Source organism: Sturnus vulgaris, unplaced genomic scaffold, assembly GCF_052056855.1.
Source record: "Sturnus vulgaris isolate bStuVul1 unplaced genomic scaffold, bStuVul1.hap1 Scaffold_817, whole genome shotgun sequence".
Taxonomy (NCBI): Eukaryota; Metazoa; Chordata; class Aves; order Passeriformes; family Sturnidae; genus Sturnus; species Sturnus vulgaris.
In genome coordinates, this window is record NW_028276709.1 from 94,781 (window position 1) to 163,054 (window position 68,274).

General features: G+C 58.3%; 2 protein-coding genes and 3 long non-coding RNA genes across 5 annotated transcripts; all 5 read right to left on the reverse strand.

Annotated features, from left to right (window-relative positions):
- Positions 1-21,670: 21,670 nt before the first annotated feature.
- On the reverse strand, positions 21,671-27,918 carry LOC148217485 (uncharacterized). Its single transcript, XM_088158594.1, has 7 exons — positions 27,805-27,918; positions 27,508-27,645; positions 27,096-27,272; positions 26,808-26,963; positions 26,544-26,645; positions 26,147-26,249; positions 21,671-21,675 (listed from the first exon to the last, which is right to left on the reverse strand). Exons 1-7 carry the CDS (start codon positions 27,913-27,915, stop codon positions 21,671-21,673), a joined length of 792 nt encoding a protein of 263 aa, XP_088014720.1. The 5' UTR covers positions 27,916-27,918.
- A 4,296-nt stretch (positions 27,919-32,214) lies between these two features.
- On the reverse strand, positions 32,215-45,304 carry LOC148217486 (uncharacterized). Its single transcript, XM_088158595.1, has 7 exons — positions 45,116-45,304; positions 44,852-44,953; positions 44,455-44,557; positions 35,962-36,167; positions 35,698-35,799; positions 35,301-35,403; positions 32,215-32,225 (listed from the first exon to the last, which is right to left on the reverse strand). Exons 1-7 carry the CDS (start codon positions 45,221-45,223, stop codon positions 32,215-32,217), a joined length of 735 nt encoding a protein of 244 aa, XP_088014721.1. The 5' UTR covers positions 45,224-45,304.
- A 146-nt stretch (positions 45,305-45,450) lies between these two features.
- Positions 45,451-46,232, reverse strand: LOC148217487 (uncharacterized). Its single transcript, XR_015801050.1, has 3 exons — positions 46,113-46,232; positions 45,816-45,953; positions 45,451-45,580 (listed from the first exon to the last, which is right to left on the reverse strand). It is a non-coding gene; the product is annotated as an uncharacterized LOC148217487 (long non-coding RNA).
- An 8,372-nt stretch (positions 46,233-54,604) lies between these two features.
- LOC148217488 (uncharacterized) lies at positions 54,605-55,386 on the reverse strand. Its single transcript, XR_015801051.1, has 3 exons — positions 55,267-55,386; positions 54,970-55,107; positions 54,605-54,734 (listed from the first exon to the last, which is right to left on the reverse strand). It is a non-coding gene; the product is annotated as an uncharacterized LOC148217488 (long non-coding RNA).
- An 8,372-nt stretch (positions 55,387-63,758) lies between these two features.
- LOC148217489 (uncharacterized) lies at positions 63,759-64,540 on the reverse strand. Its single transcript, XR_015801046.1, has 3 exons — positions 64,421-64,540; positions 64,124-64,261; positions 63,759-63,888 (listed from the first exon to the last, which is right to left on the reverse strand). It is a non-coding gene; the product is annotated as an uncharacterized LOC148217489 (long non-coding RNA).
- Positions 64,541-68,274: the final 3,734 nt, after the last annotated feature.

Sequence of the window (68,274 nt, forward strand, 5' to 3'; positions counted from 1 at the left end):
GACAGCCCGCTGCCCGCACTCACCCTCAATGAGAACGTCAATGTCTCCTGGCTGACCCGTCAGGTACCGCCCAGCGATCCCTGGGAACACAGAGCCTGTCACGGCTCTGTCCAGCGGCACAGCTCCCCGCCAGCGGCGCTGCCAGCCCTGTGTGTCACAGGGCGGCAGCAGCCCCGAGGGCAGCCGGGGCTCCACGGCGCCGGGCCCGGATGCCGCGCTGCCGGGGCAGCGGGCGGGGCTGGGGCCGAGCTGCGGCGGGGCGGGGAGGGGAGGGGAGGGGAGGGGAGGGAGCCCGGGCTCACCCATGAACCTGATGGCCGCTAATTGCAGGGACTCCTTTGGGCTCTGCAGGTACGGTAGGGCCTGGCGCAGGTGCTCGGCCGCTCGGCTCCTGTCCTCTGCCAGCTGAAGAGAGCGGCGGGAGGGAAGGGTCGGGCCGGGCTTTGTGCCCCTTTGCCAGGCGCTCCCCGCTTTGGCCGGCCCCGGCCTCCCCTGCCCGCACAGCCCTGAGGCGCGGCCAGCAGCCGCTGGGCCGGGGCTCCGTCGGCGCCCGGCTCGGGCCCACAGGAGCCTGGAGAAGAGCCCGTGCGGCTCCTGCGTGCAGCCCTGGGCAGGGCCACAGCTGCCAAGCGCACACAGTGAGCACCGCGCTCAGGGGGCTTGTCCAGGCTGAGCCTGGCGCTTCCAGGCCCTCCTTACCAGGCACTCGGCAAACATCCACAGCTTCTCTGTCTTCACCAGTTGCATGAGATGCCTTCTCTTCAGGAACTCGGTCACACAAAGCAGTGTTTTCCGCGAGGCCTGGAGAGCAGCAGAGATGTGCAGATGGCACCGCAGCTCAGGGCACAGGAGCCGCGTCCCTGTGCCAAGGCGTGCAGGAGGCTGCAGCCCGGGAGGTGCCAGGACCTGCAGGAGGCAGCCGAGCCCCTTCCAGACATCCACCAGCATCACTCAAAACCTCACCTTCGCCACATGCTCATTCTCCTCATGGCAGTGCCAAAACAGCGGGAGTAGGCTCTGCCTCAAAATCTTCATCAGCGGCTTTTTTCCCTCATCTACCACCAACTCCATCATCTTGAAGAAGAGGTCGAGGGCAAACACCTGCACACGGCTGTTGTCCTGGAAGGGAAGAAGAGGATAGGATCTTAAGTGCAATTACTCCAGGCTCACCTGGACAAAGGTCCAAAAATCCATAGGGGAAAATGTTTCTGGGCATCCAGTGCCGATGCCTGGAGACACAGAGACTTACATTGTCAAGGAGCAGCAGGAGTGCCTCAGCCAGCTTTGGGGCGGTGGTGCTGGATATCAAGATGCCTTTGTCCTGGAGCACATTGGTGAACACACGGAGGGTCATGGCAACCACCTCTCCATCTGCATCACCCAGCAGCTCCAAAAGACATGGAGACAGGCTGCACATTTTTCTGGCCTGTGTGGAACACAAGGCTGTGCTGTGAAGCCATGAACGGCTGAAGCAGCACCACCACTGTGCTGGCACTGCAACCCCACCCTGCTGCCACAGGGCCCAGAGGCCAAAGGCCTGTCGTGATGAAGTCAGGGAGGTGAGGCAGGAGAGCTGGGAGCATTTGCTGCAGCTCTTGAAGCCCAGGCAGCCCGAGGGGCAGCTTTCCCCAGCACAGCTTCAGCCGCTGCCCCCTTCTCACCATCGAGGGATCCTTGCTGAGCACCACAAGGCATCTGAGCGCCAGGCGACGTCTCTCCCTGTACTTGCTCTGCAGGTTCCTTGACGTGATCTCAAGGAGGCTGTCACCACATTTAGTGAAATCCAAGCAGTCCAGGACCTGAAAGGCACAGGGTAGTGACAGGGGATCCAGCTGGCAGGAGCCCAGAACCTCACAGGGCTGGGCTGAGAGATCAGCACAGGGCACGGGCACTGTCCCAGGCAGCTGTGGCTACGACAGGACAGAGAGCTGGGAGGCAGTTCAGTGAGGCAGCGCTGGCCATCAGGCTCACCTCCACAAGGAATGCCAGGAAAGGCAGATCCCAGCGTGGCTCTTCCCTGCTGAGCCACCCAAGCAGGCGGCGGGCAATCCCAGAGCACAAGAAGACGGAGACACGGCGCATCTCCCTGGTGGGGGAAAAAGGCACCCAGATGCTGACGTGTGCAGGCAAACCTCTCTCAGAACTGACTCAGAGATGCAGTCTTTCCCCAGCATCCCTGGAGGTGATGTGGGCACTTTGGGAGGCTGCCCCTTGTGGGCACCTCCTCTCCCAGCCTGTTCCAGTCTGCTTGGCCGTCCCTCGGTGACAAGGCTCTCTGGCCCATGACCACAGGGACTGTGTGGGGCACGCCAGGCACACAGTGCAAATGTCGGGGGCAGAGGGGAAACAGGGGGTCTCACCTGGCCAGCAGACCCATGGCATAGTGCTGGGTGCCAGCAGAGAGCAGCGTGTCCCAGCCACGCTTGCGCTCCATGGCCATCACCTCAGGGTCATACTGCAGACAGAAGAGCAGAGCCTTCATGGTCTGCACTGCAAACCTGTGTGCAGAGCAAAGCCCAGGTCACACTGGGAGCACTGGCGCTGGCCACAAGGGCATGGGAAGGACAGGAGGACCAGGACCTGTTGGGCGTGATGGGAAGGCGGTGATCCTCCCGGCACGCTCTCCAGAAGTTATCAACGGCCTCTGGCATCTGCTGTGTGGTGATGACAATATGGAAGAGCAGAGCCACAAACAGGCGGGAGGAATAAAACATCATTGCCTTGGGGCACTGAGGCGCTATTAGCCAGATCACCAGAGTTGCCTGCAAAAGAAGCAGCCCAAGACAGCGCTCAGTGCCGAGGTGTCCATGGGGCAGAGGGAGCAGTGGGCCTGGTGCCACCTGAGCCTGTCCCTAGCCCAGGTTTCAACCCAGCGCCTGAGGCACCGAGAGGACGGAGAGCTTCTGGAGAAGCGACTGGGGAGCGAGCAAAGCCAGTTCCAGAAACTCACAGCCAGGGCAAAAACGTCCTTGTTGTCCCCATCAGAGGTGCACATGCTGTGCAGGGGCCAGGCCTCCATCACACACAGCAGAGTTGGCAGCACCTTCTCCACTGTTGGTCCCGATGAGCCTATGGCTGTCCACATCCTTGCAGCAGCTCTGTGGGATCAGAGCTCTGTGTCAGGGGTGTCTCAGTCACAGTCCAGTGCCCTGTGCAGCTGTAGGGCCCAGGTGACAGAGCCCCGGTGCCCTGAGGGCCAGGCAGGGAGCGTGGCAGCAGTCTCAGGAGACAGAGGGGCCTGAGGGTCCTGAGCCTGTCTGCCTGTCTGGCAGAGCCCATTGGACAGGCTGTACAGGGCGGTGGGCCCTAAAGGCTGGTGGGCCCTTAGCTCTCAAGGCATGTGGTTCCTGTACCTGTCACACGTTGGGGCACAGCGCAGGAGGGTCAGCACCACGTCAGCAGGGTGTTCTCCAGCCAGCCTCAGAATGTCAGTGCGCAGACTGACACCCACAGTGGCATTGGACATGAGACTCTGGTGAATGCTTTTCACCATGGCTGGCACCTGGAGGGCGTGGGGAAGACTTGGAGCGCTGTCCAAGGGAGCAACTCCCCAGCTTCCCCCAGGACGTGTTTCCCTCCCCGCCACAATGTGGTTCCCTCAAAGACTGAGGGAGCCCAGTGACCATGGCGTGAGTGGGCACACAACCCTGTGAGGCCTCGAGCCTTGGCCCCAGGCTGCTTACGTGCTGCTGAGAAGAAACGCAAGGGTCCGTGAAGTAGTCCACAATAAGGTCCTGGCTCAGAGTGGGAGTGGGAGTGGGAGTGGTGTCAGTATTTGTGATGCCCTGAGTCTCTCCGGTGTCAGCGTTTGTCATGGCCACGTCCTCAGTCACTGCCATGTCAGCCTTTGCCCTGTCATCATTCATTGCTGTGTTGAGGTCGTCTGAGTGCTCAATCTGGGCCAAATCTGGGCTGACATCGGGCTCTGCCTGGAGCTCGCTCAGCCTGGAGTCAGGCTCGGCTGTGCTCTCTGTTGCTGTGCTGCTGGTCTTTCTACGGCGAAGGGGCACAAACTTGCGGAACATCTGCAGGAGAACAAAGGACAGGGAAGAGAGGCAAGTTCCATGGCATGCTCCAAGCACTATGCTCAGCTGAGCGGTGACAGCAGGCCCAGCCCAGGTGGGGATGGCTGCAGGTACCTTCAGTGTTCTGCGGAAGCGGCCACGGGTGGGTTTCTGCTCTTGTGTCGGCTCCATGGCTGCAGCACCTGGCAAAGAGCGAGCGCAGCCAGAGCTGAGGGGCTGCGGGAGAGGCCGGAGAACACAGCCCAGCCCTGCATTCCCCAGGCAGGGACAGCCCCGGGATGCCCCAGGGGATGCAGCATGGCCGCTGCGGGGTGTCTGCCCGGCCCCTCTTCTGTCCTGTCCCTGGGCATGTCCACAGTGGGTGGGCTGGGATGGGACGGACGGGATGGGACGGGACGGGATGGGGCCAAGCTGGATGCTTGCACCAGCCCTGAGGCCCAGGTGTGCCACTCACCATCCTGCATTGGCTGGAATGGCTCTGACTCTTCAGGCTCTTGAGCTGGGGCAACTCTAGAGCCTCTCCTTTTTATTCCCCCGAACACTTTGAACAGGTTGAGAAATCTGCCCGCCATGCCGGAGTCTGGCCTCGAGGGCACCTTCTAGAGAGATGCTTTGGGAAAGTTACAAGGCAACAAGTCGTGCAGCTGTGCCTTAAAGGCACCTGCGACAGAGAAGCCTCAGGAAGGCTGCAGGACAACAAGTCCTGCACTTGAGGCCTCCTGCCACAAGGGCAGGAGACTCCTCGTAAATGATTCAGGTCACCAAGTCCTGCAGTCTGGCCGGGAGTGAACCTGGAAAAGAAAATCCTCGGGAAGGCCACGGGCCACCAAGTCCCGCAGTCTTTCCACGAGGTCACCTGCAGGAATAACGCCTCGGAAAAGCTCGGGGTCAGGCACGAACGAGTGTGCTGTGCGGGGGCTCCTCACAGCACCGCTCTGGCGCCTCCTGTCCCGTCGCGTGCTCCGAGCACTCTGGTGTGCCCGTGTCACCACCAGCCCCCATGTCACCACATGTCACAAAGGGTCCATTGACGCCGTTCCATGCCACGGTGACCGTGCTGCACTGCATCACAAAGGGCTCTTGCACACACTGACACCTGCCCTGGGGACACCCTGAGCCCACCCAAAGTGGCCCAGGTTGGAAGGAATCCCTTGGCCCAAATGTCTAAGAGAGCCCGACAGGAATGTTAGGAATGGCTCAAATCCTATCCAACGCTGCTCTGCGGGCTCCGGGCATTTAAGAGCCCTCAATTCAGGAAAGCCTTCCTTCCCCAAATTCACTGGCGTGGCCAGAGAGTGTGACAGATTTGGACGTTTGCTTCCCATCTCAAAGCAGCAACTCATTTGCCTTCATTTGTCATCCATTGGAGAGTCACTTTACAAAAGAACACTACACAGAGGCGAATAAAGGCCATTCTTTGCTTTGCAAATGGTTTTCAATGAAGAGATGATAATATCCTAATTCTAGGAAGGAATAAAAGCTCACAAGGAGTGGAAGTCCACTCAGTGTTACCAAATTAGCCCAAACAAATGAGAAGATTGCAAAATGGCTAATCCTCCTCCTGGTACAGATAGCTAAGTGGCTCTTAAAGTACAGCTCTCCCCTCTTCTTCCCTGCAGGAAGATCAGGACCACTAACAAAAAATCACAGCTAGTGCTTTGGCCCTCCTCCAGAACCAAAGCTGTGCCAAAGCACAGATGCTGCCTTCAAGCTGACTCCAATTCCAGCCTAGACCTCTCACCTTCCACACAGCTCCTTCTCCAAGACGCCCACCAACACCAACCCCCCTAATCAGCCACACACAAGCCCCCAACAGCCCGCCGGGATCCCCAGCTAACCCCATCCCTCCGCAGAGCTTTCCCAGCCTCCAGCAGACCCCTGGTTCCCTGCACGTGCCATGGGATGGCACTCGGGAGGATCTGCTCCAAGGCCTTTCCCAGTAGCCAGCTCAGGCTGCCAGGCCTATGGTTCCTGGATCATCCTTCCCACCAACTCTCCCTGTGCACGGCTGCTCCATTTGCACATTGGTGCTCAGCTCAGAGTTCTGCACTTGAGCAGCACTGCTGAGAAAGGATGGAGAGCGGCCTGGCAAGCTCTTTCTCCAGCTCCCTCTTGACTCTTGGGGGAGGTAGAACATTCCACAGGAAAGCACCTGGTGCCACAAGGAGTGGGTGACATCAGACAGCTGTGAGGGGAAGCCTCAGGACTGCTGTATTCTGAGGGAACACCGTTGGCCTTGACCTGTATGCACCTGCGGAAGCTTAAATCCTCAGCTCCCAGGACCTCTCTTGGCCAGCACCCTGATGTGCACGCAGGACTGCTGCGAGGCACTGCTGGGACCCAGCGGGACAGGAGCTGCTGTCTCGTGTCCACCCAGCACCCCCGACAGAGCCAGGGTCACCCCAAAAGCAGACAAACGATCTGGTGTCGGCAGAGAGGAGCAAGGAGCACTGGGCTGCCTCCTCTCAGGGTATCTCAGCTGGCCCTGGGCCACAACACGCCCCCGTTTTAAGTCCTGCCTATGCCCAGCTGCCAGAAATGCCGACCTTCTTCTCTCCAAGGCGCACAGGAAGAGCCAATGAGCAGGATGCCTTGGGAGGCAAACCTTCCCGGCCTTTGCTGAGGCCAGGGACACACCAAGATCAGCCAAGACTCTGCAGATTGCCTGGCCCGCACAGCCCAGCTCTTTGCTGGCCCTGGCCCGCAGCAGCTTCCACCAAGCGAGAGGCAATTGCATATTGCCAAGAGCCGAAACACAGCAGGCAGGTGAGATGTGAACAGTGTGTGCATCAAGGACTTTTAATTCACAGCTCTCAAAGAGAGCTTTGGGGCTCGCAGCTGGACAGAGATGCTCCTGCTCACACCTCTGGCCAAAAGGGGGTAACACAGCGTGCTGCAGGTGCTTGGGTTGGTCTCCACAGCTCCAGGCAGATGCCAAACCTGCTCTTCACAGCCTTCTCCCTTCCCCTGCCCCTGTGCCCAGGGCAGCGGGCCTCAAGGACTCAAAGGACCACAGGGAGCCAAAGGGGGACGCTTGCACCTACCTCACTGCGATCTCCCTGTGAAGCACTTTCCTTAAGACGCAAGCCCCTTTTCTCCAAAGGCATTTTTCCAAATGCGTAGCTTTCCCCAGGTTCACCAACACATTCTTAAGAAGTCCTGGCAAGTCTCAATTCCTTCTGGGCCTTTCAGAACTGGCACTCCAGCTCTAGCTTGTGTTCCCCCAAGTGTGTTTCCACGTGGAGGTTCTGACGTGCAGACCCAGGCCCTCTACAAACACAAGCTGCCCGCTGCCTCTTCGCCTGCCTCAACTCCTGCCTGCGGTCACGGCCACAAAACCAGGCTGTTCCCGGACAGAGACCAGAGCCCTGCTCCCACAGGATGCTCTTGCCAGCACCTCCCAGGACTCTGTGCTGTACACACAGCACTTTTCATGCCTGCTCTCAACCGGCTTGGGCACACAGAGCACCACCTGGCTGGCTCTGCCATCAGCACACCCCAAACACAGGCAGAGGAGGTAGAAGAAGCAGGGGCTCTTTTGCAGCCATGCCCAAGGGAGACTGGAAGGGTGCCCCCTCCGTCTGGTCTCACTTGCTTGGCTGACTGGCTCTGAGGCAGGGGCTCTGATTCCTCGCTTCTGGGGACCAGAACCGCACCCAGGGTCCCGGCACTGCCTGACTGCGCTCTGGACACTGGCACGGTCACGCGTCCGAGTCTCAGGCACTGTGCTGCTGCTTCATTTGCTCTTTTGGAACACCCAGAGCTCCCCAACAATGCCCTGTTGGTCTCTGGTTCTGCCCTCTTCCTGACCCAATGCTCCAGTGATGGAGCATTGCTGTGCTTTCAGGAAGCTATTCTTGAAACCTTCCAGCATTCCAAAGCTCCTTTGCCCTCCGTGGATGCTTGCTATGGAATCTCTCCGAGCTGCACTCAGAGCATACTCAGGTTGGTTCTTCTAAAACCCAGCGCCTTCAGGGTGCTCAGCAAGACCTTTAACTCCACAGTGTTGTGGAACTGGACGTTCAACACAGAGACCTTTCCAGGATGATCTGCCCTCGTTTCTGAGTGTCTACAGAAAGCACGGCACGGAAGAGAACAGCAGGAGAGGCCTGTGTGTGTTCCAGGGCTCTGGAATTGTGCCGCTTGAGCTCCACAGAGATGCAGGCAAAGTGAAGAAGCCAAACTGTTTATTGATGGAAGGCAAAGCAAAAGCATGAGCTGGAGGGGAAAAAAAGGGATGGGCACAATCTGAGGGCTGGAGGGAAGGAGCAGTCAAAAGGGAGGAATAGTCGAGGGAACAAGAAAGGATAGGCAGTGTCTGAAGGCTGGAGGGAGAGAGCTCTCTACAAGCAGGGAGAGGGCTGAAGCCATGCGAGCTTCCCACAGGCTCAGCTGTGCTAATCATCAGCTGTGCCTGCAGCTTCAGCTGGTCTCTTCTGGTCTCAAGGCAGCCTCAACTTCCATGGCATCTGGAGGTCTTAAAGGGACGCTGGTTCTTCTAAGCCGGCAGATGAGCATGGTTCTGCAAGCCTTTCACTGATCACCTCTTCCAGTAGTATATCGTATCTCTTCAAGGCTTGAAGGGCTGGAAGAGAGAGGAATAGAGCCACAGTGAGAGCCCGCATCTGTGGGAATCCAAGCAGACCTTCCTGACAGGGCCACATCCTTCCCAGCTCTTGCCATGGCCACAAGAGGGGCCAACGGGGTCAGCTGCAAGGTGCTGGCCACGAATCCCTCCACCTGCGTCCCTGAAATCTCTCGGAGCTCTGCCCACGCCATCCCCCCGTCCACACAGGGAGCAAAGCCCACCGCAGCCGGGGCAGGGATTGCAGCTCCCCCCGCCAACCCCGCTGACAGCCCGCTGCCCGCACTCACCCTCAATGAGAACGTCAATGTCTCCTGGCTGACCCGTCAGGTACCGCCCAGCGATCCCTGGGAACACAGAGCCTGTCACGGCTCTGTCCAGCGGCACAGCTCCCCGCCAGCGGCGCTGCCAGCCCTGTGTGTCACAGGGCGGCAGCAGCCCCGAGGGCAGCCGGGGCTCCACGGCGCCGGGCCCGGATGCCGCGCTGCCGGGGCAGCGGGCGGGGCTGGGGCCGAGCTGCGGCGGGGCGGGGAGGGGAGGGGAGGGGAGGGGAGGGGAGGGGAGGGAGCCCGGGCTCACCCATGAACCTGATGGCCGCTAATTGCAGGGACTCCTTTGGGCTCTGCAGGTACGGCAGGGCCTGGCGCAGGTGCTCGGCCGCTCGGCTCCTGTCCTCTGCCAGCTGAAGAGAGCGGCGGGAGGGAAGGGTCGGGCCGGGCTTTGTGCCCCTTTGCCAGGCGCTCCCCGCTTTGGCCGGCCCCGGCCTCCCCTGCCCGCACAGCCCTGAGGCGCGGCCAGCAGCCGCTGGGCCGGGGCTCCGTCGGCGCCCGGCTCGGGCCCACAGGAGCCTGGAGAAGAGCCCGTGCGGCTCCTGCGTGCAGCCCTGGGCAGGGCCACAGCTGCCAAGCGCACACAGTGAGCACCGCGCTCAGGGGGCTTGTCCAGGCTGAGCCTGGCGCTTCCAGGCCCTCCTTACCAGGCACTCGGCAAACATCCACAGCTTCTCTGTCTTCACCAGTTGCATGAGATGCCTTCTCTTCAGGAACTCGGTCACACAAAGCAGTGTTTTCCGCGAGGCCTGGAGAGCAGCAGAGATGTGCAGATGGCACCGCAGCTCAGGGCACAGGAGCCGCGTCCCTGTGCCAAGGCGTGCAGGAGGCTGCAGCCCGGGAGGTGCCAGGACCTGCAGGAGGCAGCCGAGCCCCTTCCAGACATCCACCAGCATCACTCAAAACCTCACCTTCGCCACATGCTCATTCTCCTCATGGCAGTGCCAAAACAGCGGGAGTAGGCTCTGCCTCAAAATCTTCATCAGCGGCTTTTTTCCCTCATCTACCACCAACTCCATCATCTTGAAGAAGAGGTCGAGGGCAAACACCTGCACACGGCTGTTGTCCTGGAAGGGAAGAAGAGGATAGGATCTTAAGTGCAATTACTCCAGGCTCACCTGGACAAAGGTCCAAAAATCCATAGGGGAAAATGTTTCTGGGCATCCAGTGCCGATGCCTGGAGACACAGAGACTTACATTGTCAAGGAGCAGCAGGAGTGCCTCAGCCAGCTTTGGGGCGGTGGTGCTGGATATCAAGATGCCTTTGTCCTGGAGCACATTGGTGAACACACGGAGGGTCATGGCAACCACCTCTCCATCTGCATCACCCAGCAGCTCCAAAAGACATGGAGACAGGCTGCACATTTTTCTGGCCTGTGTGGAACACAAGGCTGTGCTGTGAAGCCATGAACGGCTGAAGCAGCACCACCACTGTGCTGGCACTGCAACCCCACCCTGCTGCCACAGGGCCCAGAGGCCAAAGGCCTGTCGTGATGAACTCAGGGAGGTGAGGCAGGAGAGCTGGGAGCATTTGCTGCAGCTCTTGAAGCCCAGGCAGCCCGAGGGGCAGCTTTCCCCAGCACAGCTTCAGCCGCTGCCCCCTTCTCACCATCGAGGGATCCTTGCTGAGCACCACAAGGCATCTGAGCGCCAGGCGACGTCTCTCCCTGTACTTGCTCTGCAGGTTCCTTGACGTGATCTCAAGGAGGCTGTCACCACATTTAGTGAAATCCAAGCAGTCCAGGACCTGAAAGGCACAGGGTAGTGACAGGGGATCCAGCTGGCAGGAGCCCAGAACCTCACAGGGCTGGGCTGAGAGATCAGCACAGGGCACGGGCACTGTCCCAGGCAGCTGTGGCTACGACAGGACAGAGAGCTGGGAGGCAGTTCAGTGAGGCAGCGCTGGCCATCAGGCTCACCTCCACAAGGAATGCCAGGAAAGGCAGATCCCAGCGTGGCTCTTCCCTGCTGAGCCACCCAAGCAGGCGGCGGGCAATCCCAGAGCACAAGAAGACGGAGACACGGCGCATCTCCCTGGTGGGGGAAAAAGGCACCCAGATGCTGACGTGTGCAGGCAAACCTCTCTCAGAACTGACTCAGAGATGCAGTCTTTCCCCAGCATCCCTGGAGGTGATGTGGGCACTTTGGGAGGCTGCCCCTTGTGGGCACCTCCTCTCCCAGCCTGTTCCAGTCTGCTTGGCCGTCCCTCGGTGACAAGGCTCTCTGGCCCATGACCACAGGGACTGTGTGGGGCACGCCAGGCACACAGTGCAAATGTCGGGGGCAGAGGGGAAACAGGGGGTCTCACCTGGCCAGCAGACCCATGGCATAGTGCTGGGTGCCAGCAGAGAGCAGCGTGTCCCAGCCACGCTTGCGCTCCATGGCCATCACCTCAGGGTCATACTGCAGACAGAAGAGCAGAGCCTTCATGGTCTGCACTGCAAACCTGTGTGCAGAGCAAAGCCCAGGTCACACTGGGAGCACTGGCGCTGGCCACAAGGGCATGGGAAGGACAGGAGGACCAGGACCTGTTGGGCGTGATGGGAAGGCGGTGATCCTCCCGGCACGCTCTCCAGAAGTTATCAACGGCCTCTGGCATCTGCTGTGTGGTGATGACAATATGGAAGAGCAGAGCCACAAAGAGGCGGGAGGAATAAAACATCATTGCCTTGGGGCACTGAGGCGCTATTAGCCAGATCACCAGAGTTGCCTGCAAAAGAAGCAGCCCAAGACAGCGCTCAGTGCCGAGGTGTCCATGGGGCAGAGGGAGCAGTGGGCCTGGTGCCACCTGAGCCTGTCCCTAGCCCAGGTTTCAACCCAGCGCCTGAGGCACCGAGAGGACGGAGAGCTTCTGGAGAAGCGACTGGGGAGCGAGCAAAGCCAGTTCCAGAAACTCACAGCCAGGGCAAAAACGTCCTTGTTGTCCCCATCAGAGGTGCACATGCTGTGCAGGGGCCAGGCCTCCATCACACACAGCAGAGTTGGCAGCACCTTCTCCACTGTTGGTCCCGATGAGCCTATGGCTGTCCACATCCTTGCAGCAGCTCTGTGGGATCAGAGCTCTGTGTCAGGGGTGTCTCAGTCACAGTCCAGTGCCCTGTGCAGCTGTAGGGCCCAGGTGACAGAGCCCCGGTGCCCTGAGGGCCAGGCAGGGAGCGTGGCAGCAGTCTCAGGAGACAGAGGGGCCTGAGGGTCCTGAGCCTGTCTGCCTGTCTGGCAGAGCCCATTGGACAGGCTGTACAGGGCGGTGGGCCCTAAAGGCTGGTGGGCCCTTAGCTCTCAAGGCATGTGGTTCCTGTACCTGTCACACGTTGGGGCACAGCGCAGGAGGGTCAGCACCACGTCAGCAGGGTGTTCTCCAGCCAGCCTCAGAATGTCAGTGCGCAGACTGACACCCACAGTGGCATTGGACATGAGACTCTGGTGAATGCTTTTCACCATGGCTGGCACCTGGAGGGCGTGGGGAAGACTTGGAGCGCTGTCCAAGGGAGCAACTCCCCAGCTTCCCCCAGGACGTGTTTCCCTCCCCGCCACAATGTGGTTCCCTCAAAGACTGAGGGAGCCCAGTGACCATGGCGTGAGTGGGCACACAACCCTGTGAGGCCTCGAGCCTTGGCCCCAGGCTGCTTACGTGCTGCTGAGAAGAAACGCAAGGGTCCGTGAAGTAGTCCACAATAAGGTCCTGGCTCAGAGTGGGAGTGGGAGTGGGAGTGGTGTCAGTATTTGTGATGCCCTGAGTCTCTCCGGTGTCAGCGTTTGTCATGGCCACGTCCTCAGTCACTGCCATGTCAGCCTTTGCCCTGTCATCATTCATTGCTGTGTTGAGGTCGTCTGAGTGCTCAATCTGGGCCAAATCTGGGCTGACATCGGGCTCTGCCTGGAGCTCGCTCAGCCTGGAGTCAGGCTCGGCTGTGCTCTCTGTTGCTGTGCTGCTGGTCTTTCTACGGCGAAGGGGCACAAACTTGCGGAACATCTGCAGGAGAACAAAGGACAGGGAAGAGAGGCAAGTTCCATGGCATGCTCCAAGCACTATGCTCAGCTGAGCGGTGACAGCAGGCCCAGCCCAGGTGGGGATGGCTGCAGGTACCTTCAGTGTTCTGCGGAAGCGGCCACGGGTGGGTTTCTGCTCTTGTGTCGGCTCCATGGCTGCAGCACCTGGCAAAGAGCGAGCGCAGCCAGAGCTGAGGGGCTGCGGGAGAGGCCGGAGAACACAGCCCAGCCCTGCATTCCCCAGGCAGGGACAGCCCCGGGATGCCCCAGGGGATGCAGCATGGCCGCTGCGGGGTGTCTGCCCGGCCCCTCTTCTGTCCTGTCCCTGGGCATGTCCACAGTGGGTGGGCTGGGATGGGACGGACGGGATGGGACGGGACGGGATGGGGCCAAGCTGGATGCTTGCACCAGCCCTGAGGCCCAGGTGTGCCACTCACCATCCTGCATTGGCTGGAATGGCTCTGACTCTTCAGGCTCTTGAGCTGGGGCAACTCTAGAGCCTCTCCTTTTTATTCCCCCGAACACTTTGAACAGGTTGAGAAATCTGCCCGCCATGCCGGAGTCTGGCCTCGAGGGCACCTTCTAGAGAGATGCTTTGGGAAAGTTACAAGGCAACAAGTCGTGCAGCTGTGCCTTAAAGGCACCTGCGACAGAGAAGCCTCAGGAAGGCTGCAGGACAACAAGTCCTGCACTTGAGGCCTCCTGCCACAAGGGCAGGAGACTCCTCGTAAATGATTCAGGTCACCAAGTCCTGCAGTCTGGCCGGGAGTGAACCTGGAAAAGAAAATCCTCGGGAAGGCCACGGGCCACCAAGTCCCGCAGTCTTTCCACGAGGTCACCTGCAGGAATAACGCCTCGGAAAAGCTCGGGGTCAGGCACGAACGAGTGTGCTGTGCGGGGGCTCCTCACAGCACCGCTCTGGCGCCTCCTGTCCCGTCGCGTGCTCCGAGCACTCTGGTGTGCCCGTGTCACCACCAGCCCCCATGTCACCACATGTCACAAAGGGTCCATTGACGCCGTTCCATGCCACGGTGACCGTGCTGCACTGCATCACAAAGGGCTCTTGCACACACTGACACCTGCCCTGGGGACACCCTGAGCCCACCCAAAGTGGCCCAGGTTGGAAGGAATCCCTTGGCCCAAATGTCTAAGAGAGCCCGACAGGAATGTTAGGAATGGCTCAAATCCTATCCAACGCTGCTCTGCGGGCTCCGGGCATTTAAGAGCCCTCAATTCAGGAAAGCCTTCCTTCCCCAAATTCACTGGCGTGGCCAGAGAGTGTGACAGATTTGGACGTTTGCTTCCCATCTCAAAGCAGCAACTCATTTGCCTTCATTTGTCATCCATTGGAGAGTCACTTTACAAAAGAACACTACACAGAGGCGAATAAAGGCCATTCTTTGCTTTGCAAATGGTTTTCAATGAAGAGATGATAATATCCTAATTCTAGGAAGGAATAAAAGCTCACAAGGAGTGGAAGTCCACTCAGTGTTACCAAATTAGCCCAAACAAATGAGAAGATTGCAAAATGGCTAATCCTCCTCCTGGTACAGATAGCTAAGTGGCTCTTAAAGTACAGCTCTCCCCTCTTCTTCCCTGCAGGAAGATCAGGACCACTAACAAAAAATCACAGCTAGTGCTTTGGCCCTCCTCCAGAACCAAAGCTGTGCCAAAGCACAGATGCTGCCTTCAAGCTGACTCCAATTCCAGCCTAGACCTCTCACCTTCCACACAGCTCCTTCTCCAAGACGCCCACCAACACCAACCCCCCTAATCAGCCACACACAAGCCCCCAACAGCCCGCCGGGATCCCCAGCTAACCCCATCCCTCCGCAGAGCTTTCCCAGCCTCCAGCAGACCCCTGGTTCCCTGCACGTGCCATGGGATGGCACTCGGGAGGATCTGCTCCAAGGCCTTTCCCAGTAGCCAGCTCAGGCTGCCAGGCCTATGGTTCCTGGATCATCCTTCCCACCAACTCTCCCTGTGCACGGCTGCTCCATTTGCACATTGGTGCTCAGCTCAGAGTTCTGCACTTGAGCAGCACTGCTGAGAAAGGATGGAGAGCGGCCTGGCAAGCTCTTTCTCCAGCTCCCTCTTGACTCTTGGGGGAGGTAGAACATTCCACAGGAAAGCACCTGGTGCCACAAGGAGTGGGTGACATCAGACAGCTGTGAGGGGAAGCCTCAGGACTGCTGTATTCTGAGGGAACACCGTTGGCCTTGACCTGTATGCACCTGCGGAAGCTTAAATCCTCAGCTCCCAGGACCTCTCTTGGCCAGCACCCTGATGTGCACGCAGGACTGCTGCGAGGCACTGCTGGGACCCAGCGGGACAGGAGCTGCTGTCTCGTGTCCACCCAGCACCCCCGACAGAGCCAGGGTCACCCCAAAAGCAGACAAACGATCTGGTGTCGGCAGAGAGGAGCAAGGAGCACTGGGCTGCCTCCTCTCAGGGTATCTCAGCTGGCCCTGGGCCACAACACGCCCCCGTTTTAAGTCCTGCCTATGCCCAGCTGCCAGAAATGCCGACCTTCTTCTCTCCAAGGCGCACAGGAAGAGCCAATGAGCAGGATGCCTTGGGAGGCAAACCTTCCCGGCCTTTGCTGAGGCCAGGGACACACCAAGATCAGCCAAGACTCTGCAGATTGCCTGGCCCGCACAGCCCAGCTCTTTGCTGGCCCTGGCCCGCAGCAGCTTCCACCAAGCGAGAGGCAATTGCATATTGCCAAGAGCCGAAACACAGCAGGCAGGTGAGATGTGAACAGTGTGTGCATCAAGGACTTTTAATTCACAGCTCTCAAAGAGAGCTTTGGGGCTCGCAGCTGGACAGAGATGCTCCTGCTCACACCTCTGGCCAAAAGGGGGTAACACAGCGTGCTGCAGGTGCTTGGGTTGGTCTCCACAGCTCCAGGCAGATGCCAAACCTGCTCTTCACAGCCTTCTCCCTTCCCCTGCCCCTGTGCCCAGGGCAGCGGGCCTCAAGGACTCAAAGGACCACAGGGAGCCAAAGGGGGACGCTTGCACCTACCTCACTGCGATCTCCCTGTGAAGCACTTTCCTTAAGACGCAAGCCCCTTTTCTCCAAAGGCATTTTTCCAAATGCGTAGCTTTCCCCAGGTTCACCAACACATTCTTAAGAAGTCCTGGCAAGTCTCAATTCCTTCTGGGCCTTTCAGAACTGGCACTCCAGCTCTAGCTTGTGTTCCCCCAAGTGTGTTTCCACGTGGAGGTTCTGACGTGCAGACCCAGGCCCTCTACAAACACAAGCTGCCCGCTGCCTCTTCGCCTGCCTCAACTCCTGCCTGCGGTCACGGCCACAAAACCAGGCTGTTCCCGGACAGAGACCAGAGCCCTGCTCCCACAGGATGCTCTTGCCAGCACCTCCCAGGACTCTGTGCTGTACACACAGCACTTTTCATGCCTGCTCTCAACCGGCTTGGGCACACAGAGCACCACCTGGCTGGCTCTGCCATCAGCACACCCCAAACACAGGCAGAGGAGGTAGAAGAAGCAGGGGCTCTTTTGCAGCCATGCCCAAGGGAGACTGGAAGGGTGCCCCCTCCGTCTGGTCTCACTTGCTTGGCTGACTGGCTCTGAGGCAGGGGCTCTGATTCCTCGCTTCTGGGGACCAGAACCGCACCCAGGGTCCCGGCACTGCCTGACTGCGCTCTGGACACTGGCACGGTCACGCGTCCGAGTCTCAGGCACTGTGCTGCTGCTTCATTTGCTCTTTTGGAACACCCAGAGCTCCCCAACAATGCCCTGTTGGTCTCTGGTTCTGCCCTCTTCCTGACCCAATGCTCCAGTGATGGAGCATTGCTGTGCTTTCAGGAAGCTATTCTTGAAACCTTCCAGCATTCCAAAGCTCCTTTGCCCTCCGTGGATGCTTGCTATGGAATCTCTCCGAGCTGCACTCAGAGCATACTCAGGTTGGTTCTTCTAAAACCCAGCGCCTTCAGGGTGCTCAGCAAGACCTTTAACTCCACAGTGTTGTGGAACTGGACGTTCAACACAGAGACCTTTCCAGGATGATCTGCCCTCGTTTCTGAGTGTCTACAGAAAGCACGGCACGGAAGAGAACAGCAGGAGAGGCCTGTGTGTGTTCCAGGGCTCTGGAATTGTGCCGCTTGAGCTCCACAGAGATGCAGGCAAAGTGAAGAAGCCAAACTGTTTATTGATGGAAGGCAAAGCAAAAGCATGAGCTGGAGGGGAAAAAAAGGGATGGGCACAATCTGAGGGCTGGAGGGAAGGAGCAGTCAAAAGGGAGGAATAGTCGAGGGAACAAGAAAGGATAGGCAGTGTCTGAAGGCTGGAGGGAGAGAGCTCTCTACAAGCAGGGAGAGGGCTGAAGCCATGCGAGCTTCCCACAGGCTCAGCTGTGCTAATCATCAGCTGTGCCTGCAGCTTCAGCTGGTCTCTTCTGGTCTCAAGGCAGCCTCAACTTCCATGGCATCTGGAGGTCTTAAAGGGACGCTGGTTCTTCTAAGCCGGCAGATGAGCATGGTTCTGCAAGCCTTTCACTGATCACCTCTTCCAGTAGTATATCGTATCTCTTCAAGGCTTGAAGGGCTGGAAGAGAGAGGAATAGAGCCACAGTGAGAGCCCGCATCTGTGGGAATCCAAGCAGACCTTCCTGACAGGGCCACATCCTTCCCAGCTCTTGCCATGGCCACAAGAGGGGCCAACGGGGTCAGCTGCAAGGTGCTGGCCACGAATCCCTCCACCTGCGTCCCTGAAATCTCTCGGAGCTCTGCCCACGCCATCCCCCCGTCCACACAGGGAGCAAAGCCCACCGCAGCCGGGGCAGGGATTGCAGCTCCCCCCGCCAACCCCGCTGACAGCCCGCTGCCCGCACTCACCCTCAATGAGAACGTCAATGTCTCCTGGCTGACCCGTCAGGTACCGCCCAGCGATCCCTGGGAACACAGAGCCTGTCACGGCTCTGTCCAGCGGCACAGCTCCCCGCCAGCGGCGCTGCCAGCCCTGTGTGTCACAGGGCGGCAGCAGCCCCGAGGGCAGCCGGGGCTCCACGGCGCCGGGCCCGGATGCCGCGCTGCCGGGGCAGCGGGCGGGGCTGGGGCCGAGCTGCGGCGGGGCGGGGAGGGGAGGGGAGGGGAGGGGAGGGGAGGGGAGGGGAGGGAGCCCGGGCTCACCCATGAACCTGATGGCCGCTAATTGCAGGGACTCCTTTGGGCTCTGCAGGTACGGCAGGGCCTGGCGCAGGTGCTCGGCCGCTCGGCTCCTGTCCTCTGCCAGCTGAAGAGAGCGGCGGGAGGGAAGGGTCGGGCCGGGCTTTGTGCCCCTTTGCCAGGCGCTCCCCGCTTTGGCCGGCCCCGGCCTCCCCTGCCCGCACAGCCCTGAGGCGCGGCCAGCAGCCGCTGGGCCGGGGCTCCGTCGGCGCCCGGCTCGGGCCCACAGGAGCCTGGAGAAGAGCCCGTGCGGCTCCTGCGTGCAGCCCTGGGCAGGGCCACAGCTGCCAAGCGCACACAGTGAGCACCGCGCTCAGGGGGCTTGTCCAGGCTGAGCCTGGCGCTTCCAGGCCCTCCTTACCAGGCACTCGGCAAACATCCACAGCTTCTCTGTCTTCACCAGTTGCATGAGATGCCTTCTCTTCAGGAACTCGGTCACACAAAGCAGTGTTTTCCGCGAGGCCTGGAGAGCAGCAGAGATGTGCAGATGGCACCGCAGCTCAGGGCACAGGAGCCGCGTCCCTGTGCCAAGGCGTGCAGGAGGCTGCAGCCCGGGAGGTGCCAGGACCTGCAGGAGGCAGCCGAGCCCCTTCCAGACATCCACCAGCATCACTCAAAACCTCACCTTCGCCACATGCTCATTCTCCTCATGGCAGTGCCAAAACAGCGGGAGTAGGCTCTGCCTCAAAATCTTCATCAGCGGCTTTTTTCCCTCATCTACCACCAACTCCATCATCTTGAAGAAGAGGTCGAGGGCAAACACCTGCACACGGCTGTTGTCCTGGAAGGGAAGAAGAGGATAGGATCTTAAGTGCAATTACTCCAGGCTCACCTGGACAAAGGTCCAAAAATCCATAGGGGAAAATGTTTCTGGGCATCCAGTGCCGATGCCTGGAGACACAGAGACTTACATTGTCAAGGAGCAGCAGGAGTGCCTCAGCCAGCTTTGGGGCGGTGGTGCTGGATATCAAGATGCCTTTGTCCTGGAGCACATTGGTGAACACACGGAGGGTCATGGCAACCACCTCTCCATCTGCATCACCCAGCAGCTCCAAAAGACATGGAGACAGGCTGCACATTTTTCTGGCCTGTGTGGAACACAAGGCTGTGCTGTGAAGCCATGAACGGCTGAAGCAGCACCACCACTGTGCTGGCACTGCAACCCCACCCTGCTGCCACAGGGCCCAGAGGCCAAAGGCCTGTCGTGATGAACTCAGGGAGGTGAGGCAGGAGAGCTGGGAGCATTTGCTGCAGCTCTTGAAGCCCAGGCAGCCCGAGGGGCAGCTTTCCCCAGCACAGCTTCAGCCGCTGCCCCCTTCTCACCATCGAGGGATCCTTGCTGAGCACCACAAGGCATCTGAGCGCCAGGCGACGTCTCTCCCTGTACTTGCTCTGCAGGTTCCTTGACGTGATCTCAAGGAGGCTGTCACCACATTTAGTGAAATCCAAGCAGTCCAGGACCTGAAAGGCACAGGGTAGTGACAGGGGATCCAGCTGGCAGGAGCCCAGAACCTCACAGGGCTGGGCTGAGAGATCAGCACAGGGCACGGGCACTGTCCCAGGCAGCTGTGGCTACGACAGGACAGAGAGCTGGGAGGCAGTTCAGTGAGGCAGCGCTGGCCATCAGGCTCACCTCCACAAGGAATGCCAGGAAAGGCAGATCCCAGCGTGGCTCTTCCCTGCTGAGCCACCCAAGCAGGCGGCGGGCAATCCCAGAGCACAAGAAGACGGAGACACGGCGCATCTCCCTGGTGGGGGAAAAAGGCACCCAGATGCTGACGTGTGCAGGCAAACCTCTCTCAGAACTGACTCAGAGATGCAGTCTTTCCCCAGCATCCCTGGAGGTGATGTGGGCACTTTGGGAGGCTGCCCCTTGTGGGCACCTCCTCTCCCAGCCTTTTGCAGTCTGCTTGGCCGTCCCTCGGTGACAAGGCTCTCTGGCCCATGACCACAGGGACTGTGTGGGGCACGCCAGGCACACAGTGCAAATGTCGGGGGCAGAGGGGAAACAGGGGGTCTCACCTGGCCAGCAGACCCATGGCATAGTGCTGGGTGCCAGCAGAGAGCAGCGTGTCCCAGCCACGCTTGCGCTGCATGGCCATCACCTCAGGGTCATACTGCAGACAGAAGAGCAGAGCCTTCATGGTCTGCACTGCAAACCTGTGTGCAGAGCAAAGCCCAGGTCACACTGGGAGCACTGGCGCTGGCCACAAGGGCATGGGAAGGACAGGAGGACCAGGACCTGTTGGGCGTGATGGGAAGGCGGTGATCCTCCCGGCACGCTCTCCAGAAGTTATCAACGGCCTCTGGCATCTGCTGTGTGGTGATGACAATATGGAAGAGCAGAGCCACAAACAGGCGGGAGGAATAAAACATCATTGCCTTGGGGCACTGAGGCGCTATTAGCCAGATCACCAGAGTTGCCTGCAAAAGAAGCAGCCCAAGACAGCGCTCAGTGCCGAGGTGTCCATGGGGCAGAGGGAGCAGTGGGCCTGGTGCCACCTGAGCCTGTCCCTAGCCCAGGTTTCAACCCAGCGCCTGAGGCACCGAGAGGACGGAGAGCTTCTGGAGAAGCGACTGGGGAGCGAGCAAAGCCAGTTCCAGAAACTCACAGCCAGGGCAAAAACGTCCTTGTTGTCCCCATCAGAGGTGCACATGCTGTGCAGGGGCCAGGCCTCCATCACACACAGCAGAGTTGGCAGCACCTTCTCCACTGTTGGTCCCGATGAGCCTATGGCTGTCCACATCCTTGCAGCAGCTCTGTGGGATCAGAGCTCTGTGTCAGGGGTGTCTCAGTCACAGTCCAGTGCCCTGTGCAGCTGTAGGGCCCAGGTGACAGAGCCCCGGTGCCCTGAGGGCCAGGCAGGGAGCGTGGCAGCAGTCTCAGGAGACAGAGGGGCCTGAGGGTCCTGAGCCTGTCTGCCTGTCTGGCAGAGCCCATTGGACAGGCTGTACAGGGCGGTGGGCCCTAAAGGCTGGTGGGCCCTTAGCTCTCAAGGCATGTGGTTCCTGTACCTGTCACACGTTGGGGCACAGCGCAGGAGGGTCAGCACCACGTCAGCAGGGTGTTCTCCAGCCAGCCTCAGAATGTCAGTGCGCAGACTGACACCCACAGTGGCATTGGACATGAGACTCTGGTGAATGCTTTTCACCATGGCTGGCACCTGGAGGGCGTGGGGAAGACTTGGAGCGCTGTCCAAGGGAGCAACTCCCCAGCTTCCCCCAGGACGTGTTTCCCTCCCCGCCACAATGTGGTTCCCTCAAAGACTGAGGGAGCCCAGTGACCATGGCGTGAGTGGGCACACAACCCTGTGAGGCCTCGAGCCTTGGCCCCAGGCTGCTTACGTGCTGCTGAGAAGAAACGCAAGGGTCCGTGAAGTAGTCCACAATAAGGTCCTGGCTCAGAGTGGGAGTGGGAGTGGGAGTGGTGTCAGTATTTGTGATGCCCTGAGTCTCTCCGGTGTCAGCGTTTGTCATGGCCACGTCCTCAGTCACTGCCATGTCAGCCTTTGCCCTGTCATCATTCATTGCTGTGTTGAGGTCGTCTGAGTGCTCAATCTGGGCCAAATCTGGGCTGACATCGGGCTCTGCCTGGAGCTCGCTCAGCCTGGAGTCAGGCTCGGCTGTGCTCTCTGTTGCTGTGCTGCTGGTCTTTCTACGGCGAAGGGGCACAAACTTGCGGAACATCTGCAGGAGAACAAAGGACAGGGAAGAGAGGCAAGTTCCATGGCATGCTCCAAGCACTATGCTCAGCTGAGCGGTGACAGCAGGCCCAGCCCAGGTGGGGATGGCTGCAGGTACCTTCAGTGTTCTGCGGAAGCGGCCACGGGTGGGTTTCTGCTCTTGTGTCGGCTCCATGGCTGCAGCACCTGGCAAAGAGCGAGCGCAGCCAGAGCTGAGGGGCTGCGGGAGAGGCCGGAGAACACAGCCCAGCCCTGCATTCCCCAGGCAGGGACAGCCCCGGGATGCCCCAGGGGATGCAGCATGGCCGCTGCGGGGTGTCTGCCCGGCCCCTCTTCTGTCCTGTCCCTGGGCATGTCCACAGTGGGTGGGCTGGGATGGGACGGACGGGATGGGACGGGACGGGATGGGGCCAAGCTGGATGCTTGCACCAGCCCTGAGGCCCAGGTGTGCCACTCACCATCCTGCATTGGCTGGAATGGCTCTGACTCTTCAGGCTCTTGAGCTGGGGCAACTCTAGAGCCTCTCCTTTTTATTCCCCCGAACACTTTGAACAGGTTGAGAAATCTGCCCGCCATGCCGGAGTCTGGCCTCGAGGGCACCTTCTAGAGAGATGCTTTGGGAAAGTTACAAGGCAACAAGTCGTGCAGCTGTGCCTTAAAGGCACCTGCGACAGAGAAGCCTCAGGAAGGCTGCAGGACAACAAGTCCTGCACTTGAGGCCTCCTGCCACAAGGGCAGGAGACTCCTCGTAAATGATTCAGGTCACCAAGTCCTGCAGTCTGGCCGGGAGTGAACCTGGAAAAGAAAATCCTCGGGAAGGCCACGGGCCACCAAGTCCCGCAGTCTTTCCACGAGGTCACCTGCAGGAATAACGCCTCGGAAAAGCTCGGGGTCAGGCACGAACGAGTGTGCTGTGCGGGGGCTCCTCACAGCACCGCTCTGGCGCCTCCTGTCCCGTCGCGTGCTCCGAGCACTCTGGTGTGCCCGTGTCACCACCAGCCCCCATGTCACCACATGTCACAAAGGGTCCATTGACGCCGTTCCATGCCACGGTGACCATGCTGCACTGCATCACAAAGGGCTCTTGCACACACTGACACCTGCCCTGGGGACACCCTGAGCCCACCCAAAGTGGCCCAGGTTGGAAGGAATCCCTTGGCCCAAATGTCTAAGAGAGCCCGACAGGAATGTTAGGAATGGCTCAAATCCTATCCAACGCTGCTCTGCGGGCTCCGGGCATTTAAGAGCCCTCAATTCAGGAAAGCCTTCCTTCCCCAAATTCACTGGCGTGGCCAGAGAGTGTGACAGATTTGGACGTTTGCTTCCCATCTCAAAGCAGCAACTCATTTGCCTTCATTTGTCATCCATTGGAGAGTCACTTTACAAAAGAACACTACACAGAGGCGAATAAAGGCCATTCTTTGCTTTGCAAATGGTTTTCAATGAAGAGATGATAATATCCTAATTCTAGGAAGGAATAAAAGCTCACAAGGAGTGGAAGTGCACTCAGTGTTACCAAATTAGCCCAAACAAATGAGAAGATTGCAAAATGGCTAATCCTCCTCCTGGTACAGATAGCTAAGTGGCTCTTAAAGTACAGCTCTCCCCTCTTCTTCCCTGCAGGAAGATCAGGACCACTAACAAAAAATCACAGCTAGTGCTTTGGCCCTCCTCCAGAACCAAAGCTGTGCCAAAGCACAGATGCTGCCTTCAAGCTGACTCCAATTCCAGCCTAGACCTCTCACCTTCCACACAGCTCCTTCTCCAAGACTCCCACCAACACCAACCTACCTAATCAGCCGCACACAAGCCCCCAACAGCCCGCCGGGATCCCCAGCTAACCCCATCCCTCCGCAGAGCTTTCCCAGCCTCCAGCAGACCCCTGGTTCCCTGCACGTGCCATGGGATGGCACTCGGGAGGATCTGCTCCAAGGCATTTCCCAGTAGCAAGCTCAGGCTGCCAGGCCTATGGTTCCTGGATCATCCTTCCCACCAACTCTCCCTGTGCACGCCTCTTCCATTTGCACATTGGTGCTCAGCTCAGAGTTCTGCACTTGAGCAGCACTGCTGAGAAAGGATGGAGAGCGGCCTGGCAAGCTCTTTCTCCAGCTCCCTCTTGACTCTTGGGGGAGGTAGAACATTCCACAGGAAAGCACCTGGTGCCACAAGGAGTGGGTGACATCAGACAGCTGTGAGGGGAAGCCTCAGGACTGCTGTATTCTGAGGGAACACCGTTGGCCTTGACCTGTATGCACCTGCAGAAGCTTAAATCCTCAGCTCCCAGGACCTCTCTTGGCCAGCACCCTGATGTGTATGCAGGACTGCTGCGAGGCACTGCTGGGACCCAGCGGGACAGGAGCTGCTGTCTCGTGTCCACCCAGCACCCCCGACAGAGCCAGGGTCACCCCAAAAGCAGACAAACGATCTGGTGTCGGCAGAGAGGAGCAAGGAGCACTGGGCTGCCTCCTCTCAGGGTATCTCAGCTGGCCCTGGGCCACAACACGCCCTCGTTTTAAGTCCTGCCTATGCCCAGCTGCCAGAAATGCCGACCTTCTTCTCTCCAAGGCGCACAGGAAGAGCCAATGAGCAGGATGCCTTGGGAGGCAAACCTTCCCGGCCTTTGCTGAGGCCAGGGACACACCAAGATCAGCCAAGACTCTGCAGATTGCCTGGCCCGCACAGCCCAGCTCTTTGCTGGCCCTGGCCCGCAGCAGCTTCCACCAAGCGAGAGGCAATTGCATATTGCCAAGAGCCGAAACACAGCAGGCAGGTGAGATGTGAACAGTGTGTGCATCAAGGCCTTTTAATTCACAGCTCTCAAAGAGAGCTTTGGGGCTCGCAGCTGGACAGAGATGCTCCTGCTCACACCTCTGGCCAAAAGGGGGTAACGCAGCGTGCTGCAGGTGCTTGGGTTGGTCTCCACAGCTCCAGGCAGATGCCAAACCTGCTCTTCACAGCCTTCTCCCTTCCCCTGCCCCTGTGCCCAGGGCAGCGGGCCTCAAGGACTCAAAGGACCACAGGGAGCCAAAGGGAATGTTACGAAGGGAGAGGGGAGTGAAACAAGTCTTGCCTCTGCCCAGGCCTCTGGCAGTAGTCATTGGCTTTATTGAGGTGGGCAGCACCCCAAAACCGCTCTTGCTCACAAGTTCTTCATAATGGTTGTTTAAGTCTATTACAAAATGAATTGTTTATTTAATAGACACAATTTTAACAAACAAAAGACTTTAATCTATTTCTTTTGACAAAGGATAAACAAAGAACCACTACTAGGAGATAATATACTTTGCAAAACAAAGGAATGAGGTGGAAGGGAAAACAGGGATTGGCGTGGTCTGAGGGCTAGAGGGAGAGAGCTATGTACAGGCAGGGAGAGGGCTGAAGCCATGCGAGCTTCCCACAGGTTCAGCTGTGCCAATCATCACCTGTGCCTGGAGCTCCAGTGAGATATGCACGTGGTGTCCTCTTCAGTGTCTCCTGGTGCTGTTCTTGGGACACTGGTTCACTGTGTCGCTCAGATGAACCTGATTCTTCAGCTCTGTTGGCAAACTGGTCTTGAATATTCAGGTTCCAGTGGGATGGACTGGTTTGTTTCCTTGGGGCGTGAATGGCTGGAAGAGAGAAGAGTCACAGTCAGAGCCCGGATCTGTGGGAATCCAAGTAGACCTTCCTGCCAAGGGCAGCCCACTCAGCTCCTGCAATGGCCAGCAGAGAGGAGTTGCCAACGGGATCAGCTGCAAGGTGCAGGCCAAGAATCCCGCCTGTGTCCCAATAAAACACTCGGAGCTCTGCCCACGCCACCCTTCATCCACACAGGGAGCAAAGCCCTCCGCAGCCGGGACAGGGATTGCAACTCCTCCTGCCAGCCCCCGCTGCCAGCCCGCTGCCCTCACTCACCCGCACTGAGCACCTGGAGCTCATTCTTCTACTTCCTCATGCGTGCCCCGGCGATCCCTGGGAACACAGAGCCCGTCACGGCTCTGTCCAGCGGCACAGCTCCCTGCCAGCGGCGCTGCCAGCCCTGTGGCCACACGCCCTCGTGGCCCGGCAGGGCTCAGCCCGGGCCCTTGCCGCATCCTGACGCCCAAGGGCACGGCTGCGACACAGGGCGGCAGCAGCCCCGAGGGCAGCCGGGGCTCCACGGCGCCGGGCCCGGATGCCGCGCTGCCGGGGCCGCAGGCGGGGCTGGGGCCGAGCTGCGGCGGGGCGGGGAGGGGAGGGGAGGGGAGGGGAGGGGAGGGGAGGGGAGGGGAGGGGAGGGGAGGGGAGGGGAGGGGAGGGGAGGGGAGGGGAGGGGAGGGGAGGGGAGGGGAGGGGAGGGGAGGGGAGGGGAGGGAGCCCGGGCTCACCCATGAACCTGATGGCCGCTAATTGGACGGACTGCTGTGGGCTCTGCAGGTACGGCAGGGCCTGGCGCAGGTGCTCGGCCGCTCGGCTCCTGTCGTCTGCCAGCTGGAGAGAGCGGCGGGAGGGAAGGGTCGGGCCGGGCTTTGTGCCCCTTTGCCAGGCGCTCCCCGCTTTGGCCGGCCCCGGCCTCCCCTGCCCGCACAGCCCTGAGGCGCGGCCAGCAGCCGCTGGGCCGGGGCTCCGTCGGCGCCCGGCTCGGGCCCACAGGAGCCTGGAGAAGAGCCCGTGCGGCTCCTGCGTGCAGCCCTGGGCAGGGCCACAGCTGCCAAGCGCACACAGTGAGCACCGCGCTCAGGGGGCTTGTCCAGGCTGAGCCTGGCGCTTCCAGGCCCTCCTTACCAGGCACTCGGCAAACATCCACAGCTCTTCTGTCTGCAGCGCCTGTTGGAGATCCGTCTTCTTCAAGAACCCCGCCGCACAAAGCAGCGTTTCTCGAGAGGCCTGGAGAGCAGCAGAGATGTGCAGATGGCACCGCAGCTCAGGGCACAGGAGCCGCGTCCCTGTGCCAAGGCGTGCAGGAGGCTGCAGCCCGGGAGGTGCCAGGACCTGCAGGAGGCAGCCGAGCCCCTTCCAGACATCCACCAGCATCACACAAAACTTTACCTTTGCCAGCTCCTGGTTCTCATCATGGCAGTGGAAGAAGAGTGGGAGCAGGCTCTGGCTCACAATTCTCTCCAGGGCCGTTTTTCCCTTGTCCACTACCAAGTCCATCACCTTGCAGAAGAGGTGAACGGAAAGCTGCTGCACATGACTGCTATCCTGGAGGAAAGAAGGAGGAAAAGACCTCAGAAGCAACTTGTACAGCCCACCTGGGCGAAGGCCCAAACATCAGGAAGGCACAAAGTTTCGGGGCAGCAGCCAGTGCTCATGGCTGGGGGCACAGAGCCTTACATTTTCCAGTAGTGACAGGAGTGGCAGAGCCAGCTTTGTAGCAGCAGTGCTAGATATCATGAGGTGTTTTTCCTGGAAGATATTTATGAAGACAGAGAGGGACATGCCAATCACCTCTCTCTGTGCATCACCCAGCAGCTCCAGGAGGCTTCGAGACAGGCTGCGTATACGTTTGGCCTGTGTAGAAGACAAGGCTGTGCTGTGAAGCCAAGAACGGCTACAGTGCCACCACTGCCGTGCTGGCACTGCAACCCCACCCTGCTGCCACAGGGCCCAGAGGCCAAAGGCCTGTCGTGATGAACTCAGGGAGGTGAGGCAGGAGAGCTGGGAGCATCTGCTGCAGCTCCTGAAGCCCAGGCAGCCCGAGGGGCAGCTTTCCCCAGCACAGCTTCAGCCGCTGCCCCCTTCTCACCATCGAGGGATCCTTGCTGAGCACCACAAGGCATCTGAGTGCCAGGCGACGTCTCTCCCTGTACTTGCTCTGCAGGTTCCTTGACATGATCTCCAGGATGCTGTCAGCACATTGAGTGAAATCCAAGCAGTCCAGGACCTGAAAGGCACAGGGCAGTGACAGCGGACCCGGCCGGCAGGAGCGCGCAACCACACAGGGCTGGGCTGAGAGATCAGCACAGGGCACGGGCAGTGTCCCAGGCAGCTGTGGTGACGAGAGGACAGAGAGCTGGGAGGGAGCTCTGGCCAAGAGGCTCACCTCCACAGTGAATGCCAGGAAAGGCAGATCCCAGCGTGGCTCCTGTGTGCTGAGCAGCTGGAGTAGGTGGAGTGCGACATGGGTACACAAGGGCATCAAGCCACGACGCATCAACCTAGCAGGGGGAAAAAGGGAGTAAGACCCTGAGGTGGGGGGAGGGTGCAATAATCTCCCAAGAGTGACTCACAGAGATGCAGTCTTTCCCCAGCATCCCTGGAGGTGATGTGGGCACTTTGGGAGGCTGCCCCTTGTGGGCACCTCCTCTCCCAGCCTTTTGCAGTCTGCTTGGCCGTCCCTCGGTGACAAGGCTCTCTGGCCCATGACCACAGGGACTGTGTGGGGCACGCCAGGCACACAGTGCAAATGTCGGGGGCAGAGGGGAAACAGGGGGTCTCACCTGGCCAGCAGACCCATGGCATAGTGCTGGGTGCCAGCAGAGAGCAGCGTGTCCCAGCCACGCTTGCGCTCCATGGCCATCACCTCAGGGTCATACTGCAGACAGAAGAGCAGAGCCTTCATGGTCTGCACTGCAAACCTGTGTGCAGAGCAAAGCCCAGGTCACACTGGGAGCATTGGCGCTGGCCACAAGGGCATGGGAAGGACAGGAGGACCAGGACCTGTTGGGCTTGCTGGGAAGGTGGTGATCCTCCCGGCACGCTCTCCAGAAGTTATCAACTGCCTCTGGCATCTGCTGTGTGGTGATGATGACATGGAAGAGCAGAGCCGTAACCAGAGCGTTGGAAGAATGCATCATGGCCTCATGGCACTGAGGCACCCGGATAATCACCCAGAGCACCAGAGTTGCCTGCAAAAGAAGCAGCCCCAGACAGCGCTCAGTGCCGAGGTGTCCATGGGGCAGGGCCCGAGGGGAGAGGCAGGGGGAGCAGTGGGCCTGGTGCTGCCTGAGCCTGTCCCTAGCCCAGCGCCTGAGGCACAGAGAGGATGGATGGAGATCTGCTGGAGAGGCTACTGGCGAGGAAACCAAGGCCAGTTCCAGAAACTCACAGCCAGGGCAAAAACGTCCTTGTTGTCCCCATCAGAGGTGCACATGCTGTGCAGGGGCCAGGCCTCCATCACACACAGCAGAGTTGGCAGCACCTTCTCCACTGTTGATCCCGATGAGCCTATGGCTCTCCACATCCTTGCAGCAGCTCTGTGGGATCAGAGCTCTGTGTCAGGGGTGTCTCAGTCACAGTCCAGTGCCCTGTGCAGCTGTAGGGCCCAGGTGACAGAGCCCCGGTGCCCTGAGGGCCAGGCAGGGAGCGTGGCAGCAGTCTCAGGAGACAGAGGGGCCTGAGGGTCCTGGGCCTGTCTGCCTGTCTGGCAGAGCCCATTGGACAGGCTGTACAGGGCGGTGGGCCCTAAAGGCTGGTGGGCCCTAAAGGCTGTTGAGCCCTGAGCTCTCAAGGCACGTGGGCCTCGTACCTGTCACACGTTGGGGCACAGCGCAGGAGGGTCAGCACCACGTCAGCAGGGTGTTCTCCAGCCAGCCTCAGAATGTCAGTGCGCAGACTGACACCCACAGTGGCACAGGACACGAGACTCTGGTGAATGCTTTTCACCATGGCTGGCACCTGGAAGAGGCGTGACGAGGACTTGGAGTGCTGTCCAAGGGACCAGCTTCCCCCAAGAAGTGCTTCCCTTCCTGTGGAGGGAGCAGAAAACATTCATAAAGAAGAAAGTCTCCCTGCATCCTCAGAACAAACTCCTTGGAAAACCATAGCTTAAAGATAAGAAATGGCTTGTGAAATGATGAATACAAAAAGGAATCCAGTTCCCGCCCTTGGTAGATCCTTCGATCTCCAGTATTAGTGGCTCATTCTCTTTTAGTATCCGCAGGCCAGCTTTGAATGTAAAATCCCTCAGGGATTGGTTAGAATGTAGAATTCCCTTGATAATTGGTGCAAACTGTAAAACTCCCAAAAGCTATAAAAACCCCTGTAAAACAATAACCGTTGGTATATGCTAGATTGGATGCCTTCATAGAATAAACTATGGATTTGTGGCTTTCTACATATCCTGGTTTATTTACCCCGCTGGTCTAAGAGCTCACCGCGAGCCAAATTTCTATCTGGGCAAGGCTCGGGAACGTGCTCTGTCGCTGAGGGCTGCAGAAGCGGTCTCAGAGATCCCAAAGGGAGCCCAAAAACCCAGCCAGCGACACCTTCCCACCACACTCTTCTGGCCTCAAAGACCAAGGAGGCACAGTGGCCGTTCCTTGAGGGGATGCACGATCACATGATCCTGGGAGGGCACCAGCCCTGGCCCCAGACTGCTAACCTGCAGCTCAGATGAAACAACACTCTTCTCAACAAAATCGGTGGTGGGAGCATGAATGACAGCGGGAGTGGTGTCAGTATTTGTGATGCCCTGAGTCTCTCCGGTGTCAGCGTTTGTCATGGCCACGTCCTCCGTCACTGCCATGTCAGCCTTTGCCCTGTCATCATTCACTGCTGTGTTGAAGTGGTCTGAGCACTCAGCCAAATCTGGGCTGACATCGGGCTCTGCCTGGAGCTCGCTCAGCCTGGAGTCAGGCTCGGCTGTGCTCTCTGTTGCTGTGCTGCTGGTCTTTCTACGGCGAAGGGGCACAAACTCGCGGAACATCTGCAGGAGAACAAAGGACAGGGAAGAGAGGCAAGTTCCATGGCATGCTCCAAGCGCTGTGCTGGGCTGAGCAGTGACAGCAGGCCCAGCCCAGGTGGGGATGGCTGCAGGTACCTTCAGTGTTCTGCGGAAGCGGCCACGGGTGGGTTTCTGCTCTTGTGTCGGCTCCATGGCTGCAGCACCTGGCAAAGAGCGAGCGCAGCCAGAGCTGAGGGGCTGCGGGAGAGGCCGGAGAACACAGCCCAGCCCTGCATTCCCCAGGCAGGGACAGCCCCGGGATGCCCCAGGGGATGCCAGCACGGCCGCTGCAGGGTGTCTGCCCGGCCCCTCTTCTGTCCTGTCCCTGGGCATGTCCACAGTGGGTGGGCTGGACTGAGACGAGATGAGACGGGATGGGATGGGACGGACGGGATGGGACGGGACGGGACGGGGCCAAGCTGGATGCATGCACCAGCCCTGAGACCCAGGTGTGCCACTCACCATCCTGCATTGGCTGGAACGGCTCTGACTCTTCGGGCTCTTGAGGAGCTGGGGCAACTCTAGAGCCTCTCCTTTTTATTGCCCTGAACACTTTGAACAGATTGAGAAATCTGCCCGCCATGCCGGAGTCTGGCCTCGAGGGCACCTTCTAGAGAGATGCTTTGGGAAAGTTACAAGGCAACAAGTTGTGCAGCTGTGCCTTAAAGGCACCTGCGACAGAGAAGCCTCAGGAAGGCTGCAGGACAGCAAGTCCTGCACTTGAGGCCTCCTGCCACAAGGGCAGCAGACTCCTCGTAAATGATTCAGATCACCACACCCCAAGGTCTGGCTACTAGTGCACCAGCCACAGGGATCAGAGATACCTCAGGAAAGCTCCAAGTCACCAAGTCCTGCAGTCTTTCCACGAGGTCACCTGCAGGAATAACGCCTCGGAAAAGCTCGGGGTCAGGCACGAACGAGTGTGCTGTGCGGGGGCTCCTCACAGCACCGCTCTGGCGCCTCCTGTCCCGTCGCGTGCTCCGAGCACTCTGGTGTGCCCGTGTCACCACCAGCCCCCATGTCACCACATGTCACAAAGGGTCCTTAGACACGGTTCCATGCCACGGTGACCAGGCTGCACTGCATCACAAAGGGCCCTTGCACACACTGACACCTGCCCTGGGGACACCCTGAGCCCACCCAAAGTGGCCCAGGTTGGAAGGAATCCCTTGGCCCAAATATCTAAGAGAGCCCGACAGGAATGTTAGGAATGGCTCAAATCCTATCCAAGGGCTCCGGGCATTTAAGAGCCCTCAATTCAGGAAAGCCTTCCTTCCCCAAATTCACTGGCATGGCCAGAGAGTGTGACAGATTTGGACGTTTGCTTCCCATCTCAAAGCAGCAACTCATTTGCCTTCATTTGTCATCCATTGGAGAGTCACTTTACAAAAGAACACTACACAGAGGCGAATAAAGGCCATTCTTTGCTTTGCAAATGGTTTTCAATGAAGAGATGATAATATCCTAATTCTAGGAAGGAATAAAAGCTCACAAGGAGTGGAAGTGCACTCAGTGTTAGCAAATTAGCCCAAACAAATGAGAAGATTGCAAAATGGCTAATCCTCCTCCTGGTACAGATAGCTAAGTGGCTCTTTGTCCTGGGGTACAATGCAAAAATGTGTATTCTATCACCATCTGTTAAAATGTGGGAGGGGTGGTGATCCTTATCTCTGTGGGAGATATCCTCTGCTGATGTGCCATCTGATAAGATGGGGGGATGATCATCGTTATCTATTCACAACCCATCCTTCCTCCAGAAGATATATTCCGTTAATGGGCCATTAAGTCCTATTGTGTGACTGATAAGATTACATCACCCCATTGGGAGATGCCCCAGCTGGGGCAGGAGCCAAGCCTTTCCTACCTAGATAAAATACTGGGGTTTGGGACCCGAGGGCAGACCTTTCAACTGGATCCCAGAGGAAAGTCGGACCTTTTTCCACATCATTGCTGGATCTTCGGAGGAAAACTGCACCTTCTACAGGAGCACCGCTTCAACAGAACCACATCTGTCATCCAGGAGGACTGCAGCCACCATTTATATGGACTGCTACCAACACCCTGACTGACAGGGTGTCAGGTTGTATTTCTGACTGTGTTGGTGGTTGTTTCTTTTATATTATTGCATGTATTTTATTTTTTTCTCTTTTCTCCTATTAAATTGTATTACTGACTTGGAGTCTCGCACTGGTTTTACTTTCAAACCAACACACTCTTAAAGTACAGCTCTCCCCTCCTCTTCCCTGCAGGAAGATCAGGACCCCTAACAAAAAATCACAGCTAGTGCTTTGGCCCTGCTCCATAACCAAAGCTGTGCCAAAGCACAGATGCTGCCTTCAAGCTGACTCCAATTCCAGCCTAGACCTCTCACCTTCCACACAGCTCCTTCTCCAAGACGCCCACCAACACCAACCCACCTAATCAGCCACACACAAGCCCCCAACAGCCCGCCAGGATCCCCAGCTATCCCCATCCCTCCGCAGAGCTTTCCCAGCCTCCAGCAGACCCCTGGTTCCCTGCACGTGCCATGGGATGGCACTCGGGAGGATCTGCTCCAAGGCCTTTCCCGGTAGCAAGCTCAGGCTGCCAGGCCTATGGTTCCTGGATCATCCTTCCCACCAACTCTCCCTGTGCACGGCTGCTCCATTTGCACATTGGTGCTCAGCTCAGAGTTCTGCACTTGAGCAGCACTGCTGAGAAAGGATGGAGAGCGGCCTGGCAAGCTCTTTCTCCAGCTCCCTCTTGACTCTTGGGGGAGGTAGAACATTCCACAGGAAAGCACCTGGTGCTACAAGGAGTGGGTGACATCAGACAGCTGTGAGGGGAAGCCTCAGGACTGCTGTAATTCTGAGGGAACACCGTTGGCCTTGACCTGTATGCACCTGCAGAAGCTTAAATCCTCAGCTCCCAGGACCTCTCTTGGCCAGCACCCTGATGTGCACGCAGGACTGCTGCGAGGCACTGCTGGGACCCAGCGGGACAGGAGCTGCTGTCTCGTGTCCACCCAGCACCCCCGACAGAGCCAGGGTCACCCCAAAAGCAGACAAACGATCTGGTGTCGGCAGAGAGGAGCAAGGAGCACTGGGCTGCCTCCTCTCAGGGTATCTCAGCTGGCCCTGGGCCAAAACACGCCCCCGTTTTAAGGCCTGCTAATGCCCAGCTGCCAGAAATGCCGACCTTCTTCTCTCCAAGGCGCACAGGAAGAGCCAATGAGCAGGATGCCTTGGGAGGCAAACCTTCCCGGCCTTTGCTGAGGCCAGGGACACACCAAGATCAGCCAAGACTCTGCAGATTGCCTGGCCCGCACAGCCCAGCTCTTTGCTGGCCCTGGCCCGCAGCAGCTTCCACCAAGCGAGAGGCAATTGCATATTGCCAAGAGCCGAAACACAGCAGGCGGGTGAGATGTGAACAGTGTGCGCATCAAGGCCTTTTAATTCACAGCTCTCAAAGAGAGCTTTGGGGCTCGCAGCTGGACAGAGATGCTCCTGCTCACACCTCTGGCCAAAAGGGGGTAACACAGCGTGCTGCAGGTGCTTGGGTTGGTCTCCACAGCTCCAGGCAGATGCCAAACCTGCTCTTCACAGCCTTCTCCCTTCCCCTGCCCCTGTGCCCAGGGCAGCGGGCCTCAAGGACTCAAAGGACCACAGGGAGCCAAAGGGAATGTTACGAAGGGAGAGGGGAGATGAAACAAGTCTTGCCTCTGCCCAGGCCTCTGGCAGTAGTCATTGGCTTTATTGAGGTGGGCAGCACCCCAAAACCGCTCTTGCTCACAAGTTCTTCATAATGGTTGTTTAAGTCTATTACAAAATGAATTGTTTATTTAATAGACACAATTTTAACAAACAAAAGACTTTAATCTATTTCTTTTGACAAAGGATAAACAAAGAACCACTAGTAGGAGATAATATACTTTGCAAAGCAAAGGAATGAGGTGGAAGGGAAAACAGGGATTGGCGTGGTCTGAGGGCTAGAGGGAGAGAGCTATGTACAGGCAGGGAGAGGGCTGAAGCCATGCGAGCTTCCCACAGGTTCAGCTGTGCCAATCATCAGCTGTGCCTGGAGCTCCAGTGAGATATGCATGTGGTGTCCTCTTCAGTGTCTCCTGGTGCTGTTCTTGGGACACTGGTTCACTGTGTCGCTCAGAGGAACCTAATTCTTCAGCTCTGTTGGCAAACTGGTCTTGAATATTCAGGTTCCAGTGGGATGGACTGGTTTGTTTCCTTGGGGTGTGAATGGCTGGAAGAGAGAAGAGTCACAGTCAGAGCCCGGATCTGTGGGAATCCAAGTAGACCTTCCTGCCAAGGGCAGCCCACTCAGCTCCTGCAATGGCCAGCAGAGAGGAGTTGCCAACGGGATCGGCTGCAAGGTGCAGGCCAAGAATCCCGCCTGTGTCCCAATAAAACACTCGGAGCTCTGCCCACGCCACCCTTCATCCACACAGGGAGCAAAGCCCTCCGCAGCCGGGACAGGGATTGCAACTCCACCTGCCAGCCCCCGCTGCCAGCCCGCTGCCCTCACTCACCCGCACTGAGCACCTGGAGCTCATTCTTCTACTTCCTCATGCGTGCCCCGGCGATCCCTGGGAACACAGAGCCCGTCACGGCTCTGTCCAGCGGCACAGCTCCCTGCCAGCGGCGCTGCCAGCCCTGTGGCCACACGCCCTCGTGGCCCGGCAGGGCTCAGCCCGGGCCCTTGCCGCATCCTGACGCCCAAGGGCACGGCTGCGACACAGGGCGGCAGCAGCCCCGAGGGCAGCCGGGGCTCCACGGCGCCGGGCCCGGATGCCGCGCTGCCGGGGCCGCAGGCGGGGCTGGGGCCGAGCTGCGGCGGGGCGGGGAGGGGAGGGGAGGGGAGGGGAGGGAGCCCGGGCTCACCCATGAACCTGATGGCCGCTAATTGGACGGACTGCTGTGGGCTCTGCAGGTACGGCAGGGCCTGGCGCAGGTGCTCGGCCGCTCGGCTCCTGTCGTCTGCCAGCTGGAGAGAGCGGCGGGAGGGAAGGGTCGGGCCGGGCTTTGTGCCCCTTTGCCAGGCGCTCCCCGCTTTGGCCGGCCCCGGCCTCCCCTGCCCGCACAGCCCTGAGGCGCGGCCAGCAGCCGCTGGGCCGGGGCTCCGTCGGCGCCCGGCTCGGGCCCACAGGAGCCTGGAGAAGAGCCCGTGCGGCTCCTGCGTGCAGCCCTGGGCAGGGCCACAGCTGCCAAGCGCACACAGTGAGCACCGCGCTCAGGGGGCTTGTCCAGGCTGAGCCTGGCGCTTCCAGGCCCTCCTTACCAGGCACTCGGCAAACATCCACAGCTCTTCTGTCTGCAGCGCCTGTTGGAGATCCGTCTTCTTCAAGAACCCCGCCGCACAAAGCAGCGTTTCTCGAGAGGCCTGGAGAGCAGCAGAGATGTGCAGATGGCACCGCAGCTCAGGGCACAGGAGCCGCGTCCCTGTGCCAAGGCGTGCAGGAGGCTGCAGCCCGGGAGGTGCCAGGACCTGCAGGAGGCAGCCGAGCCCCTTCCAGACATCCACCAGCATCACACAAAACTTTACCTTTGCCAGCTCCTGGTTCTCATCATGGCAGTGGAAGAAGAGTGGGAGCAGGCTCTGGCTCACAATTCTCTCCAGGGCCGTTTTTCCCTTGTCCACTACCAAGTCCATCACCTTGCAGAAGAGGTGAACGGAAAGCTGCTGCACATGACTGCTATCCTGGAGGAAAGAAGGAGGAAAAGACCTCAGAAGCAACTTGTACAGCCCACCTGGGCGAAGGCCCAAACATCAGGAAGGCACAAAGTTTCGGGGCAGCAGCCAGTGCTCATGGCTGGGGGCACAGAGCCTTACATTTTCCAGTAGTGACAGGAGTGGCACAGCCAGCTTTGTAGCAGCAGTGCTAGATATCATGAGGTGTTTTTCCTGGAAGATATTTATGAAGACAGAGAGGGACATGCCAATCACCTCTCTCTGTGCATCACCCAGCAGCTCCAGGAGGCTTCAAGACAGGCTGCGTATACGTTTGGCCTGTGTAGAAGACAAGGCTGTGCTGTGAAGCCAAGAACGGCTACAGTGCCACCACTGCCGTGCTGGCACTGCAACCCCACCCTGCTGCCACAGGGCCCAGAGGCCAAAGGCCTGTCGTGATGAACTCAGGGAGGTGAGGCAGGAGAGCTGGGAGCATCTGCTGCAGCTCCTGAAGCCCAGGCAGCCCGAGGGGCAGCTTTCCCCAGCACAGCTTCAGCCGCTGCCCCCTTCTCACCATCGAGGGATCCTTGCTGAGCACCACAAGGCATCTGAGTGCCAGGCGACGTCTCTCCCTGTACTTGCTCTGCAGGTTCCTTGACATGATCTCCAGGATGCTGTCAGCACATTGAGTGAAATCCAAGCAGTCCAGGACCTGAAAGGCACAGGGCAGTGACAGCGGGCCCGGCCGGCAGGAGCGCGCAACCACACAGGGCTGGGCTGAGAGATCAGCACAGGGCACGGGCAGTGTCCCAGGCAGCTGTGGTGACGAGAGGACAGAGAGCTGGGAGGGAGCTCTGGCCAAGAGGCTCACCTCCACAGTGAATGCCAGGAAAGGCAGATCCCAGCGTGGCTCCTGTGTGCTGAGCAGCTGGAGTAGGTGGAGTGCGACATGGGTACACAAGGGCATCAAGCCACGACGCATCAACCTAGCAGGGGGAAAAAGGGAGTAAGACCCTGAGGTGGGGGGAGGGTGCAATAATCTCCCAAGAGTGACTCACAGAGATGCAGTCTTTCCCCAGCATCCCTGGAGGTGATGTGGGCACTTTGGGAGGCTGCCCCTTGTGGGCACCTCCTCTCCCAGCCTGTTCCAGTCTGCTTGGCCGTCCCTCGGTGACAAGGCTCTCTGGCCCATGACCACAGGGACTGTGTGGGGCACGCCAGGCACACAGTGCAAATGTCGGGGGCAGAGGGGAAACAGGGGGTCTCACCTGGCCAGCAGACCCATGGCATAGTGCTGGGTGCCAGCAGAGAGCAGCGTGTCCCAGCCACGCTTGCGCTCCATGGCCATCACCTCAGGGTCATACTGCAGACAGAAGAGCAGAGCCTTCATGGTCTGCACTGCAAACCTGTGTGCAGAGCAAAGCCCAGGTCACACTGGGAGCACTGGCGCTGGCCACAAGGGCATGGGAAGGACAGGAGGACCAGGACCTGTTGGGCTTGCTGGGAAGGTGGTGATCCTCCCGGCACACTCTCCAGAAGTTATCAACTGCCTCTGGCATCTGCTGTGTGGTGATGATGACATGGAAGAGCAGAGCCGTAACCAGAGCGTTGGAAGAATGCATCATGGCCTCATGGCACTGAGGCACCCGGATAATCACCCAGAGCACCAGAGTTGCCTGCAAAAGAAGCAGCCCCAGACAGCGCTCAGTGCCGAGGTGTCCATGGGGCAGGGCCCGAGGGGAGAGGCAGGGGGAGCAGTGGGCCTGGTGCTGCCTGAGCCTGTCCCTAGCCCAGCGCCTGAGGCACAGAGAGGATGGATGGAGATCTGCTGGAGAGGCTACTGGGGAGGAAACCAAGGCCAGTTCCAGAAACTCACAGCCAGGGCAAAAACGTCCTTGTTGTCCCCATCAGAGGTGCACATGCTGTGCAGGGGCCAGGCCTCCATCACACACAGCAGAGTTGGCAGCACCTTCTCCACTGTTGATCCCGATGAGCCTATGGCTCTCCACATCATTGCAGCAGCTCTGTGGGATCAGAGCTCTGTGTCAGGGGTGTCTCAGTCACAGTCCAGTGCCCTGTGCAGCTGTAGGGCCCAGGTGACAGAGCCCCGGTGCCCTGAGGGCCAGGCAGGGAGCGTGGCAGCAGTCTCAGGAGACAGAGGGGCCTGAGGGTCCTGGGCCTGTCTGCCTGTCTGGCAGAGCCCATTGGACAGGCTGTACAGGGCGGTGGGCCCTAAAGGCTGGTGGGCCCTAAAGGCTGTTGAGCCCTGAGCTCTCAAGGCACGTGGGCCTCGTACCTGTCACACGTTGGGGCACAGCGCAGGAGGGTCAGCACCACGTCAGCAGGGTGTTCTCCAGCCAGCCTCAGAATGTCAGTGCACAGACTGACACCCACAGTGGCACAGGACACGAGACTCTGGTGAATGCTTTTCACCATGGCTGGCACCTGGAAGAGGCGTGACGAGGACTTGGAGTGCTGTCCAAGGGACCAGCTTCCCCCAAGAAGTGCTTCCCTTCCTGTGGAGGGAGCAGAAAACATTCATAAAGAAGAAAGTCTCCCTGCATCCTCAGAACAAACTCCTTGGAAAACCATAGCTTAAAGATAAGAAATGGCTTGTGAAATGATGAATACAAAAAGGAATCCAGTTCCCGCCCTTGGTAGATCCTTCGATCTCCAGTATTAGTGGCTCATTCTCTTTTAGTATCCGCAGGCCAGCTTTGAATGTAAAATCCCTCAGGGATTGGTTAGAATGTAGAATTCCCTTGATAATTGGTGCAAACTGTAAAACTCCCAAAAGCTATAAAAACCCCTGTAAAACAATAACCGTTGGTATATGCTAGATTGGATGCCTTCATAGAATAAACTATGGATTTGTGGCTTTCTACATATCCTGGTTTATTTACCCCGCTGGTCTAAGAGCTCACCGCGAGCCAAATTTCTATCTGGGCAAGGCTCGGGAACGTGCTCTGTCGCTGAGGGCTGCAGAAGCGGTCTCAGAGATCCCAAAGGGAGCCCAAAAACCCAGCCAGCGACACCTTCCCACCACACTCTTCTGGCCTCAAAGACCAAGGAGGCACAGTGGCCGTTCCTTGAGGGGATGCACGATCACATGATCCTGGGAGGGCACCAGCCCTGGCCCCAGACTGCTAACCTGCAGCTCAGATGAAACAACACTCTTCTCAACAAAATCGGTGGTGGGAGCATGAATGACAGCGGGAGTGGTGTCAGTATTTGTGATGCCCTGAGTCTCTCCGGTGTCAGCGTTTGTCATGGCCACGTCCTCCGTCACTGCCATGTCAGCCTTTGCCCTGTCATCATTCACTGCTGTGTTGAAGTGGTCTGAGCACTCAGCCAAATCTGGGCTGACATCGGGCTCTGCCTGGAGCTCGCTCAGCCTGGAGTCAGGCTCGGCTGTGCTCTCTGTTGCTGTGCTGCTGGTCTTTCTACGGCGAAGGGGCACAAACTCGCGGAACATCTGCAGGAGAACAAAGGACAGGGAAGAGAGGCAAGTTCCATGGCATGCTCCAAGCGCTGTGCTGGGCTGAGCAGTGACAGCAGGCCCAGCCCAGGTGGGGATGGCTGCAGGTACCTTCAGTGTTCTGCGGAAGCGGCCACGGGTGGGTTTCTGCTCTTGTGTCGGCTCCATGGCTGCAGCACCTGGCAAAGAGCGAGCGCAGCCAGAGCTGAGGGGCTGCGGGAGAGGCCGGAGAACACAGCCCAGCCCTGCATTCCCCAGGCAGGGACAGCCCCGGGATGCCCCAGGGGATGCCAGCACGGCCGCTGCAGGGTGTCTGCCCGGCCCCTCTTCTGTCCTGTCCCTGGGCATGTCCACAGTGGGTGGGCTGGACTGAGACGAGATGAGACGGGATGGGATGGGACGGACGGGATGGGACGGGACGGGACGGGGCCAAGCTGGATGCATGCACCAGCCCTGAGACCCAGGTGTGCCACTCACCATCCTGCATTGGCTGGAACGGCTCTGACTCTTCGGGCTCTTGAGGAGCTGGGGCAACTCTAGAGCCTCTCCTTTTTATTGCCCTGAACACTTTGAACAGATTGAGAAATCTGCCCGCCATGCCGGAGTCTGGCCTCGAGGGCACCTTCTAGAGAGATGTTTTGGGAAAGTTACAAGGCAACAAGTTGTGCAGCTGTGCCTTAAAGGCACCTGCGACAGAGAAGCCTCAGGAAGGCTGCAGGACAGCAAGTCCTGCACTTGAGGCCTCCTGCCACAAGGGCAGCAGACTCCTCGTAAATGATTCAGATCACCACACCCCAAGGTCTGGCTACTAGTGCACCAGCCACAGGGATCAGAGATACCTCAGGAAAGCTCCAAGTCACCAAGTCCTGCAGTCTTTCCACGAGGTCACCTGCAGGAATAACGCCTCGGAAAAGCTCGGGGTCAGGCACGAACGAGTGTGCTGTGCGGGGGCTCCTCACAGCACCGCTCTGGCGCCTCCTGTCCCGTCGCGTGCTCCGAGCACTCTGGTGTGCCCGTGTCACCACCAGCCCCCATGTCACCACATGTCACAAAGGGTCCTTAGACACGGTTCCATGCCACGGTGACCAGGCTGCACTGCATCACAAAGGGCCCTTGCACACACTGACACCTGCCCTGGGGACACCCTGAGCCCACCCAAAGTGGCCCAGGTTGGAAGGAATCCCTTGGCCCAAATATCTAAGAGAGCCCGACAGGAATGTTAGGAATGGCTCAAATCCTATCCAAGGGCTCCGGGCATTTAAGAGCCCTCAATTCAGGAAAGCCTTCCTTCCCCAAATTCACTGGCATGGCCAGAGAGTGTGACAGATTTGGACGTTTGCTTCCCATCTCAAAGCAGCAACTCATTTGCCTTCATTTGTCATCCATTGGAGAGTCACTTTACAAAAGAACACTACACAGAGGCGAATAAAGGCCATTCTTTGCTTTGCAAATGGTTTTCAATGAAGAGATGATAATATCCTAATTCTAGGAAGGAATAAAAGCTCACAAGGAGTGGAAGTGCACTCAGTGTTAGCAAATTAGCCCAAACAAATGAGAAGATTGCAAAATGGCTAATCCTCCTCCTGGTACAGATAGCTAAGTGGCTCTTTGTCCTGGGGTACAATGCAAAAATGTGTATTCTATCACCATCTGTTAAAATGTGGGAGGGGTGGTGATCCTTATCTCTGTGGGAGATATCCTCTGCTGATGTGCCATCTGATAAGATGGGGGGATGATCATCGTTATCTATTCACAACCCATCCTTCCTCCAGAAGATATATTCCGTTAATGGGCCATTAAGTCCTATTGTGTGACTGATAAGATTACATCACCCCATTGGGAGATGCCCCAGCTGGGGCAGGAGCCAAGCCTTTCCTACCTAGATAAAATACTGGGGTTTGGGACCCGAGGGCAGACCTTTCAACTGGATCCCAGAGGAAAGTCGGACCTTTTTCCACATCATTGCTGGATCTTCGGAGGAAAACTGCACCTTCTACAGGAGCACCGCTTCAACAGAACCACATCTGTCATCCAGGAGTACTGCAGCCACCATTTATATGGACTGCTACCAACACCCTGACTGACAGGGTGTCAGGTTGTATTTCTGACTGTGTTGGTGGTTGTTTCTTTTATATTATTGCATGTATTTTATTTTTTTCTCTTTTCTCCTATTAAATTGTATTACTGACTTGGAGTCTCGCACTGGTTTTACTTTCAAACCAACACACTCTTAAAGTACAGCTCTCCCCTCCTCTTCCCTGCAGGAAGATCAGGACCCCTAACAAAAAATCACAGCTAGTGCTTTGGCCCTGCTCCATAACCAAAGCTGTGCCAAAGCACAGATGCTGCCTTCAAGCTGACTCCAATTCCAGCCTAGACCTCTCACCTTCCACACAGCTCCTTCTCCAAGACGCCCACCAACACCAACCCACCTAATCAGCCACACACAAGCCCCCAACAGCCCGCCAGGATCCCCAGCTATCCCCATCCCTCCGCAGAGCTTTCCCAGCCTCCAGCAGACCCCTGGTTCCCTGCACGTGCCATGGGATGGCACTCGGGAGGATCTGCTCCAAGGCCTTTCCCGGTAGCAAGCTCAGGCTGCCAGGCCTATGGTTCCTGGATCATCCTTCCCACCAACTCTCCCTGTGCACGGCTGCTCCATTTGCACATTGGTGCTCAGCTCAGAGTTCTGCACTTGAGCAGCACTGCTGAGAAAGGATGGAGAGCGGCCTGGCAAGCTCTTTCTCCAGCTCCCTCTTGACTCTTGGGGGAGGTAGAACATTCCACAGGAAAGCACCTGGTGCTACAAGGAGTGGGTGACATCAGACAGCTGTGAGGGGAAGCCTCAGGACTGCTGTAATTCTGAGGGAACACCGTTGGCCTTGACCTGTATGCACCTGCAGAAGCTTAAATCCTCAGCTCCCAGGACCTCTCTTGGCCAGCACCCTGATGTGCACGCAGGACTGCTGCGAGGCACTGCTGGGACCCAGCGGGACAGGAGCTGCTGTCTCGTGTCCACCCAGCACCCCCGACAGAGCCAGGGTCACCCCAAAAGCAGACAAACGATCTGGTGTCGGCAGAGAGGAGCAAGGAGCACTGGGCTGCCTCCTCTCAGGGTATCTCAGCTGGCCCTGGGCCAAAACACGCCCCCGTTTTAAGGCCTGCTAATGCCCAGCTGCCAGAAATGCCGACCTTCTTCTCTCCAAGGCGCACAGGAAGAGCCAATGAGCAGGATGCCTTGGGAGGCAAACCTTCCCGGCCTTTGCTGAGGCCAGGGACACACCAAGATCAGCCAAGACTCTGCAGATTGCCTGGCCCGCACAGCCCAGCTCTTTGCTGGCCCTGGCCCGCAGCAGCTTCCACCAAGCGAGAGGCAATTGCATATTGCCAAGAGCCGAAACACAGCAGGCGGGTGAGATGTGAACAGTGTGTGCATCAAGGCCTTTTAATTCACAGCTCTCAAAGAGAGCTTTGGGGCTCGCAGCTGGACAGAGATGCTCCTGCTCACACCTCTGGCCAAAAGGGGGTAACACAGCGTGCTGCAGGTGCTTGGGTTGGTCTCCACAGCTCCAGGCAGATGCCAAACCTGCTCTTCACAGCCTTCTCCCTTCCCCTGCCCCTGTGCCCAGGGCAGCGGGCCTCAAGGACTCAAAGGACCACAGGGAGCCAAAGGGAATGTTACGAAGGGAGAGGGGAGATGAAACAAGTCTTGCCTCTGCCCAGGCCTCTGGCAGTAGTCATTGGCTTTATTGAGGTGGGCAGCACCCCAAAACCGCTCTTGCTCACAAGTTCTTCATAATGGTTGTTTAAGTCTATTACAAAATGAATTGTTTATTTAATAGACACAATTTTAACAAACAAAAGACTTTAATCTATTTCTTTTGACAAAGGATAAACAAAGAACCACTAGTAGGAGATAATATACTTTGCAAAGCAAAGGAATGAGGTGGAAGGGAAAACAGGGATTGGCGTGGTCTGAGGGCTAGAGGGAGAGAGCTATGTACAGGCAGGGAGAGGGCTGAAGCCATGCGAGCTTCCCACAGGTTCAGCTGTGCCAATCATCAGCTGTGCCTGGAGCTCCAGTGAGATATGCATGTGGTGTCCTCTTCAGTGTCTCCTGGTGCTGTTCTTGGGACACTGGTTCACTGTGTCGCTCAGAGGAACCTAATTCTTCAGCTCTGTTGGCAAACTGGTCTTGAATATTCAGGTTCCAGTGGGATGGACTGGTTTGTTTCCTTGGGGTGTGAATGGCTGGAAGAGAGAAGAGTCACAGTCAGAGCCCGGATCTGTGGGAATCCAAGTAGACCTTCCTGCCAAGGGCAGCCCACTCAGCTCCTGCAATGGCCAGCAGAGAGGAGTTGCCAACGGGATCGGCTGCAAGGTGCAGGCCAAGAATCCCGCCTGTGTCCCAATAAAACACTCGGAGCTCTGCCCACGCCACCCTTCATCCACACAGGGAGCAAAGCCCTCCGCAGCCGGGACAGGGATTGCAACTCCACCTGCCAGCCCCCGCTGCCAGCCCGCTGCCCTCACTCACCCGCACTGAGCACCTGGAGCTCATTCTTCTACTTCCTCATGCGTGCCCCGGCGATCCCTGGGAACACAGAGCCCGTCACGGCTCTGTCCAGCGGCACAGCTCCCTGCCAGCGGCGCTGCCAGCCCTGTGGCCACACGCCCTCGTGGCCCGGCAGGGCTCAGCCCGGGCCCTTGCCGCATCCTGACGCCCAAGGGCACGGCTGCGACACAGGGCGGCAGCAGCCCCGAGGGCAGCCGGGGCTCCACGGCGCCGGGCCCGGATGCCGCGCTGCCGGGGCCGCAGGCGGGGCTGGGGCCGAGCTGCGGCGGGGCGGGGAGGGGAGGGGAGGGGAGGGGAGGGAGCCCGGGCTCACCCATGAACCTGATGGCCGCTAATTGGACGGACTGCTGTGGGCTCTGCAGGTACGGCAGGGCCTGGCGCAGGTGCTCGGCCGCTCGGCTCCTGTCGTCTGCCAGCTGGAGAGAGCGGCGGGAGGGAAGGGTCGGGCCGGGCTTTGTGCCCCTTTGCCAGGCGCTCCCCGCTTTGGCCGGCCCCGGCCTCCCCTGCCCGCACAGCCCTGAGGCGCGGCCAGCAGCCGCTGGGCCGGGGCTCCGTCGGCGCCCGGCTCGGGCCCACAGGAGCCTGGAGAAGAGCCCGTGCGGCTCCTGCGTGCAGCCCTGGGCAGGGCCACAGCTGCCAAGCGCACACAGTGAGCACCGCGCTCAGGGGGCTTGTCCAGGCTGAGCCTGGCGCTTCCAGGCCCTCCTTACCAGGCACTCGGCAAACATCCACAGCTCTTCTGTCTGCAGCGCCTGTTGGAGATCCGTCTTCTTCAAGAACCCCGCCGCACAAAGCAGCGTTTCTCGAGAGGCCTGGAGAGCAGCAGAGATGTGCAGATGGCACCGCAGCTCAGGGCACAGGAGCCGCGTCCCTGTGCCAAGGCGTGCAGGAGGCTGCAGCCCGGGAGGTGCCAGGACCTGCAGGAGGCAGCCGAGCCCCTTCCAGACATCCACCAGCATCACACAAAACTTTACCTTTGCCAGCTCCTGGTTCTCATCATGGCAGTGGAAGAAGAGTGGGAGCAGGCTCTGGCTCACAATTCTCTCCAGGGCCGTTTTTCCCTTGTCCACTACCAAGTCCATCACCTTGCAGAAGAGGTGAACGGAAAGCTGCTGCACATGACTGCTATCCTGGAGGAAAGAAGGAGGAAAAGACCTCAGAAGCAACTTGTACAGCCCACCTGGGCGAAGGCCCAAACATCAGGAAGGCACAAAGTTTCGGGGCAGCAGCCAGTGCTCATGGCTGGGGGCACAGAGCCTTACATTTTCCAGTAGTGACAGGAGTGGCACAGCCAGCTTTGTAGCAGCAGTGCTAGATATCATGAGGTGTTTTTCCTGGAAGATATTTATGAAGACAGAGAGGGACATGCCAATCACCTCTCTCTGTGCATCACCCAGCAGCTCCAGGAGGCTTCGAGACAGGCTGCGTATACGTTTGGCCTGTGTAGAAGACAAGGCTGTGCTGTGAAGCCAAGAACGGCTACAGTGCCACCACTGCCGTGCTGGCACTGCAACCCCACCCTGCTGCCACAGGGCCCAGAGGCCAAAGGCCTGTCGTGATGAACTCAGGGAGGTGAGGCAGGAGAGCTGGGAGCATCTGCTGCAGCTCCTGAAGCCCAGGCAGCCCGAGGGGCAGCTTTCCCCAGCACAGCTTCAGCCGCTGCCCCCTTCTCACCATCGAGGGATCCTTGCTGAGCACCACAAGGCATCTGAGTGCCAGGCGACGTCTCTCCCTGTACTTGCTCTGCAGGTTCCTTGACATGATCTCCAGGATGCTGTCAGCACATTGAGTGAAATCCAAGCAGTCCAGGACCTGAAAGGCACAGGGCAGTGACAGCGGACCCGGCCGGCAGGAGCGCGCAACCACACAGGGCTGGGCTGAGAGATCAGCACAGGGCACGGGCAGTGTCCCAGGCAGCTGTGGTGACGAGAGGACAGAGAGCTGGGAGGGAGCTCTGGCCAAGAGGCTCACCTCCACAGTGAATGCCAGGAAAGGCAGATCCCAGCGTGGCTCCTGTGTGCTGAGCAGCTGGAGTAGGTGGAGTGCGACATGGGTACACAAGGGCATCAAGCCACGACGCATCAACCTAGCAGGGGGAAAAAGGGAGTAAGACCCTGAGGTGGGGGGAGGGTGCAATAATCTCCCAAGAGTGACTCACAGAGATGCAGTCTTTCCCCAGCATCCCTGGAGGTGATGTGGGCACTTTGGGAGGCTGCCCCTTGTGGGCACCTCCTCTCCCAGCCTTTTGCAGTCTGCTTGGCCGTCCCTCGGTGACAAGGCTCTCTGGCCCATGACCACAGGGACTGTGTGGGGCACGCCAGGCACACAGTGCAAATGTCGGGGGCAGAGGGGAAACAGGGGGTCTCACCTGGCCAGCAGACCCATGGCATAGTGCTGGGTGCCAGCAGAGAGCAGCGTGTCCCAGCCACGCTTGCGCTCCATGGCCATCACCTCAGGGTCATACTGCAGACAGAAGAGCAGAGCCTTCATGGTCTGCACTGCAAACCTGTGTGCAGAGCAAAGCCCAGGTCACACTGGGAGCACTGGCGCTGGCCACAAGGGCATGGGAAGGACAGGAGGACCAGGACCTGTTGGGCTTGCTGGGAAGGTGGTGATCCTCCCGGCACGCTCTCCAGAAGTTATCAACTGCCTCTGGCATCTGCTGTGTGGTGATGATGACATGGAAGAGCAGAGCCGTAACCAGAGCGTTGGAAGAATGCATCATGGCCTCATGGCACTGAGGCACCCGGATAATCACCCAGAGCACCAGAGTTGCCTGCAAAAGAAGCAGCCCCAGACAGCGCTCAGTGCCGAGGTGTCCATGGGGCAGGGCCCGAGGGGAGAGGCAGGGGGAGCAGTGGGCCTGGTGCTGCCTGAGCCTGTCCCTAGCCCAGCGCCTGAGGCACAGAGAGGATGGATGGAGATCTGCTGGAGAGGCTACTGGCGAGGAAACCAAGGCCAGTTCCAGAAACTCACAGCCAGGGCAAAAACGTCCTTGTTGTCCCCATCAGAGGTGCACATGCTGTGCAGGGGCCAGGCCTCCATCACACACAGCAGAGTTGGCAGCACCTTCTCCACTGTTGATCCCGATGAGCCTATGGCTCTCCACATCCTTGCAGCAGCTCTGTGGGATCAGAGCTCTGTGTCAGGGGTGTCTCAGTCACAGTCCAGTGCCCTGTGCAGCTGTAGGGCCCAGGTGACAGAGCCCCGGTGCCCTGAGGGCCAGGCAGGGAGCGTGGCAGCAGTCTCAGGAGACAGAGGGGCCTGAGGGTCCTGGGCCTGTCTGCCTGTCTGGCAGAGCCCATTGGACAGGCTGTACAGGGCGGTGGGCCCTAAAGGCTGGTGGGCCCTAAAGGCTGTTGAGCCCTGAGCTCTCAAGGCACGTGGGCCTCGTACCTGTCACACGTTGGGGCACAGCGCAGGAGGGTCAGCACCACGTCAGCAGGGTGTTCTCCAGCCAGCCTCAGAATGTCAGTGCGCAGACTGACACCCACAGTGGCACAGGACACGAGACTCTGGTGAATGCTTTTCACCATGGCTGGCACCTGGAAGAGGCGTGACGAGGACTTGGAGTGCTGTCCAAGGGACCAGCTTCCCCCAAGAAGTGCTTCCCTTCCTGTGGAGGGAGCAGAAAACATTCATAAAGAAGAAAGTCTCCCTGCATCCTCAGAACAAACTCCTTGGAAAACCATAGCTTAAAGATAAGAAATGGCTTGTGAAATGATGAATACAAAAAGGAATCCAGTTCCCGCCCTTGGTAGATCCTTCGATCTCCAGTATTAGTGGCTCATTCTCTTTTAGTATCCGCAGGCCAGCTTTGAATGTAAAATCCCTCAGGGATTGGTTAGAATGTAGAATTCCCTTGATAATTGGTGCAAACTGTAAAACTCCCAAAAGCTATAAAAACCCCTGTAAAACAATAACCGTTGGTATATGCTAGATTGGATGCCTTCATAGAATAAACTATGGATTTGTGGCTTTCTACATATCCTGGTTTATTTACCCCGCTGGTCTAAGAGCTCACCGCGAGCCAAATTTCTATCTGGGCAAGGCTCGGGAACGTGCTCTGTCGCTGAGGGCTGCAGAAGCGGTCTCAGAGATCCCAAAGGGAGCCCAAAAACCCAGCCAGCGACACCTTCCCACCACACTCTTCTGGCCTCAAAGACCAAGGAGGCACAGTGGCCGTTCCTTGAGGGGATGCACGATCACATGATCCTGGGAGGGCACCAGCCCTGGCCCCAGACTGCTAACCTGCAGCTCAGATGAAACAACACTCTTCTCAACAAAATCGGTGGTGGGAGCATGAATGACAGCGGGAGTGGTGTCAGTATTTGTGATGCCCTGAGTCTCTCCGGTGTCAGCGTTTGTCATGGCCACGTCCTCCGTCACTGCCATGTCAGCCTTTGCCCTGTCATCATTCACTGCTGTGTTGAAGTGGTCTGAGCACTCAGCCAAATCTGGGCTGACATCGGGCTCTGCCTGGAGCTCGCTCAGCCTGGAGTCAGGCTCGGCTGTGCTCTCTGTTGCTGTGCTGCTGGTCTTTCTACGGCGAAGGGGCACAAACTCGCGGAACATCTGCAGGAGAACAAAGGACAGGGAAGAGAGGCAAGTTCCATGGCATGCTCCAAGCGCTGTGCTGGGCTGAGCAGTGACAGCAGGCCCAGCCCAGGTGGGGATGGCTGCAGGTACCTTCAGTGTTCTGCGGAAGCGGCCACGGGTGGGTTTCTGCTCTTGTGTCGGCTCCATGGCTGCAGCACCTGGCAAAGAGCGAGCGCAGCCAGAGCTGAGGGGCTGCGGGAGAGGCCGGAGAACACAGCCCAGCCCTGCATTCCCCAGGCAGGGACAGCCCCGGGATGCCCCAGGGGATGCCAGCACGGCCGCTGCAGGGTGTCTGCCCGGCCCCTCTTCTGTCCTGTCCCTGGGCATGTCCACAGTGGGTGGGCTGGACTGAGACGAGATGAGACGGGATGGGATGGGACGGACGGGATGGGACGGGACGGGACGGGGCCAAGCTGGATGCATGCACCAGCCCTGAGACCCAGGTGTGCCACTCACCATCCTGCATTGGCTGGAACGGCTCTGACTCTTCGGGCTCTTGAGGAGCTGGGGCAACTCTAGAGCCTCTCCTTTTTATTGCCCTGAACACTTTGAACAGATTGAGAAATCTGCCCGCCATGCCGGAGTCTGGCCTCGAGGGCACCTTCTAGAGAGATGCTTTGGGAAAGTTACAAGGCAACAAGTTGTGCAGCTGTGCCTTAAAGGCACCTGCGACAGAGAAGCCTCAGGAAGGCTGCAGGACAGCAAGTCCTGCACTTGAGGCCTCCTGCCACAAGGGCAGCAGACTCCTCGTAAATGATTCAGATCACCACACCCCAAGGTCTGGCTACTAGTGCACCAGCCACAGGGATCAGAGATACCTCAGGAAAGCTCCAAGTCACCAAGTCCTGCAGTCTTTCCACGAGGTCACCTGCAGGAATAACGCCTCGGAAAAGCTCGGGGTCAGGCACGAACGAGTGTGCTGTGCGGGGGCTCCTCACAGCACCGCTCTGGCGCCTCCTGTCCCGTCGCGTGCTCCGAGCACTCTGGTGTGCCCGTGTCACCACCAGCCCCCATGTCACCACATGTCACAAAGGGTCCTTAGACACGGTTCCATGCCACGGTGACCAGGCTGCACTGCATCACAAAGGGCCCTTGCACACACTGACACCTGCCCTGGGGACACCCTGAGCCCACCCAAAGTGGCCCAGGTTGGAAGGAATCCCTTGGCCCAAATATCTAAGAGAGCCCGACAGGAATGTTAGGAATGGCTCAAATCCTATCCAAGGGCTCCGGGCATTTAAGAGCCCTCAATTCAGGAAAGCCTTCCTTCCCCAAATTCACTGGCATGGCCAGAGAGTGTGACAGATTTGGACGTTTGCTTCCCATCTCAAAGCAGCAACTCATTTGCCTTCATTTGTCATCCATTGGAGAGTCACTTTACAAAAGAACACTACACAGAGGCGAATAAAGGCCATTCTTTGCTTTGCAAATGGTTTTCAATGAAGAGATGATAATATCCTAATTCTAGGAAGGAATAAAAGCTCACAAGGAGTGGAAGTGCACTCAGTGTTAGCAAATTAGCCCAAACAAATGAGAAGATTGCAAAATGGCTAATCCTCCTCCTGGTACAGATAGCTAAGTGGCTCTTTGTCCTGGGGTACAATGCAAAAATGTGTATTCTATCACCATCTGTTAAAATGTGGGAGGGGTGGTGATCCTTATCTCTGTGGGAGATATCCTCTGCTGATGTGCCATCTGATAAGATGGGGGGATGATCATCGTTATCTATTCACAACCCATCCTTCCTCCAGAAGATATATTCCGTTAATGGGCCATTAAGTCCTATTGTGTGACTGATAAGATTACATCACCCCATTGGGAGATGCCCCAGCTGGGGCAGGAGCCAAGCCTTTCCTACCTAGATAAAATACTGGGGTTTGGGACCCGAGGGCAGACCTTTCAACTGGATCCCAGAGGAAAGTCGGACCTTTTTCCACATCATTGCTGGATCTTCGGAGGAAAACTGCACCTTCTACAGGAGCACCGCTTCAACAGAACCACATCTGTCATCCAGGAGGACTGCAGCCACCATTTATATGGACTGCTACCAACACCCTGACTGACAGGGTGTCAGGTTGTATTTCTGACTGTGTTGGTGGTTGTTTCTTTTATATTATTGCATGTATTTTATTTTTTTCTCTTTTCTCCTATTAAATTGTATTACTGACTTGGAGTCTCGCACTGGTTTTACTTTCAAACCAACACACTCTTAAAGTACAGCTCTCCCCTCCTCTTCCCTGCAGGAAGATCAGGACCCCTAACAAAAAATCACAGCTAGTGCTTTGGCCCTGCTCCATAACCAAAGCTGTGCCAAAGCACAGATGCTGCCTTCAAGCTGACTCCAATTCCAGCCTAGACCTCTCACCTTCCACACAGCTCCTTCTCCAAGACGCCCACCAACACCAACCCACCTAATCAGCCACACACAAGCCCCCAACAGCCCGCCAGGATCCCCAGCTATCCCCATCCCTCCGCAGAGCTTTCCCAGCCTCCAGCAGACCCCTGGTTCCCTGCACGTGCCATGGGATGGCACTCGGGAGGATCTGCTCCAAGGCCTTTCCCGGTAGCAAGCTCAGGCTGCCAGGCCTATGGTTCCTGGATCATCCTTCCCACCAACTCTCCCTGTGCACGGCTGCTCCATTTGCACATTGGTGCTCAGCTCAGAGTTCTGCACTTGAGCAGCACTGCTGAGAAAGGATGGAGAGCGGCCTGGCAAGCTCTTTCTCCAGCTCCCTCTTGACTCTTGGGGGAGGTAGAACATTCCACAGGAAAGCACCTGGTGCTACAAGGAGTGGGTGACATCAGACAGCTGTGAGGGGAAGCCTCAGGACTGCTGTAATTCTGAGGGAACACCGTTGGCCTTGACCTGTATGCACCTGCAGAAGCTTAAATCCTCAGCTCCCAGGACCTCTCTTGGCCAGCACCCTGATGTGCACGCAGGACTGCTGCGAGGCACTGCTGGGACCCAGCGGGACAGGAGCTGCTGTCTCGTGTCCACCCAGCACCCCCGACAGAGCCAGGGTCACCCCAAAAGCAGACAAACGATCTGGTGTCGGCAGAGAGGAGCAAGGAGCACTGGGCTGCCTCCTCTCAGGGTATCTCAGCTGGCCCTGGGCCAAAACACGCCCCCGTTTTAAGGCCTGCTAATGCCCAGCTGCCAGAAATGCCGACCTTCTTCTCTCCAAGGCGCACAGGAAGAGCCAATGAGCAGGATGCCTTGGGAGGCAAACCTTCCCGGCCTTTGCTGAGGCCAGGGACACACCAAGATCAGCCAAGACTCTGCAGATTGCCTGGCCCGCACAGCCCAGCTCTTTGCTGGCCCTGGCCCGCAGCAGCTTCCACCAAGCGAGAGGCAATTGCATATTGCCAAGAGCCGAAACACAGCAGGCGGGTGAGATGTGAACAGTGTGCGCATCAAGGCCTTTTAATTCACAGCTCTCAAAGAGAGCTTTGGGGCTCGCAGCTGGACAGAGATGCTCCTGCTCACACCTCTGGCCAAAAGGGGGTAACACAGCGTGCTGCAGGTGCTTGGGTTGGTCTCCACAGCTCCAGGCAGATGCCAAACCTGCTCTTCACAGCCTTCTCCCTTCCCCTGCCCCTGTGCCCAGGGCAGCGGGCCTCAAGGACTCAAAGGACCACAGGGAGCCAAAGGGAATGTTACGAAGGGAGAGGGGAGATGAAACAAGTCTTGCCTCTGCCCAGGCCTCTGGCAGTAGTCATTGGCTTTATTGAGGTGGGCAGCACCCCAAAACCGCTCTTGCTCACAAGTTCTTCATAATGGTTGTTTAAGTCTATTACAAAATGAATTGTTTATTTAATAGACACAATTTTAACAAACAAAAGACTTTAATCTATTTCTTTTGACAAAGGATAAACAAAGAACCACTAGTAGGAGATAATATACTTTGCAAAGCAAAGGAATGAGGTGGAAGGGAAAACAGGGATTGGCGTGGTCTGAGGGCTAGAGGGAGAGAGCTATGTACAGGCAGGGAGAGGGCTGAAGCCATGCGAGCTTCCCACAGGTTCAGCTGTGCCAATCATCAGCTGTGCCTGGAGCTCCAGTGAGATATGCATGTGGTGTCCTCTTCAGTGTCTCCTGGTGCTGTTCTTGGGACACTGGTTCACTGTGTCGCTCAGAGGAACCTAATTCTTCAGCTCTGTTGGCAAACTGGTCTTGAATATTCAGGTTCCAGTGGGATGGACTGGTTTGTTTCCTTGGGGTGTGAATGGCTGGAAGAGAGAAGAGTCACAGTCAGAGCCCGGATCTGTGGGAATCCAAGTAGACCTTCCTGCCAAGGGCAGCCCACTCAGCTCCTGCAATGGCCAGCAGAGAGGAGTTGCCAACGGGATCGGCTGCAAGGTGCAGGCCAAGAATCCCGCCTGTGTCCCAATAAAACACTCGGAGCTCTGCCCACGCCACCCTTCATCCACACAGGGAGCAAAGCCCTCCGCAGCCGGGACAGGGATTGCAACTCCACCTGCCAGCCCCCGCTGCCAGCCCGCTGCCCTCACTCACCCGCACTGAGCACCTGGAGCTCATTCTTCTACTTCCTCATGCGTGCCCCGGCGATCCCTGGGAACACAGAGCCCGTCACGGCTCTGTCCAGCGGCACAGCTCCCTGCCAGCGGCGCTGCCAGCCCTGTGGCCACACGCCCTCGTGGCCCGGCAGGGCTCAGCCCGGGCCCTTGCTGCATCCTGACGCCCAAGGGCACGGCTGCGACACAGGGCGGCAGCAGCCCCGAGGGCAGCCGGGGCTCCACGGCGCCGGGCCCGGATGCCGCGCTGCCGGGGCCGCAGGCGGGGCTGGGGCCGAGCTGCGGCGGGGCGGGGAGGGGAGGGGAGGGGAGGGGAGGGAGCCCGGGCTCACCCATGAACCTGATGGCCGCTAATTGGACGGACTGCTGTGGGCTCTGCAGGTACGGCAGGGCCTGGCGCAGGTGCTCGGCCGCTCGGCTCCTGTCGTCTGCCAGCTGGAGAGAGCGGCGGGAGGGAAGGGTCGGGCCGGGCTTTGTGCCCCTTTGCCAGGCGCTCCCCGCTTTGGCCGGCCCCGGCCTCCCCTGCCCGCACAGCCCTGAGGCGCGGCCAGCAGCCGCTGGGCCGGGGCTCCGTCGGCGCCCGGCTCGGGCCCACAGGAGCCTGGAGAAGAGCCCGTGCGGCTCCTGCGTGCAGCCCTGGGCAGGGCCACAGCTGCCAAGCGCACACAGTGAGCACCGCGCTCAGGGGGCTTGTCCAGGCTGAGCCTGGCGCTTCCAGGCCCTCCTTACCAGGCACTCGGCAAACATCCACAGCTCTTCTGTCTGCAGCGCCTGTTGGAGATCCGTCTTCTTCAAGAACCCCGCCGCACAAAGCAGCGTTTCTCGAGAGGCCTGGAGAGCAGCAGAGATGTGCAGATGGCACCGCAGCTCAGGGCACAGGAGCCGCGTCCCTGTGCCAAGGCGTGCAGGAGGCTGCAGCCCGGGAGGTGCCAGGACCTGCAGGAGGCAGCCGAGCCCCTTCCAGACATCCACCAGCATCACACAAAACTTTACCTTTGCCAGCTCCTGGTTCTCATCATGGCAGTGGAAGAAGAGTGGGAGCAGGCTCTGGCTCACAATTCTCTCCAGGGCCGTTTTTCCCTTGTCCACTACCAAGTCCATCACCTTGCAGAAGAGGTGAACGGAAAGCTGCTGCACATGACTGCTATCCTGGAGGAAAGAAGGAGGAAAAGACCTCAGAAGCAACTTGTACAGCCCACCTGGGCGAAGGCCCAAACATCAGGAAGGCACAAAGTTTCGGGGCAGCAGCCAGTGCTCATGGCTGGGGGCACAGAGCCTTACATTTTCCAGTAGTGACAGGAGTGGCACAGCCAGCTTTGTAGCAGCAGTGCTAGATATCATGAGGTGTTTTTCCTGGAAGATATTTATGAAGACAGAGAGGGACATGCCAATCACCTCTCTCTGTGCATCACCCAGCAGCTCCAGGAGGCTTCGAGACAGGCTGCGTATACGTTTGGCCTGTGTAGAAGACAAGGCTGTGCTGTGAAGCCAAGAACGGCTACAGTGCCACCACTGCCGTGCTGGCACTGCAACCCCACCCTGCTGCCACAGGGCCCAGAGGCCAAAGGCCTGTCGTGATGAACTCAGGGAGGTGAGGCAGGAGAGCTGGGAGCATCTGCTGCAGCTCCTGAAGCCCAGGCAGCCCGAGGGGCAGCTTTCCCCAGCACAGCTTCAGCCGCTGCCCCCTTCTCACCATCGAGGGATCCTTGCTGAGCACCACAAGGCATCTGAGTGCCAGGCGACGTCTCTCCCTGTACTTGCTCTGCAGGTTCCTTGACATGATCTCCAGGATGCTGTCAGCACATTGAGTGAAATCCAAGCAGTCCAGGACCTGAAAGGCACAGGGCAGTGACAGCGGACCCGGCCGGCAGGAGCGCGCAACCACACAGGGCTGGGCTGAGAGATCAGCACAGGGCACGGGCAGTGTCCCAGGCAGCTGTGGTGACGAGAGGACAGAGAGCTGGGAGGGAGCTCTGGCCAAGAGGCTCACCTCCACAGTGAATGCCAGGAAAGGCAGATCCCAGCGTGGCTCCTGTGTGCTGAGCAGCTGGAGTAGGTGGAGTGCGACATGGGTACACAAGGGCATCAAGCCACGACGCATCAACCTAGCAGGGGGAAAAAGGGAGTAAGACCCTGAGGTGGGGGGAGGGTGCAATAATCTCCCAAGAGTGACTCACAGAGATGCAGTCTTTCCCCAGCATCCCTGGAGGTGATGTGGGCACTTTGGGAGGCTGCCCCTTGTGGGCACCTCCTCTCCCAGCCTTTTGCAGTCTGCTTGGCCGTCCCTCGGTGACAAGGCTCTCTGGCCCATGACCACAGGGACTGTGTGGGGCACGCCAGGCACACAGTGCAAATGTCGGGGGCAGAGGGGAAACAGGGGGTCTCACCTGGCCAGCAGACCCATGGCATAGTGCTGGGTGCCAGCAGAGAGCAGCGTGTCCCAGCCACGCTTGCGCTCCATGGCCATCACCTCAGGGTCATACTGCAGACAGAAGAGCAGAGCCTTCATGGTCTGCACTGCAAACCTGTGTGCAGAGCAAAGCCCAGGTCACACTGGGAGCACTGGCGCTGGCCACAAGGGCATGGGAAGGACAGGAGGACCAGGACCTGTTGGGCTTGCTGGGAAGGTGGTGATCCTCCCGGCACGCTCTCCAGAAGTTATCAACTGCCTCTGGCATCTGCTGTGTGGTGATGATGACATGGAAGAGCAGAGCCGTAACCAGAGCGTTGGAAGAATGCATCATGGCCTCATGGCACTGAGGCACCCGGATAATCACCCAGAGCACCAGAGTTGCCTGCAAAAGAAGCAGCCCCAGACAGCGCTCAGTGCCGAGGTGTCCATGGGGCAGGGCCCGAGGGGAGAGGCAGGGGGAGCAGTGGGCCTGGTGCTGCCTGAGCCTGTCCCTAGCCCAGCGCCTGAGGCACAGAGAGGATGGATGGAGATCTGCTGGAGAGGCTACTGGCGAGGAAACCAAGGCCAGTTCCAGAAACTCACAGCCAGGGCAAAAACGTCCTTGTTGTCCCCATCAGAGGTGCACATGCTGTGCAGGGGCCAGGCCTCCATCACACACAGCAGAGTTGGCAGCACCTTCTCCACTGTTGATCCCGATGAGCCTATGGCTCTCCACATCCTTGCAGCAGCTCTGTGGGATCAGAGCTCTGTGTCAGGGGTGTCTCAGTCACAGTCCAGTGCCCTGTGCAGCTGTAGGGCCCAGGTGACAGAGCCCCGGTGCCCTGAGGGCCAGGCAGGGAGCGTGGCAGCAGTCTCAGGAGACAGAGGGGCCTGAGGGTCCTGGGCCTGTCTGCCTGTCTGGCAGAGCCCATTGGACAGGCTGTACAGGGCGGTGGGCCCTAAAGGCTGGTGGGCCCTAAAGGCTGTTGAGCCCTGAGCTCTCAAGGCACGTGGGCCTCGTACCTGTCACACGTTGGGGCACAGCGCAGGAGGGTCAGCACCACGTCAGCAGGGTGTTCTCCAGCCAGCCTCAGAATGTCAGTGCGCAGACTGACACCCACAGTGGCACAGGACACGAGACTCTGGTGAATGCTTTTCACCATGGCTGGCACCTGGAAGAGGCGTGACGAGGACTTGGAGTGCTGTCCAAGGGACCAGCTTCCCCCAAGAAGTGCTTCCCTTCCTGTGGAGGGAGCAGAAAACATTCATAAAGAAGAAAGTCTCCCTGCATCCTCAGAACAAACTCCTTGGAAAACCATAGCTTAAAGATAAGAAATGGCTTGTGAAATGATGAATACAAAAAGGAATCCAGTTCCCGCCCTTGGTAGATCCTTCGATCTCCAGTATTAGTGGCTCATTCTCTTTTAGTATCCGCAGGCCAGCTTTGAATGTAAAATCCCTCAGGGATTGGTTAGAATGTAGAATTCCCTTGATAATTGGTGCAAACTGTAAAACTCCCAAAAGCTATAAAAACCCCTGTAAAACAATAACCGTTGGTATATGCTAGATTGGATGCCTTCATAGAATAAACTATGGATTTGTGGCTTTCTACATATCCTGGTTTATTTACCCCGCTGGTCTAAGAGCTCACCGCGAGCCAAATTTCTATCTGGGCAAGGCTCGGGAACGTGCTCTGTCGCTGAGGGCTGCAGAAGCGGTCTCAGAGATCCCAAAGGGAGCCCAAAAACCCAGCCAGCGACACCTTCCCACCACACTCTTCTGGCCTCAAAGACCAAGGAGGCACAGTGGCCGTTCCTTGAGGGGATGCACGATCACATGATCCTGGGAGGGCACCAGCCCTGGCCCCAGACTGCTAACCTGCAGCTCAGATGAAACAACACTCTTCTCAACAAAATCGGTGGTGGGAGCATGAATGACAGCGGGAGTGGTGTCAGTATTTGTGATGCCCTGAGTCTCTCCGGTGTCAGCGTTTGTCATGGCCACGTCCTCCGTCACTGCCATGTCAGCCTTTGCCCTGTCATCATTCACTGCTGTGTTGAAGTGGTCTGAGCACTCAGCCAAATCTGGGCTGACATCGGGCTCTGCCTGGAGCTCGCTCAGCCTGGAGTCAGGCTCGGCTGTGCTCTCTGTTGCTGTGCTGCTGGTCTTTCTACGGCGAAGGGGCACAAACTCGCGGAACATCTGCAGGAGAACAAAGGACAGGGAAGAGAGGCAAGTTCCATGGCATGCTCCAAGCGCTGTGCTGGGCTGAGCAGTGACAGCAGGCCCAGCCCAGGTGGGGATGGCTGCAGGTACCTTCAGTGTTCTGCGGAAGCGGCCACGGGTGGGTTTCTGCTCTTGTGTCGGCTCCATGGCTGCAGCACCTGGCAAAGAGCGAGCGCAGCCAGAGCTGAGGGGCTGCGGGAGAGGCCGGAGAACACAGCCCAGCCCTGCATTCCCCAGGCAGGGACAGCCCCGGGATGCCCCAGGGGATGCCAGCACGGCCGCTGCAGGGTGTCTGCCCGGCCCCTCTTCTGTCCTGTCCCTGGGCATGTCCACAGTGGGTGGGCTGGACTGAGACGAGATGAGACGGGATGGGATGGGACGGACGGGATGGGACGGGACGGGACGGGGCCAAGCTGGATGCATGCACCAGCCCTGAGACCCAGGTGTGCCACTCACCATCCTGCATTGGCTGGAACGGCTCTGACTCTTCGGGCTCTTGAGGAGCTGGGGCAACTCTAGAGCCTCTCCTTTTTATTGCCCTGAACACTTTGAACAGATTGAGAAATCTGCCCGCCATGCCGGAGTCTGGCCTCGAGGGCACCTTCTAGAGAGATGCTTTGGGAAAGTTACAAGGCAACAAGTTGTGCAGCTGTGCCTTAAAGGCACCTGCGACAGAGAAGCCTCAGGAAGGCTGCAGGACAGCAAGTCCTGCACTTGAGGCCTCCTGCCACAAGGGCAGCAGACTCCTCGTAAATGATTCAGATCACCACACCCCAAGGTCTGGCTACTAGTGCACCAGCCACAGGGATCAGAGATACCTCAGGAAAGCTCCAAGTCACCAAGTCCTGCAGTCTTTCCACGAGGTCACCTGCAGGAATAACGCCTCGGAAAAGCTCGGGGTCAGGCACGAACGAGTGTGCTGTGCGGGGGCTCCTCACAGCACCGCTCTGGCGCCTCCTGTCCCGTCGCGTGCTCCGAGCACTCTGGTGTGCCCGTGTCACCACCAGCCCCCATGTCACCACATGTCACAAAGGGTCCTTAGACACGGTTCCATGCCACGGTGACCAGGCTGCACTGCATCACAAAGGGCCCTTGCACACACTGACACCTGCCCTGGGGACACCCTGAGCCCACCCAAAGTGGCCCAGGTTGGAAGGAATCCCTTGGCCCAAATATCTAAGAGAGCCCGACAGGAATGTTAGGAATGGCTCAAATCCTATCCAAGGGCTCCGGGCATTTAAGAGCCCTCAATTCAGGAAAGCCTTCCTTCCCCAAATTCACTGGCATGGCCAGAGAGTGTGACAGATTTGGACGTTTGCTTCCCATCTCAAAGCAGCAACTCATTTGCCTTCATTTGTCATCCATTGGAGAGTCACTTTACAAAAGAACACTACACAGAGGCGAATAAAGGCCATTCTTTGCTTTGCAAATGGTTTTCAATGAAGAGATGATAATATCCTAATTCTAGGAAGGAATAAAAGCTCACAAGGAGTGGAAGTGCACTCAGTGTTAGCAAATTAGCCCAAACAAATGAGAAGATTGCAAAATGGCTAATCCTCCTCCTGGTACAGATAGCTAAGTGGCTCTTTGTCCTGGGGTACAATGCAAAAATGTGTATTCTATCACCATCTGTTAAAATGTGGGAGGGGTGGTGATCCTTATCTCTGTGGGAGATATCCTCTGCTGATGTGCCATCTGATAAGATGGGGGGATGATCATCGTTATCTATTCACAACCCATCCTTCCTCCAGAAGATATATTCCGTTAATGGGCCATTAAGTCCTATTGTGTGACTGATAAGATTACATCACCCCATTGGGAGATGCCCCAGCTGGGGCAGGAGCCAAGCCTTTCCTACCTAGATAAAATACTGGGGTTTGGGACCCGAGGGCAGACCTTTCAACTGGATCCCAGAGGAAAGTCGGACCTTTTTCCACATCATTGCTGGATCTTCGGAGGAAAACTGCACCTTCTACAGGAGCACCGCTTCAACAGAACCACATCTGTCATCCAGGAGGACTGCAGCCACCATTTATATGGACTGCTACCAACACCCTGACTGACAGGGTGTCAGGTTGTATTTCTGACTGTGTTGGTGGTTGTTTCTTTTATATTATTGCATGTATTTTATTTTTTTCTCTTTTCTCCTATTAAATTGTATTACTGACTTGGAGTCTCGCACTGGTTTTACTTTCAAACCAACACACTCTTAAAGTACAGCTCTCCCCTCCTCTTCCCTGCAGGAAGATCAGGACCCCTAACAAAAAATCACAGCTAGTGCTTTGGCCCTGCTCCATAACCAAAGCTGTGCCAAAGCACAGATGCTGCCTTCAAGCTGACTCCAATTCCAGCCTAGACCTCTCACCTTCCACACAGCTCCTTCTCCAAGACGCCCACCAACACCAACCCACCTAATCAGCCACACACAAGCCCCCAACAGCCCGCCAGGATCCCCAGCTATCCCCATCCCTCCGCAGAGCTTTCCCAGCCTCCAGCAGACCCCTGGTTCCCTGCACGTGCCATGGGATGGCACTCGGGAGGATCTGCTCCAAGGCCTTTCCCGGTAGCAAGCTCAGGCTGCCAGGCCTATGGTTCCTGGATCATCCTTCCCACCAACTCTCCCTGTGCACGGCTGCTCCATTTGCACATTGGTGCTCAGCTCAGAGTTCTGCACTTGAGCAGCACTGCTGAGAAAGGATGGAGAGCGGCCTGGCAAGCTCTTTCTCCAGCTCCCTCTTGACTCTTGGGGGAGGTAGAACATTCCACAGGAAAGCACCTGGTGCTACAAGGAGTGGGTGACATCAGACAGCTGTGAGGGGAAGCCTCAGGACTGCTGTAATTCTGAGGGAACACCGTTGGCCTTGACCTGTATGCACCTGCAGAAGCTTAAATCCTCAGCTCCCAGGACCTCTCTTGGCCAGCACCCTGATGTGCACGCAGGACTGCTGCGAGGCACTGCTGGGACCCAGCGGGACAGGAGCTGCTGTCTCGTGTCCACCCAGCACCCCCGACAGAGCCAGGGTCACCCCAAAAGCAGACAAACGATCTGGTGTCGGCAGAGAGGAGCAAGGAGCACTGGGCTGCCTCCTCTCAGGGTATCTCAGCTGGCCCTGGGCCAAAACACGCCCCCGTTTTAAGGCCTGCTAATGCCCAGCTGCCAGAAATGCCGACCTTCTTCTCTCCAAGGCGCACAGGAAGAGCCAATGAGCAGGATGCCTTGGGAGGCAAACCTTCCCGGCCTTTGCTGAGGCCAGGGACACACCAAGATCAGCCAAGACTCTGCAGATTGCCTGGCCCGCACAGCCCAGCTCTTTGCTGGCCCTGGCCCGCAGCAGCTTCCACCAAGCGAGAGGCAATTGCATATTGCCAAGAGCCGAAACACAGCAGGCGGGTGAGATGTGAACAGTGTGCGCATCAAGGCCTTTTAATTCACAGCTCTCAAAGAGAGCTTTGGGGCTCGCAGCTGGACAGAGATGCTCCTGCTCACACCTCTGGCCAAAAGGGGGTAACACAGCGTGCTGCAGGTGCTTGGGTTGGTCTCCACAGCTCCAGGCAGATGCCAAACCTGCTCTTCACAGCCTTCTCCCTTCCCCTGCCCCTGTGCCCAGGGCAGCGGGCCTCAAGGACTCAAAGGACCACAGGGAGCCAAAGGGAATGTTACGAAGGGAGAGGGGAGATGAAACAAGTCTTGCCTCTGCCCAGGCCTCTGGCAGTAGTCATTGGCTTTATTGAGGTGGGCAGCACCCCAAAACCGCTCTTGCTCACAAGTTCTTCATAATGGTTGTTTAAGTCTATTACAAAATGAATTGTTTATTTAATAGACACAATTTTAACAAACAAAAGACTTTAATCTATTTCTTTTGACAAAGGATAAACAAAGAACCACTAGTAGGAGATAATATACTTTGCAAAGCAAAGGAATGAGGTGGAAGGGAAAACAGGGATTGGCGTGGTCTGAGGGCTAGAGGGAGAGAGCTATGTACAGGCAGGGAGAGGGCTGAAGCCATGCGAGCTTCCCACAGGTTCAGCTGTGCCAATCATCAGCTGTGCCTGGAGCTCCAGTGAGATATGCATGTGGTGTCCTCTTCAGTGTCTCCTGGTGCTGTTCTTGGGACACTGGTTCACTGTGTCGCTCAGAGGAACCTAATTCTTCAGCTCTGTTGGCAAACTGGTCTTGAATATTCAGGTTCCAGTGGGATGGACTGGTTTGTTTCCTTGGGGTGTGAATGGCTGGAAGAGAGAAGAGTCACAGTCAGAGCCCGGATCTGTGGGAATCCAAGTAGACCTTCCTGCCAAGGGCAGCCCACTCAGCTCCTGCAATGGCCAGCAGAGAGGAGTTGCCAACGGGATCGGCTGCAAGGTGCAGGCCAAGAATCCCGCCTGTGTCCCAATAAAACACTCGGAGCTCTGCCCACGCCACCCTTCATCCACACAGGGAGCAAAGCCCTCCGCAGCCGGGACAGGGATTGCAACTCCACCTGCCAGCCCCCGCTGCCAGCCCGCTGCCCTCACTCACCCGCACTGAGCACCTGGAGCTCATTCTTCTACTTCCTCATGCGTGCCCCGGCGATCCCTGGGAACACAGAGCCCGTCACGGCTCTGTCCAGCGGCACAGCTCCCTGCCAGCGGCGCTGCCAGCCCTGTGGCCACACGCCCTCGTGGCCCGGCAGGGCTCAGCCCGGGCCCTTGCTGCATCCTGACGCCCAAGGGCACGGCTGCGACACAGGGCGGCAGCAGCCCCGAGGGCAGCCGGGGCTCCACGGCGCCGGGCCCGGATGCCGCGCTGCCGGGGCCGCAGGCGGGGCTGGGGCCGAGCTGCGGCGGGGCGGGGAGGGGAGGGGAGGGGAGGGGAGGGAGCCCGGGCTCACCCATGAACCTGATGGCCGCTAATTGGACGGACTGCTGTGGGCTCTGCAGGTACGGCAGGGCCTGGCGCAGGTGCTCGGCCGCTCGGCTCCTGTCGTCTGCCAGCTGGAGAGAGCGGCGGGAGGGAAGGGTCGGGCCGGGCTTTGTGCCCCTTTGCCAGGCGCTCCCCGCTTTGGCCGGCCCCGGCCTCCCCTGCCCGCACAGCCCTGAGGCGCGGCCAGCAGCCGCTGGGCCGGGGCTCCGTCGGCGCCCGGCTCGGGCCCACAGGAGCCTGGAGAAGAGCCCGTGCGGCTCCTGCGTGCAGCCCTGGGCAGGGCCACAGCTGCCAAGCGCACACAGTGAGCACCGCGCTCAGGGGGCTTGTCCAGGCTGAGCCTGGCGCTTCCAGGCCCTCCTTACCAGGCACTCGGCAAACATCCACAGCTCTTCTGTCTGCAGCGCCTGTTGGAGATCCGTCTTCTTCAAGAACCCGGCCGCACAAAGCAGCGTTTCTCGAGAGGCCTGGAGAGCAGCAGAGATGTGCAGATGGCACCGCAGCTCAGGGCACAGGAGCCGCGTCCCTGTGCCAAGGCGTGCAGGAGGCTGCAGCCCGGGAGGTGCCAGGACCTGCAGGAGGCAGCCGAGCCCCTTCCAGACATCCACCAGCATCACACAAAACTTTACCTTTGCCAGCTCCTGGTTCTCATCATGGCAGTGGAAGAAGAGTGGGAGCAGGCTCTGGCTCACAATTCTCTCCAGGGCCGTTTTTCCCTTGTCCACTACCAAGTCCATCACCTTGCAGAAGAGGTGAACGGAAAGCTGCTGCACATGACTGCTATCCTGGAGGAAAGAAGGAGGAAAAGACCTCAGAAGCAACTTGTACAGCCCACCTGGGCGAAGGCCCAAACATCAGGAAGGCACAAAGTTTCGGGGCAGCAGCCAGTGCTCATGGCTGGGGGCACAGAGCCTTACATTTTCCAGTAGTGACAGGAGTGGCACAGCCAGCTTTGTAGCAGCAGTGCTAGATATCATGAGGTGTTTTTCCTGGAAGATATTTATGAAGACAGAGAGGGACATGCCAATCACCTCTCTCTGTGCATCACCCAGCAGCTCCAGGAGGCTTCGAGACAGGCTGCGTATACGTTTGGCCTGTGTAGAAGACAAGGCTGTGCTGTGAAGCCAAGAACGGCTACAGTGCCACCACTGCCGTGCTGGCACTGCAACCCCACCCTGCTGCCACAGGGCCCAGAGGCCAAAGGCCTGTCGTGATGAACTCAGGGAGGTGAGGCAGGAGAGCTGGGAGCATCTGCTGCAGCTCCTGAAGCCCAGGCAGCCCGAGGGGCAGCTTTCCCCAGCACAGCTTCAGCCGCTGCCCCCTTCTCACCATCGAGGGATCCTTGCTGAGCACCACAAGGCATCTGAGTGCCAGGCGACGTCTCTCCCTGTACTTGCTCTGCAGGTTCCTTGACATGATCTCCAGGATGCTGTCAGCACATTGAGTGAAATCCAAGCAGTCCAGGACCTGAAAGGCACAGGGCAGTGACAGCGGACCCGGCCGGCAGGAGCGCGCAACCACACAGGGCTGGGCTGAGAGATCAGCACAGGGCACGGGCAGTGTCCCAGGCAGCTGTGGTGACGAGAGGACAGAGAGCTGGGAGGGAGCTCTGGCCAAGAGGCTCACCTCCACAGTGAATGCCAGGAAAGGCAGATCCCAGCGTGGCTCCTGTGTGCTGAGCAGCTGGAGTAGGTGGAGTGCGACATGGGTACACAAGGGCATCAAGCCACGACGCATCAACCTAGCAGGGGGAAAAAGGGAGTAAGACCCTGAGGTGGGGGGAGGGTGCAATAATCTCCCAAGAGTGACTCACAGAGATGCAGTCTTTCCCCAGCATCCCTGGAGGTGATGTGGGCACTTTGGGAGGCTGCCCCTTGTGGGCACCTCCTCTCCCAGCCTTTTGCAGTCTGCTTGGCCGTCCCTCGGTGACAAGGCTCTCTGGCCCATGACCACAGGGACTGTGTGGGGCACGCCAGGCACACAGTGCAAATGTCGGGGGCAGAGGGGAAACAGGGGGTCTCACCTGGCCAGCAGACCCATGGCATAGTGCTGGGTGCCAGCAGAGAGCAGCGTGTCCCAGCCACGCTTGCGCTCCATGGCCATCACCTCAGGGTCATACTGCAGACAGAAGAGCAGAGCCTTCATGGTCTGCACTGCAAACCTGTGTGCAGAGCAAAGCCCAGGTCACACTGGGAGCATTGGCGCTGGCCACAAGGGCATGGGAAGGACAGGAGGACCAGGACCTGTTGGGCTTGCTGGGAAGGTGGTGATCCTCCCGGCACGCTCTCCAGAAGTTATCAACTGCCTCTGGCATCTGCTGTGTGGTGATGATGACATGGAAGAGCAGAGCCGTAACCAGAGCGTTGGAAGAATGCATCATGGCCTCATGGCACTGAGGCACCCGGATAATCACCCAGAGCACCAGAGTTGCCTGCAAAAGAAGCAGCCCCAGACAGCGCTCAGTGCCGAGGTGTCCATGGGGCAGGGCCCGAGGGGAGAGGCAGGGGGAGCAGTGGGCCTGGTGCTGCCTGAGCCTGTCCCTAGCCCAGCGCCTGAGGCACAGAGAGGATGGATGGAGATCTGCTGGAGAGGCTACTGGCGAGGAAACCAAGGCCAGTTCCAGAAACTCACAGCCAGGGCAAAAACGTCCTTGTTGTCCCCATCAGAGGTGCACATGCTGTGCAGGGGCCAGGCCTCCATCACACACAGCAGAGTTGGCAGCACCTTCTCCACTGTTGATCCCGATGAGCCTATGGCTCTCCACATCCTTGCAGCAGCTCTGTGGGATCAGAGCTCTGTGTCAGGGGTGTCTCAGTCACAGTCCAGTGCCCTGTGCAGCTGTAGGGCCCAGGTGACAGAGCCCCGGTGCCCTGAGGGCCAGGCAGGGAGCGTGGCAGCAGTCTCAGGAGACAGAGGGGCCTGAGGGTCCTGGGCCTGTCTGCCTGTCTGGCAGAGCCCATTGGACAGGCTGTACAGGGCGGTGGGCCCTAAAGGCTGGTGGGCCCTAAAGGCTGTTGAGCCCTGAGCTCTCAAGGCACGTGGGCCTCGTACCTGTCACACGTTGGGGCACAGCGCAGGAGGGTCAGCACCACGTCAGCAGGGTGTTCTCCAGCCAGCCTCAGAATGTCAGTGCGCAGACTGACACCCACAGTGGCACAGGACACGAGACTCTGGTGAATGCTTTTCACCATGGCTGGCACCTGGAAGAGGCGTGACGAGGACTTGGAGTGCTGTCCAAGGGACCAGCTTCCCCCAAGAAGTGCTTCCCTTCCTGTGGAGGGAGCAGAAAACATTCATAAAGAAGAAAGTCTCCCTGCATCCTCAGAACAAACTCCTTGGAAAACCATAGCTTAAAGATAAGAAATGGCTTGTGAAATGATGAATACAAAAAGGAATCCAGTTCCCGCCCTTGGTAGATCCTTCGATCTCCAGTATTAGTGGCTCATTCTCTTTTAGTATCCGCAGGCCAGCTTTGAATGTAAAATCCCTCAGGGATTGGTTAGAATGTAGAATTCCCTTGATAATTGGTGCAAACTGTAAAACTCCCAAAAGCTATAAAAACCCCTGTAAAACAATAACCGTTGGTATATGCTAGATTGGATGCCTTCATAGAATAAACTATGGATTTGTGGCTTTCTACATATCCTGGTTTATTTACCCCGCTGGTCTAAGAGCTCACCGCGAGCCAAATTTCTATCTGGGCAAGGCTCGGGAACGTGCTCTGTCGCTGAGGGCTGCAGAAGCGGTCTCAGAGATCCCAAAGGGAGCCCAAAAACCCAGCCAGCGACACCTTCCCACCACACTCTTCTGGCCTCAAAGACCAAGGAGGCACAGTGGCCGTTCCTTGAGGGGATGCACGATCACATGATCCTGGGAGGGCACCAGCCCTGGCCCCAGACTGCTAACCTGCAGCTCAGATGAAACAACACTCTTCTCAACAAAATCGGTGGTGGGAGCATGAATGACAGCGGGAGTGGTGTCAGTATTTGTGATGCCCTGAGTCTCTCCGGTGTCAGCGTTTGTCATGGCCACGTCCTCCGTCACTGCCATGTCAGCCTTTGCCCTGTCATCATTCACTGCTGTGTTGAAGTGGTCTGAGCACTCAGCCAAATCTGGGCTGACATCGGGCTCTGCCTGGAGCTCGCTCAGCCTGGAGTCAGGCTCGGCTGTGCTCTCTGTTGCTGTGCTGCTGGTCTTTCTACGGCGAAGGGGCACAAACTCGCGGAACATCTGCAGGAGAACAAAGGACAGGGAAGAGAGGCAAGTTCCATGGCATGCTCCAAGCGCTGTGCTGGGCTGAGCAGTGACAGCAGGCCCAGCCCAGGTGGGGATGGCTGCAGGTACCTTCAGTGTTCTGCGGAAGCGGCCACGGGTGGGTTTCTGCTCTTGTGTCGGCTCCATGGCTGCAGCACCTGGCAAAGAGCGAGCGCAGCCAGAGCTGAGGGGCTGCGGGAGAGGCCGGAGAACACAGCCCAGCCCTGCATTCCCCAGGCAGGGACAGCCCCGGGATGCCCCAGGGGATGCCAGCACGGCCGCTGCAGGGTGTCTGCCCGGCCCCTCTTCTGTCCTGTCCCTGGGCATGTCCACAGTGGGTGGGCTGGACTGAGACGAGATGAGACGGGATGGGATGGGACGGACGGGATGGGACGGGACGGGACGGGGCCAAGCTGGATGCATGCACCAGCCCTGAGACCCAGGTGTGCCACTCACCATCCTGCATTGGCTGGAACGGCTCTGACTCTTCGGGCTCTTGAGGAGCTGGGGCAACTCTAGAGCCTCTCCTTTTTATTGCCCTGAACACTTTGAACAGATTGAGAAATCTGCCCGCCATGCCGGAGTCTGGCCTCGAGGGCACCTTCTAGAGAGATGCTTTGGGAAAGTTACAAGGCAACAAGTTGTGCAGCTGTGCCTTAAAGGCACCTGCGACAGAGAAGCCTCAGGAAGGCTGCAGGACAGCAAGTCCTGCACTTGAGGCCTCCTGCCACAAGGGCAGCAGACTCCTCGTAAATGATTCAGATCACCACACCCCAAGGTCTGGCTACTAGTGCACCAGCCACAGGGATCAGAGATACCTCAGGAAAGCTCCAAGTCACCAAGTCCTGCAGTCTTTCCACGAGGTCACCTGCAGGAATAACGCCTCGGAAAAGCTCGGGGTCAGGCACGAACGAGTGTGCTGTGCGGGGGCTCCTCACAGCACCGCTCTGGCGCCTCCTGTCCCGTCGCGTGCTCCGAGCACTCTGGTGTGCCCGTGTCACCACCAGCCCCCATGTCACCACATGTCACAAAGGGTCCTTAGACACGGTTCCATGCCACGGTGACCAGGCTGCACTGCATCACAAAGGGCCCTTGCACACACTGACACCTGCCCTGGGGACACCCTGAGCCCACCCAAAGTGGCCCAGGTTGGAAGGAATCCCTTGGCCCAAATATCTAAGAGAGCCCGACAGGAATGTTAGGAATGGCTCAAATCCTATCCAACG

What these genes read in the sequence shown, in the direction of transcription:
- LOC148217485 (XM_088158594.1), bottom strand. Translation starts at nt 27,915, where the DNA reads ATGCGTCGTGGCTTGATGCCCTTGTGTACCCATGTCGCACTCCACCTA. An exon ending in TCCTGGCATTCACTGTGGAG is followed by an intron (nt 27,646 to 27,804) that starts GTGAGCCTCTTG and finishes TGTGCCTTTCAG; the next exon opens with GTCCTGGACTGCTTGGATTT. An exon ending in GGATGTTTGCCGAGTGCCTG is followed by an intron (nt 26,250 to 26,543) that starts GTAAGGAGGGCC and finishes CGCTCTCTCCAG; the next exon opens with CTGGCAGACGACAGGAGCCG.
- LOC148217486 (XM_088158595.1), bottom strand. Translation starts at nt 45,223, where the DNA reads ATGGACTTGGTAGTGGACAAGGGAAAAACGGCCCTGGAGAGAATTGTG. An exon ending in AGAACCAGGAGCTGGCAAAG is followed by an intron (nt 44,954 to 45,115) that starts GTAAAGTTTTGT and finishes GCTGCTCTCCAG; the next exon opens with GCCTCTCGAGAAACGCTGCT. An exon ending in GGATGTTTGCCGAGTGCCTG is followed by an intron (nt 35,404 to 35,697) that starts GTAAGGAGGGCC and finishes CGCTCTCTCCAG; the next exon opens with CTGGCAGACGACAGGAGCCG.